General features: G+C 34.7%; 4 protein-coding genes and 1 long non-coding RNA gene across 17 annotated transcripts; 3 read left to right on the top strand and 2 right to left on the bottom strand.

Moving 5' to 3' along the window:
- Positions 1–9540: 9540 nt before the first annotated feature.
- On the top strand, positions 9541–17138 carry LOC141460330 (alpha-tocopherol transfer protein-like). The gene is made up of 6 exons (XM_074140235.1): positions 9541–10005; positions 10078–10237; positions 12468–12726; positions 15077–15190; positions 15288–15390; positions 15796–17138. The coding sequence occupies exons 1-6, from the start codon at positions 9867–9869 to the stop codon at positions 15945–15947; spliced, it is 927 nt and encodes a 308-aa protein (XP_073996336.1). The 5' UTR covers positions 9541–9866; the 3' UTR covers positions 15948–17138.
- A 3896-nt stretch (positions 17139–21034) lies between these two features.
- On the top strand, positions 21035–32473 carry LOC141460326 (alpha-tocopherol transfer protein-like). 8 transcript variants are annotated; one of them, XR_012461866.1, is made up of 8 exons: positions 21186–21816; positions 22938–23069; positions 23194–23353; positions 24164–24423; positions 29986–30099; positions 30648–30856; positions 30961–31072; positions 31612–32473. XR_012461866.1 is itself a non-coding variant. In XM_074140228.1 (7 exons), exons 2-7 carry the CDS (start codon positions 22925–22927, stop codon positions 31761–31763), a joined length of 936 nt encoding a protein of 311 aa, XP_073996329.1. In that variant the 5' UTR covers positions 21035–21176; positions 22916–22924; the 3' UTR covers positions 31764–32473. The 8 variants fall into 8 exon arrangements, 6 of the variants coding, with proteins under 6 accessions (XP_073996329.1, XP_073996326.1, XP_073996325.1 ...); XM_074140228.1 differs by lacking the exons at positions 21186–21816; positions 30648–30856 and adding an exon at positions 21035–21176 and having other exon boundaries at positions 22916–23069; positions 24164–24416; XR_012461867.1 differs by lacking the exon at positions 30648–30856 and having other exon boundaries at positions 31612–31853.
- On the bottom strand, positions 32449–37824 carry LOC141460324 (glucose dehydrogenase [FAD, quinone]-like). Of its 4 annotated transcripts, none has more exons than XM_074140214.1 (4): positions 37652–37824; positions 36817–37042; positions 35752–35922; positions 32449–34579 (listed from the first exon to the last, which is right to left on the bottom strand). In XM_074140214.1, the coding sequence occupies exons 2-4, from the start codon at positions 36968–36970 to the stop codon at positions 33186–33188; spliced, it is 1719 nt and encodes a 572-aa protein (XP_073996315.1). In that variant the 5' UTR covers positions 36971–37042; positions 37652–37824; the 3' UTR covers positions 32449–33185. The 4 variants fall into 4 exon arrangements, with proteins under 4 accessions (XP_073996315.1, XP_073996316.1, XP_073996314.1 ...); XM_074140215.1 differs by having other exon boundaries at positions 36817–36971; XM_074140213.1 differs by having other exon boundaries at positions 36817–37074; positions 37652–37823.
- On the top strand, positions 37746–42806 carry LOC141460333 (uncharacterized). 2 transcript variants are annotated; one of them, XR_012461869.1, is made up of 2 exons: positions 37746–37885; positions 42622–42806. It is a non-coding gene; the product is annotated as an uncharacterized lncRNA (long non-coding RNA). The 2 variants fall into 2 exon arrangements; XR_012461868.1 differs by having other exon boundaries at positions 41896–42806.
- On the bottom strand, positions 42792–59251 carry LOC141460323 (transferrin-like). Of its 2 annotated transcripts, none has more exons than XM_074140212.1 (15): positions 59194–59251; positions 51317–51419; positions 50514–50653; positions 49451–49587; positions 49207–49351; positions 47959–48113; positions 47319–47476; positions 46640–46791; positions 45645–45885; positions 45177–45325; positions 44964–45065; positions 44644–44724; positions 43450–43544; positions 43095–43238; positions 42792–42983 (listed from the first exon to the last, which is right to left on the bottom strand). In XM_074140212.1, the coding sequence occupies exons 1-15, from the start codon at positions 59234–59236 to the stop codon at positions 42888–42890; spliced, it is 1941 nt and encodes a 646-aa protein (XP_073996313.1). In that variant the 5' UTR covers positions 59237–59251; the 3' UTR covers positions 42792–42887. The 2 variants fall into 2 exon arrangements, with proteins under 2 accessions (XP_073996313.1, XP_073996312.1); XM_074140211.1 differs by lacking the exon at positions 59194–59251 and adding an exon at positions 58443–58599.
- Between the last annotated feature and the right edge of the window lie 226 nt (positions 59252–59477).

The following is a 59477-nucleotide window of genomic DNA, read 5'->3' as shown; positions in this document are numbered from 1 at the left end:
TATTTGTAAAAATTAATAGTTTATAAAAATGTCGTATATTTCCTATTTTATTGAATAGATTTTCAGTTGTTAGTAATTTTTGTGCAAATGTTTTTAATAATTTTGATTATTTAATTTTGTTTGTTTGTTTATAACTGTATAGAAGTAGTTTATTTCTTTAATTTAATACATTTTTCTGTTTAACCCACTTCTGCCGACTTTTCAGAGGGGCCCCTTTAATTATGTATATTAATAATTAATGACAAACAAATTTGTAGCAAAAATTTAGAGTTGTAAGGTATAAAAATTTCGGCTTGTTTGAGTTCTTCTGTAAATTGTCTAGATGTTGAAATTTATCAAAGTTTGAGATACTAATTAACGCTTCAGAAATCATTGAAGTTTTAACAAAATAAAAAATACTTTAAATACTAAAATTCAGGGATACATCAACATTTGGCTAGCAATAATGGTGGAATATAAAATACTGAAATTTTTAGATCTCAAATGATTCTCAAAGTGTATGTCGCAACACCTACAAAGTTAATGTTCTGAACTCTGAGAATTCATGTTCAATTAAAGACTTCGTGCGTCTTTACTATCAATATGGTGGATAAAATTCCGCTACTACATAATTTCAAGTTGTAATGAAAGTATTGCTTATTCTAAATGTTTAAAAAAATCTTTAAACTAAATATGCAACTTTACGGAATGACGAACCTTTTTGAGACGTGGGTCAAATTTTGTTCATTTTTTTAGTACTAGCTCTTGGGTCACTAATGCCCATTTCACACAAGAGTTTAGTTATAAAATTTTAAACTGAATATTTTCAAAACTAAACATCTTTAAAATTCAGTTGGTTTAACGGGTAAAACGGGGACGAAAACAAGTGCTATGAAAGGCTCTTTTTACAAACATAACTGAACCAAAACTTACAAAAGAGTGTGTTTTATCTGAAGAAAAATCTAAATATGGTTATTTGCTTTGGGTTGTCGATTTTTTTTTTAACAAACAAAATATGAGTAAAATTATACATTTTATTTGATATTTTGATAAACACTTTTGCTTTATTTCAAATACTACAAAAGCATATTTGTCGTCATTAGCGTTTTAGAACTGTAATGATCAAACTAAAGGTTATAGATAGCATTTAAATTGTTTTTGTGTCAATGCGTGATTGAAAAAAGTTATCCACACAATTAGAAAATCTAAATCAACCCGCGTAAACAAACAAATGGTTGCCTAGCAATTGTGGGTCAGTGTCTGGTTCACTGGAATAGACTTTTGAATGTTTCGAACATTCTGAAAAACGGCTTAATCGATTATTTAAAAAATTAAAATGATAAAGAAATATTTAACTATTACTTTCACTGGCAAGTAAATAACAAATATTTATTTGGATTCATGTTTCTGGGAAATATATGACGTGTGATATCAAATGTTTATGAGCGAGGGCGTCCAGAACCTGAAAGCATAATTTAAACTATTCTATTCACGGCATAAATCTACCTAAATTACTCAAGAAATCCTAATATTTATGTATCATTAGATATATTTGCAGTTTGTTTAAATCAAGGATCAAAAAGAACAATCCATCCAAAACGTACTTTAACAAAAACTTATAGTTTAAAAAGATAAGTATAAGGGTTGATTAAACGCCCAAAAGTACATAAATCAGCAAGTACCTAATAGTTCATTTATACTTCAGCTCGTAATTTCCAGCCATTTAATAACTAAGAAAAAGGATGTTTTAATTGAAATTTTATATCATTTAAGTAATTTTAATGCATTAAATTATCATTATTTAGATGTTTACAGACCCTTATGTTGGCCATTTTCGTTCAGAAAATATTTGTTCAGCATAACTTACATTGATTGAATAGCAGATAGCAAACCATTGATCATTAAATCTATAAAAATCGATAAATAACAGCCCTATGCAAAATAAACGTACAAAATAGCAGGGAACAATAGGTGAAGCATGACCCACAATTTTCTTTTACCTATTTCCTAAGAAAATACCTATTATTCCCAATTTTCTGTTTACCCTTACATTATTAGTAGAGAAAACAAGACATTAAGCAAGAAAAAACTTCTATTTTTTATCACTAGATTGCCCAAAGAAGTCATTTTGACTGTTTTTCAATTTCAGTTCGAAAAAAAATTATATTTGTAATGATAAATTTTCTTAGAATTTTCTTTTTATACACGATATAAATGCGTTTTAAAAGTGCATTTACCTCCCATCTCTCTTTATTTCAGATATTTTTGTTGTGTTATACCTATATTACCCGATAGCAGTCATTTTGACTGCTTAGGAAATTTGACGTAATTAAATTACTTTTATTATTGAATTCAGTAAATTTCTTATGTGACCAGTCCGGCCCTATATTAAAATAATATTTTCGATTCCCGTTAGATGATAACACAGAGGTACATGGTAAACTGTAGATTTGAAAGTGCACTATATAAGTTGCAGTTTACACTGTAAGCTAAAAGTAGTTGTTACTCTTATCACTATGCAGTGATTTTTGTTCTAACAAGGTAACTACAATTGTTTATGTTATATCATTTGCTCCCTAAATTCATAAAAGAAAAGTCGAATAAAAGTGATTTATTGATGAAAAAAGATAACGAACATAAGTGAATTCTGGTCTCTCTAGAAGAGTGCTTCGATATAAAATCAGAGGCTATAAGTTCTGAACTATCATCTGAAGATGAAACGGTTTACATACATTCAAAGTGAAGCATCTGAAACTAAAGATAGCGACGAAGAATCGACCACTAATGATGAAAATGGAAATGTCACTTGAAAAATCTTTCAGATAAAGGGAGGTCAAATAAAATGAAATAAAACTAAAGGAAAGGTAAGGGTGGGGACGCCACCGACACTCAGAATACCTTCACTTAACAATAACAAATATATTTGGTATATTTACAATTTTAAACTCATATTCAAAACGGATCATGATCCAAATACATAAAGCAGAATTAATAAGACTGACAAGTTTTCTGACTTAATAAGACTTATTATAACACTCACAAATTGATTTATCACAAGACAACAAAAGTACATCGTTCAACCGGGCGGCTAAAGCGTTGTCCAGTTCTTGGCGAAAACAGTTCCAGCCAGACCGACGCTAAAAAGCTGGCAATGGCGGACACACAGACATAATCAATTTGCACCTCCCACTTTCTTGAGATGCCCAAGGGCAACTGCCTAAAACTCCCAGGCACAAGCTGGAGCCCCCTCTCCTTTCTCTTCTCCAGTTCTGCCAACTGGGCTATGCTGCGCTTTCAGCGCCAAAAGACAAATTCCAGGCCAGGGGGGCCGCACATCCTTTTGAGGATCAAACATCACCAATATGCCCAGAAAAAGGTGTAGCATACGAATTATTTCAGACACTGTTGAAGAAACTGTAAACACCTTTCAGTAGATCGAAAGAGTTGCTGATGGTACTGTGTGGTCCAAATTTGAAGAAGGAGGTATTCCTGAAAGATTACCATCTACTTTTATATTCAAGGATGTATAAAGGATAACAAGCTACTCAAATAGGAATATTATGGCAGATAATGTTATCAGTGCATTTTTGTTGATAGCAAAGAACGTCACCGAATTTTGATGAACGATTGGACCACATCATTACCGGAAATGCGTGTATTTATTGGGATTTTATAGCTCGTGGAGCTAGCGAGGCAACAAATTTGGATTTCTTTACAAAGAAAATCCAGATACCACGAAAAGAGTTCTTATTTCAATTGGTAGAACAGCTTTCCACTGTATATAGAAATGCAAGTCAAAAAACATTTTACCAGAACCTGAGGGGGTCCTCAGGTACAAAGGTCAGCTGCAACATCATCAAATGCAATCCATTGCTTTTGACAAACGAAAGTATTAGCCAATTTTATTTAAATTAGCAATTTTTTGCTACCGAAGAATACAAGAGCACAAATTACACACAGATAATAACAAAAAAAAAATAACTATTTGTAATAATAATTCATTTCTAAATTAGATGCAGCCTTTAATTGAGTACGTGTAATTAAGTTTTATTATCAAATAATTAGTAAAGTACTATAACAATAATTGGCTGTCCTAAAAATACTCATATCTGGTATCCATTGTAACCCACTTTGGAAGTCCTGGTATTGGCAATGGAGTTGTACCCAATAACCACGGAATACAGCATAGCTCATTATTATAGTGTACCACATATACTTCGATTAATAAATTTGTATACATTCAAAAATATTGCACTGTCTTTGTTACAAATGCACGCTGTGAACTAAATCACACCTTCATGAGGAAAGATGAGCATCTAGCACTTTACGTTTTTATTGTCAAGAATATATATATTCAAAGTTAAGGAAGTAATTTTCTACAGTTCACTTGAATGACGTCATAAGTTTTGCGTGCCTATAAAGCATGAGCTCAAAGTTAATTAAGATACAATGGAAGATAACCTAACACTGAAGGTTATTTATTACAAAATAATAAAATACGGCCTATGAGCGTAAACAAGAACCGATAATTAAATCTGTGGCACAAATCCTGTGTTCTGAAGGTTCAAACTCACCAATTTTGGTTATATTTTTTTTAATTTCTAATATTCACTGATCGAATTTCCTTTGACAGTGCAGTGATCATTTCAAGTTTAAAGAAAATCTCTGCATTACTTACCCAAAGAGAAAAATCTATTCTATGATAGCGGTATTTCCTATTGGATAATGAGCAAAATCTGAGCGAAATATCAAATAAGAACTTTTATCTAGATTTGGAAATCAAAAGTTAAGTTTTAGCTTCGTGTGTTAATTCAATTTCGAGCTACACATAGTTAGGAAAACCACTTTTTCCGGCTCAGAAGTGGAAAAGTCAAAATGAAAGATCTGCATGATCGCAATCAATGCTAATAATTTCGACAACACAGTTAACATTTATTCCATGAATGCAGTCATAAGTAAAGAAAATGCACTGAATGGGAAGTCTGTAGGCCATACTTTGCTGGAAGTGTGAGTTAGATATTTGACCGTTTTCTTTTGGGCATTCGAATGCCCGTTTACTTAGATAAACATCTATACTTTTTTTTAATTTATTTTAACAAAAATTAACGCAGAGATTCTGTGACGTTAAGCTATCCTCAGAAGCATTTCTGAGGCTTTGAGGAAGACAATTAACATTCAGTAAGTTTTAGAAGTTTGTAGAAATACTTGAGTAAAAAAGGAAATCGCACCTGGATGGTTACCAACTTAGGAACTGCATACATTCCACCTAGAACACTCACAAATTCTTTATTTGGGGTACTACGAGTATGGGAGAATTAATCACAAGGTAGAGAGGTTACTCCAGACTCCTCTTTTTTTTCTACAACTTTTCTGGAGAGTGGTTTACTTCTAAGTGCCGAACTTCCCGAACAATAAGCCTGGGGCTTCCTTGGAGAGCCAGGGTAGTATATACTTTTTTTTGTAGAAAACCTTTTGTTTCTTCTGAATGTAAAGAAAGAGTATTGAAGGGACGATTGGCTCTAGAATAACCTTCCAGCTCTGTAAACCTCCCGCCGTTCTTACTAGAACTTCCCCAGAAAATCAGGGTGAATTGATACATCACCTGAGAGTACTCTAAAGTAAGAGGATTTACCTGAGACTACTGTCGAGAAAATTGTTCTTAGTTTTTGCAAATCAAATTGTTATGGTATTTATGGTAAAATTTATTATGGGAAGAATTTACTTTAAGGTCTCGAACGAGAGTAGTATTGTTGAGGTCAGAATTCTAGCAGGAGGAAAAGTATTCATCCTCTTAGAACGTTGTGAATGACCCTCACAGAAGAATAAATCAAAAAATAAATAACTAAGAAATACATAATAATTATTACAGCAGGCCGGAAGATAACAATAGAAGCTAGGATAAATGACGTCAAAATAAAGTAAAACATTCACGAGTCAAACTTCAATGAAGTATTTTTAGCAAAACTACCTAATTAGCCTCCGCTTTGGTTTTCATTGACGTGATTTAAACTGTTGCATGTTTTCCTTGTGTAATTAACCAGTAATTATTCGTAAATATGTGAAGAACTCACCTGGTAAGACTGGACTTACACTCAGCGATTCACTGTACGTCTATAAGATCAAGCAAGAGACCTTTAGCCATCAGTGTCCTTAATCGAATTATGCCAGGAAAATGTTTGAAGCCAAAGTTGTTTAACTTTTATTCGACCAGAAGTGCACATAAATTTAAAAAAGGGTCATTTGCAAGAAAATTATTTTTTTAAAAAAATTGAGTCATTGAAGGACTCTTCCGATTGATTCATTTTGTACAAAAGCCTATACGATTGAGGGGTGTGAACAAGGTTTGTTTTTTGAGTTTGGCCATTCCTCTTTTTAGGACTAAAGTAACCTCAAAATAAACATTACGAGACGAAGTAAACAAGTGAATTTTTTTTTTTTAAATCACAGTTTTGATTAGACAAAGAAGTCAGTTAATAAAACTAGTAATTCAATTCTATCACACTTTATTTAAGTACCGCAAATCATAAAAATGTTGAAACAGAGACCAGCTGGCAATACATCACTTGTAAATATTGTCAATACGCCAGATTCTATGCACACCAGAAAGCAATTAACGAGATACGTCAAAAATAATTCCAACTAAATAGGTTAGACAAATTGATTATCAAAAGGCCAGTAAACTATCAGGAGATCTGAATAACTAATTACCCAGCTAATTGTGGATAGAAGAGCATTATATGTAACCCTAGGGCGCTCTAAAATAGTGCAAGGTTATGTTATTAATAAAATAAGCGGGAAAACAAATCCAAATTTCTTTCTTTTTAATTGATCTGGTAATATAAATTTAAAAAAAATAATTGAAGCAATTATCAAAAAACATCTAACCTTGGTCTATGAAGTTTTAATCAAGCAAAAACACGAACATGGCCGTTCTAAGGAAATTTTGAAGTCCAAATTTAGACACACATATGTACATACATCTACGTTGGTGGCACTTTGGCAGGACAGTACTGTTTTTTAAGACGCTGTCCTTTTTCTTTTTTTTTTAGCATAAATGTCCTGTTTTTCATTTATTTGTACTGTTTTTCAATGAAATTTAAATTATACTCAAATTTAATTTTTGAATGTTAAAATATAGTATAAATGTATAATAATTAAGTTCGCAAATAATCGTGTAGAAAAACATTTTCTGTGTACATTAACTTTGGACGAACCTTTAGCGTAAAACACAACCTGTTTTACCGATAGAGTAGACTAGTCGACCAGTGTAAACATCGATCGCTAAACGTCATGTAAAAACTAATAACTAAACTAACCTATGGCCATTGTTTTATAATAACAGATCTCGTGTTGATAAACGTATTAATATTTTTTATAGTTTTTTTTTTGCTCCTTGTCCTGTTTATTGATACAAAAATAATGGTCACCGTAAGTATAATGAACCAACGCCAGAAGTGTTCGTCTTAAGCCTATTCTCTAACGAACAAATAAAATAAAAGTTTTACTGGAGGGAGGGTATCAGTTCAGAGAGTTCGCCCCTAGGAACTTCATACAACTCACAGTCGGGGATCGACATGGTAGTCTGTAATGAGTAAAAAGAAATCTCCGTGCGACATTAACCTCAGATGTTGACGCGCCCCTAATAAAAAGCTGTCGGGATAACTCAAATGACTCTATTTTTCTCAATTTCATTAAAACATTTTTGAAACGCAGAATTTACGCGACAAAATTAGCTAAACACTACAAAATTTATTCAGATTGATTAAAAATTGATAGCTCTTTCTAAAAAATTTAGATTGTTTAGATATTGGATTCCAAAAGTATTAGACTAGGAAGTACGTTGTACTGAAATGGCACGTTAGAAACAAGAAACGCTGCCTTCCCCGAAAGGTGCTATAATACAATTTTTTTTGGAAGTATATACCAAGCTTAAAGAAAATCTAACGATTATTTTATGGCAAAAATCGATTCTGTAAAGTGCTTTTTCGATCAGCTGGTTGTTCAAAGCTCCTAAATGAGAATCAGTTTTTAGTATCTCCTACAGTTTTGCCCAGATTTATGATTTTGAATTTTCACTTGAAATATTCATTTTTAAGGTTCCCTCAGCTAGGAAAACTGGGCTACATCTGGTCAGGATAACTCATTGAAAATACAAATAAAATATTTTTAATCACAGTTAACGCTGTACCTGGAAACGGCACTTAACTGAACTAATTTTTCAGGCTTTTGAGTATTTCATGAAGACGAATCTCAACGGATTCTCTTCAAAAGTTTACGCATTCTACCATTACGTTCTCCAACTTAAAGGAAGCAAAAGAGAAGGTCGTATGTTCGCATCAGATGGAGCAAAAATTCGAACTTGGTGATAGTATTTCTCAAATATGATTTTATTCTTTATATTTTCGTCTGGAATGGCTGGAAGCTGAATGTTTGTTTTCGATGACTGTAGCATAGCGATCAAATTCGCTCTAGTGCAGAGGTCGGCAACCCGCGGCTCGCGAGCCGCATGCGACTCTTTTATCCAAATTGTGTGGCTTTTCAGCCTATCCAAAATATATTGTATATTTTAATTTTATTGAAACAAATGAAAAGTTCATTTATTAAAGATATTTTTTCAAAAATGATTTTAAATTTGATAAGTTTGAAATTGAATAGAATTATATTAAAACAAAGTACGTTAATTATATAAGACTGTCGCCTCTTCATTCAAACACAGGTTTTGTTATTATTTATTTGTTTATTTACTTTGCAATATGTGAAAATGAATATATAAAACATTTAAATGTTATTGAATATCATAAAGTAATAATTAGTGTATGCAAATGACCTACAGAGTTTGTTTACACCATCCTCCTTGAGATTTTAAGATTTTTTTAAAATTATTTAAGGAAAAATGGCTCCCTACTTAATATAGGTTGCCGACCCCTGAACTAGTGGAAGTACCACAGAGATGGAAAGATTTTCTTCTAAAAGACCAGTTCACTGTTAAACAGGGTCTTATCACATTATAAAAAAAGGGTGCTTAAATTCTTGGTTTGATGGAAATTCCTCAAAGTGAAGTAGTTTTCCGTCAACTATTTGTCCATTTTTTGAGATTTAGTTGAAGGTACAATACCCCTATAAACTTCATCAAAACTTCGTTGCAAAACTACATTATACAAACTTAAATCCAAAACTTTTATCGTAGATCATTTTCTACGATAGATTCAGAACCTCCAGAACTGTTATAAGAGAAAGTAGAAGAGTTTTCACCTTAATTTTAAATAAATACTTGTCATCAGATAAACTTAGTTTAATTTCAGGTGAAGAGCTCAAATCGAAATCGAAACTTATAGGTAACAAAAAATGAACAAATCAATTTGAAGACTGATTTGGTGTTAAATTAAATTCTATAAAATATTTTGTTAGTATTCATCACTATTTTTTTTCTAATTAATTATTTACTTATCGAATTTAAAAAAAGTAAAAAAGAAAAAAGAATTGCAAGGGAGGGGCTCGAGTTAGTTTATAGAAAAAGTGGCGATACTGTTTACATCTATCTAAAAAGTGGGAATTGCGTTGAGGAGTGGGGAGAAGACCTGAACTTATTTAAGATGTAAACAATCTGTTATTTCCCATATTTAAAGTAATTCGTATCAAGTTCGAGATATTTTTTTTTGTTTTTTTAAAGTTTGTAGAAAATTAAATTTATATTTTCTGATGGTAACAACTAGTAAAAACTATTTCGAATTGGGTCTGATTCCTTAGTTTCTGAGAGACTTTAATATATTTTTACAACAAAAAAAAAACTTATCTGGAGTTGTTCGAACTCAATTCCATTAAGGTCGAAACCAAGACAAAATAGTTTTAATATTTTAAACGAAAGTAGAAAAGTGTAACAATTATCAATGATTCAGCTCACGGAAGAGCAGAAAGACGTAGTGTTGAAGGAGGTTGGTTACACGCGGAATCAGCTGGATTCAGATCTGGAGCAGATCAAGGAATGGCTGAAACTGCAGCATCACCTGCCCGCTTGCCGACTGAAAGGTAGTCAAATCTTACCATCTGATAACCGCCCACCGCACCGGACTTACTCATTGTTACTGTGCTTTATTCCAGAGAATGACTCCTTCCTGAAAACCTATCTTACTGGATGCAAAGGAAGTCTGGAGAAGACTAAGAGGAAATTGGACGCATACTACACGTATAGGAGTCACAGTGCGCTGTTCGACAGTAGAGACCCCTTGGATTCTGGATATGTAAAGATAAGAGAATTAGTGTAAGTGTCTAAATTTTCTTAATTCTGATGGAGGTTGCTGGATTTAATATTTACATAGGGTCCTCTTTCTCAGACAGATAATCTTACGAGGACGCTCTGAAACCACAATTCTGTAGTTTTTTCAAACTCCTAGTTTCGAAACCTATTTAATTCTCACAAATATGTAATGCCGTACATTATCTTTAGTTGATGCAGGAACTGTCCTAAAGAGAATATTCGTTGCCAAATCATTGTGCAGCTTTCTGGCAGAAATATAAGAGAAAGTTATAGAAGGAAACCTTCATACAATTTCCGTTTGATTCCTTTTAATTTGAATTTCTACAATAATATTGAATCGATCGATCTTGCCCTTTAGACGGAAGCTTGTCATCCCCTTCCCACGAATTTTCTGAAAAAATATTTCAACTAAAAAATTTTTGTAACCTTTTTAACCTTGCAGTTAAGCGGGTAGGTTATACTTTATTAGTGGGCCAAAGAAATCCGTGATCCGATTATTGTAGTATTTCGAAAGAGTTCCGTCTTATCTATTGGCCATTTTTGTGGTTGATGATCAGGTTTATTCCAAACCTATGACGCTAAATTTAGCATAAGTATTGGAGTTATCGTGGACAGTGCCAAAAATTGATGCCATTTCTTCCAAAAAACAAAACAAAAATCTCTCAGTGTTATTTTTGCTGCATTCAGTGACAATAACATCGAACGGTAAGTAGTTGATAGAAACGCTTCAAGGATGAAAAAAATCGTGTCCAATGAATAAGCAAGCGTAAATAAAATCCTTGGAGCAGTTTTTTTAGAATATCTATAAATAAAAAAAGAAAAGGAAACAAAACTCTGCTAGTTATCTCTTGTAATTGCTAGATGAGAGGAAATAATAGAATCTTGTCAATGTTCAACTGGCCTCAGAAAGCAGGCCATATGGCCGTTATATCAGGGCCGACCAGAAAGTACAAATATGGGTCATTCTATTAAATCGATTTTTTTTGTAGCGTACCAGTAATCGATTGCTCCAGTCCAAGGCTCAGTGATATTGTTTTGACTTTTTACTGTCCTACCATCTGAGGTGATGGGTGATAGGAGGTTAAACATCATCTGCATTGCCGGCCTCTGAACAGTCTTCTCTTGTTACTGACAATTCTTCTTCCCCGAATATTGAGCTGTGAGAGACTCCTAGGAAGAACAATCTAGAAGCGAGCTCGGGATGGAAGTCTAGACTTCATCCACTCATCTAATCTCTTTCGTATATGGGTCTTACACTTTTATTTTTTTTTTATTTTTTTGGCATTGGCTTCCGCCATTCAGCCAGCATCGTCTAGGTGCTTATCACTAGAATATCACTCACTCTCCATTCTTACTCATAAATACATTCGCTTCACACATTCATCCCTCACACACTTATACAACTATTTACATACAAACTTACAACTAATGGATGGATCAGTACTCTATATTCCTGCCATCCTTATAGCTTAACCGAAATTAAAATCAGGTAATCCTTCTCTAATCATTTTCTTACATTCATTCTATAACTTTTAAATACATTCATATTTCATTGCTAGCTCTGCTATAGACTTAAGCACATAGATGTTGGTGGAGAATATTATATCTTCGTAGCGAAATGGTGCATCTAAATACCTGTATAAGTCGTCAAACATTCGTTTCCTTAACTACCACATAACGTGGACATATCCATTATTATATGTTTGAAATCCTCCTCCTCATTGCAATCTACGCAAAGAGGAGAGGACCTTTTGTTGATCCTGTGTAGATACGCTCCGCACACCGCGTGGTTCGGTCTTACACTTTTATTTGACACATTTTTTCATTAAAAACTTAATTTAAGCTAAGTTCGTAGGGTGGGAGGGCGTTGATATAGTTAAGCAGTTGTCCAAACGGGGGATTACCTGTATAATACTTATGAAAGTGAAGTAACTAACCAAATGTAGTGAGTTCTGAGCTGTTAGAATTTCAGCCTACTGGATTTTCAGACCGAACTGATTAGTTTGCTGTGATTTTCTAGCCGTCAACAAAGGGTAACTATTGAACTTGAAAGGATATGTTGGCCATATCCTTTCCTTCTCCTCAAAAAGTTCTACAAGGGATCTGTGACGTCACGCCTCCTTTTTTTATATAGCGAACAAGGATAAATATTACATTTTTTTTTTAAAGTTTCAAGAAAAAAAAAACATCTGCTTGTAAACTTATGTTTCATTAATTCTTGATCTGCTCGTAGATATTTCACACCGTTCCGTATCATGACCAAGGGTAGATCTTCGCTGTTTGTCTATTGCCGAGTCAGAGATGCTGATCAAGAGGAATTCGATTTCCAATATTACCTGAGACTTTTCTTGAACGTATCCGAACTGTGGTTGCGAGAGGTTGGCTACAGTGCCCAGGTGTACTTACTGGGCGACTTTGAACGAACTACCGTCCAACACCACATCATTAAGGTGAAGCCGTTACTGCTAAAAGACTTCATTTACTACCTGTTGGTGAGTAACACGATCTGTTCGAACGGATACGGTTTACCGGATCCAAACTGATGTTCATTTAGATGATTCATGTACTATTTTAACTGAAAGACGATCCACCAAAATGAATAGATGCCCCCTTTGGGGTTCCCCGAAGAGATAGCTGTGGTTTAGGGGTACTTTCCACTAAGCGACCACAACGACCACGCTCACGACCGCGATTTTGCCCGTTCCACTTGCTTGCGAGCGTTGCGATCGAAAACCCAAGTGGAATGGACTGTGGGCGTTTTAACCGTTCATGTAAACATTACATATGGCGGCCTCGAAAATAAGTTAGAAGCTTGGAGAGGTTATTTTTTAATTTTAACCCCGTTTATAAGCAGTTATAATAAACTTTATTAATTATTGGTAAAGTTGACTTATATTAAAAGAATATATATAATTCAATTTTTTATATTACATTTTAATGGAGTATTTATAAAATTTACGTTCAAATAAAATTAAAATGTCTTTTGTGGCAACAGTTGGATATTTATTAATAATGCTTTAGAAAGTTCTTTATCTAGTTCCGATGAAGAGTGGAATGCAATTTTACAAAATCGCAATGGTGAAAAGCGAAAACTTAGGCCACGTGTGTATTATTAACTATCAAAGTACGTTATTCAGTGATTGTAGTAACAAAAGGGATAAGTAATTTTTCATTTTATTATTATTTTTTGTAGACTTTCGAGAAACACATTCAATTATTTACATGAGAAAATACTTTCATTTACCAGATATAATTTTTTCGGTCGCCATGTTTGCTTTTAAAAATTGCACCAAATTTCTGAACGCCCACTTCGACCCAGCTCTTAAGGTGGGGGCGTTGTGGGCTTTGCATGAGCGAAAATAGTGATCCTGACACAATCGAGTTGCTTTGTCATTCTTTCAGAAGTGAAAGGAATTCTTGCGCCCAAATAAAATTCAGGCGAGCGTTTTACGATAAAAATAAATATCTAGTGATAATCCAGTCATAATAACAGACTGCTCAATTTCAAGTTGCCATGTTGCGGAGATTAAAAATGAAATAGATAAATTGTTATTTTATAACCTAATTAAAACATTTCTTTTTTCGTTTTTTATTATGAGGTTATTTCACGGTTACCAATCGGAGTAGATTAGTGCTGAAAGTGTTTTCAGACTACTTGGTACTGAGAGTTTAAGAAAAAGTTCTACCTTAATTGTAACATTTAGCACTGGTCTAAATAGCCGTAATGATTACCGTGAAACATCGTTCAGGCATATTTTGTATTTTTTTTTATTACGCCGAGCTTTCAACCTACGGACTAGGTCGAATGATTATAAACTAAATTATTTACATAATTGACAATATAACAATTTACAATTTTGTAAATTACGTTACATTATACATATTCTTTTTAATATAATTATTGTTAACACACTGTAAACATGTTCCACAGCTCTGAAGATGACCTAGTCCCTAGGTCGAAAGCTCGGCATAATAAAAATACGTATATCATGACTGAAATTGGCATTTATGGTACCATCCTATTGAAGCAGTGAATCAGTCACCAAAAATAATGAACAGTAATAACAGTTAGTTCCTTATTTTTCGTTGCCAGTTTGTTTATACTGTCTTGATAATATTTCTAATTTCTTGAATGTGATACAAAAAGAATTTCTTTCTATAATTAGAGTTTTTAATTCCTTTTAAAAATAAAAGCATTGTTATTGAATTGATCGGAAGTAAAAATGCTCTCACAATTGCACACTCTTCCCTAATAAGTCCCTTCCACCACAAAAGGAACCTCCACAGCAGGGTTCTAAACATCGTTAGGTATTGCTGTGCTCCAGTACTCCTTAGGATCATCCTCATTCCTCGTCAGGGCAGTAGACTGACCATCTCAACGCATCCTACTAAAGGAGACAAGGAACTTCTTGAGTTCCTGCCTGATTCCTTTTAGCCTAAAGGTTAATGATCAGTCCCGCAATACTATCAAACAGTAATCCAAATAGGAGTAGAGAATTGCGCAGGAAGAAGAGGGTCGTTAAGCGCCATCCTTTTGTATATTTCTTGAACGTTAGGGGCTATTGTCCGCTGTACTGTAGGAGTTATAACCGACTAAAACAAGCGAAAGGGTATGATCAGCCTTAGCCCAAAGTGAAGCTATGCCACTACATATTTCCGTACTTAACCCTAATCCAATCTGACTGGAAGCTGGTTCTTATTTCTCTCACATTCTTGTCGAACCTCGTAGCCTCACTCACTTATTCGAAAATATCTCTCCGCTTGACCTTAAGGTCGCTTTGTAATCACCAACCACAGATTGACAATAATACGCTTTTGTATAAACTGTACGCTTTTGAGCAGGAAGTGCTGCCAATTCGGTTCTGCAAAGTGGTCTTCATCAATGCTCCGCCTTTCATCGCCACATTCATGAACCATGCGGTCGTACCATTCTTGACGAAGAAAATCAAAGAAAGAGTAGGTGTTTTATTTTGTACTAGAGTGCACATGTCTTCTGGAAGAAATCACTTGAACAGCTTTTAAATTTTTTTTTTTTTTTTAATTCTCTTTCCAGTTGTTGATTACAGAAAATGGAATCGAAGAGGTGATTGAAGACTTTGATAAAGCAACGTTGCCAAGTGACTACGGAGGCCACTTTAATGTAGGCGAGGTGGACAGTAAGTCTTAGCATTATTGTAAATCACTACTCTAACATGGGCAGATCAGTAACGACAATCACTATCAACTGAGGGTCTTAAATTAAAATTATCGGGAACTTCTGTTTTCAAGGGGGGCAATGAAGAAAGATATAAGAAGTTTTTAGTTGGGTCTCGAACCAGTTAATTAAAACTTCTTATCAAGAAGGCTAAACCAGTTAGAAATGCAATAAGTCGGCAGAAATATCGTAAATGTGTTCTGAAAGAAACTATTGTACATACCGAACCAACAAAAACGGATTATTAGAATTCCAAAATTCACTTTGGAAGGATTTCATAGACTTCAATCGACGAGCAGTTTGCTGGACCTAGGATGTCCAGGTACGCTAAAATACTTAAAAGCTCTATTATAATTTATGTTTTCAGAGAATTGGCGTGACGAAGAGTTGAAACGAAGACAATGGTACCTGAACGAACTGTCTGAACAATGCGATGAATCCAGACGAATCGTTCTGGAAGATCCAACCAATCCATACTTTGGCGTTCCTGGATCGTTGAAGAAATTGGTGGTGGACTGATGGGGAATTCAAATGTGTAATTAAATGAAGACTACACGGGAAGAAAGGGTTTTAAAAGTCCAGTTTATAGATTTTTCTGGAGAGCAACTTTAAAGTTTGAAACGTTTGCAGTTTCAGTGTTTATTGAAATATGCTTTCGTAATACAATACAGTGCATTGAATGGACCATTCTTTAATATTCCTTAAAAGTATCAAACAAATATTTTTAAAAATTGGGGGGCCTCTGTGTCTATTTGTCCAGTTTCTTAGTATAACCCTCGAATCAGATTGTGAAAATAGAATACAATGTAATTTAGAGATCATATTTCACTATATAAACTCCATGCAACTCCCACGACAAAATTCTATTCATCTAGTGAGTCTAGTCATCTATCTAAAATTAGTCATAAGTTCATGAATAATTAGCGTTTCAGAAAATAATAATTTTGTTTACAAATTTTCTGCTTTTATTTTGAATGAACTTAATCTAAATTATAATATATACCTCTCATAAATAACTTTCATAAAACCAGACAAAAAAATTAATACAGCTTAGAAATGCACACCTGCAGGACTTCACTCTTTCTGTCCGTGTTTTGGATGGGACTTCACTCTTTCTGTCCGTGTTTTGGATGGGACTTCACTCTTTCTGTCCGTGTTTTGGATGGGACTTCACTCTTTCTGTCCGTGTTTTGGATGGGACTTCACCCGTTTTCTTACTGTATACCATATGCATTCGTCTGGCTATAACTCTGAGACTAAAAGCATTACATTCAACTAAGTTAACCTATCTGAAAGTTTGTGGATGAACTACATAATGATGCCAAAAACTCATTTTCGTCATAATTGGACTTAACCCCCTTTTTTCCATGTAATCTACAAGTGTAATTAAGTATTTATATAGTTAAGTTCGGAATTAAATATGTATCACTAATTTGGCCAGTGCTGGAGAAGTGCCTGTACTGGTGGTGCTGGAGAAATTCCAAAAATGATGAGAGCTGCTATTAATCTAGTAATTAGCAAATGATATCTAGCCTGCATTTTTCTAGTTCATCTAGTTCCTGATATTGATTGTGATAACTATTTCACTGCTAACTCACGAGACTTCATGTTTCTGTAATTTATATAATTAAATTATCTTTAATCATAAATATGTATTAATATGTAATCACCATTATACTAAGTACAATAAAATGTTACTGTTGAAGAAAACGGCTATCACAGCTGCCAAAACCTCTCTGAAACTTTAAACTCTGTTATAAAATCTTCAAGAAGTGTTTAAGAAACCAAAATATCGTATTATACGAATAATTAGAAAATATCGAAGACAAAAGCGATCCTGGTGATCGTAAAGAAAAACTAGTGCCTCTCTTTAATTATTGAAAAATAATATTTGGTAATTTTGGTATGATAAAACTCATGAGATTATCAATTAATACAAAGCTTAGACCTCACAAAAACAAGCATTAGAACACTTATTATCGTCAGTTACCATCGTTAATCCTTAACAAAAACTTACAGTTTAAAATGTTAAGTATAAGGGTTGATTAAACGCCAAAAGGTACACAAATCAGCTAGTACCCAACATTTCATTCATGCTTAGTTGATATAAAAGTAATTTTGCTGCATTAACTTTTCCTTCACATTTTTTAGAATTTATTAGATGTCACAGACCCTTATGCTGGCCATTTTTATCTACAAAATATTTGTTCAAGTAGCACACCATTTAACTTAGATTGACTGTAATATCTATTTATCTATAATAATCAAACTATTAATCACAGGTGAAAAAGAAAACGTTATAAAAAATATAAAAAAAATAGGAGGCTAAAAAATTCATAAACTTTTTTTACATCAATGATTTTATGCATTTATTTTTATTTTTAAATAAAAATCATTGGTTTAAGTTCATTCTTCGATTAAAGTAATTGTTATTTTATGTTGTAGTCAAACGTTTGTAATAATAAGTAATAAATAATCTGGCTTTATCGCAAATAATATAGTTTTCTTCAATTACATTCTCAATCTAGGTGTTCTTCCCACAATGTTATATATATGTAATATAAAATAAAGAAAATAAAGATATGCATATTTTTAGGACAGCTAATTATTCCAGTATTTTACCATAAGTAAAATTAGGGGGACTAAATTAAATTACAATTGAGAAATGAGTAAATATTGTTGAATAATCTACTTGTTATTAAATGTATGTTATTTGTGCTCACGAATATTTCGGTAAGACGAATTTAAGACTGAAATATTGTTTTGAATCCTCCGTGATTGAAATTTAAAAAGTGGCCGACTCTAACTTTGTTTTTTTCTACTTTAACATGCATGTATATGTGACTACTCAGAATAATTCATCACTCATTTTATCATAATTATAATAAAAAAATATTATGAATGAACTGGCCAGCATAAGGGTCTGTGACATCTAATAAATTCTAAAAAATGTGAAGGAAAAGTTAATGCAGTAAAATTACTTAAATTATATCAATGAAGTATTAATGAAATGTTGGGAACTGCTGATTTGTGTACCTTTTGGCGTTTAATCAACCCTTATACTTAACTTTTAAAACTGTAAGTTTTTGTTAAGGAGATTTTTGTATCTTTTGGATAGATTTTCCTTTTTGTCTATTTGCAAAGTTACGTCTGCTTTACAGATTTTTTAAAATTTGGAATAAGCTATTCTATCATTATAACCTGATAAGGTGTTAAATCGGAACCGTAACTACCACTGGAGAGATCTTTTTAAAGAATGATTATAGTTGCGGTCCCCAAACCATCCTCAATAACCATTTTTTTGAGAAAGCGTTTTGAATAAAATAGGAAGGTATTTGTACGTAAATAGCAAAATTAAACTGCGATTTCAGTACTTCCTTTTAAGAGGAGCAAGAAAAATAAACTGCGATTACAGAACTTCTCCCTAAAAGGCAAAGATTTTGAATCGAACGACAATTCATTGATGTAAATCGGTTCACTCATTGATAATTTTAACGATTGCAGTACTTCCTCTTAGTAGGTGTAAGAGCATGATGGCACTTCACAGCCACGTAGAGGAGCTTTAACCACTTTATTTGAGCTAAATTTTATCAAAATCGGACTAAGCTTTGTAGAAATATTGGTAATAATAGTTTTAGAAAGGGCCTTATTTGGGTGGGGCGAACTCCCCTCCTTATGAGGCGTAGCGTCGAGACTTTTAAAGTACAAATCTGTACAAAATTTCGATTCGAATGACACTTCATTCATGAAAATCGGTTCACGTGTCGATAATTTGAAACGATTGCTATACTTCCCCTTAACAAGTGTAAGAGCAGATCGTCGCTTTATTATTAGGTAGGGGAGCCCTAACCCTATCATCCTACCAAATTTTATCAAAATCGGGCCAAGATTTACAGAGTAATTAGTAATAATAATTTTGGAGGGGGCCTTACATAAAGGGGGCTAACTCCTCTCCCATTCGATGTACAGGGCCGAGACCCCCAAAAGGCACATCTACATAAAATTCCGAATCGAATGACACCTCATTCATGAAAATCGGTTCACGCGTTTAGGCGCTACGTTGTTTACAAAAAAGGTAACAAGAACAAGAAGAAGAAGAAGAAGAACATTTTTTGAAAAAGCCGTTTTTGCTCATTTTCGGCAACTTTTTTCTCGAAACCTATTAGATCTGGGTGGTTGCAAAAAAATTACAGTTATAAAGGAGGATTTGCCCTATATTATAAAGAAAATTTGGGAATTTTATCTTTTATAGAAAAATAGAAAAAAATTGTCAAAGTTGGGTGTTTTTCAACGTTACACTTTTTCGTGCAGTTTTTGATGGACAACCCTTATACAACTGTCCTACCGGACAGTTTTAATGAGAAAAAAATTGTCAAAGTTGGGTGTTTTTCAATGTTACGCTTTTTCGTGCAGTTTTTGACGATCAACCCTTATACAACTGTCCTACCGGACAGTTTTAATACAGGAAGTTGCAGGAATTAAATTTTAAGCATTTAATTAACATCCTTATTTTAGGCCAACTCAATAAATTGTTTCAACTCACTGATTTGTAAGTTTAATTGAACACTAGACTTAAAAGAACAGAACTAAACAGACGCTATCGACTACTTAAAAGACTCTTAGACGATTTTATACTACTATTGTGAAACCCATCTGGGCATATGGAATAGAGCTGTTGAGTTCAACCAAACGCTCCAATCTCCAAAGGATTCAATCGCTACAATCTAAAATACTTCGAACTATCGTAAACGCTCCATTTTATGTCTCCAACCTGGACTGTAACACTGACCTTAACATTCCTTTTGTCACCCAAGTCAATGAAAACACGATACAGAAAACTCCACTTCAGCCTGCAATCTCATATAAATCCTCTAGCTCAAAATCTTTCTTCTAGAACTCTTCCTGATAACCCGACAAGAAGACGTCTTAAAAGAGACAGTGGCCTCGTGATCTACTCTCCAGTGAAGAGAGTGACTAACCATATAATGTTTTGGAGTGTTACCAGTGGGTAACTTCTCCACTCGTTACCTTATCATTTATTACTCTATTGTATCATTGTTACTTATAGCGCTAACGCGCTGATTGTAGCACAATAAACGCAAACAAAAAATTCTATCATTGATTGTACAGTTAATAAAATCCACAAGAATTACTTTAATAAAAATATTATTTTCAATTAAATTCCTTCCTTTTTTTTTTAAAGATTTAAATAATTTTCTCTACATCATGGAAAGTAGCCCAATGTTAAGCGCTCAACTCAATTTTATTTCTATTTAAATGCAATAAAAACTGAATGAAGGCTTTACGTTCGTAATGATTTTCTATTTTGATTATTTTCATACTTCGCGCATACTTAATTATTATTGTTTTTATTTTCATATTTTTAAATAAATTTAAAGCACCTTCAACAATTCGAGGTCGCTATTTTTTTTTTTTTTTTTTAGATGCAATTATTTAATGCATTTGAAAAGCATTGCCTATCGCTCTCACAATCATTAATTTAATGTTATTATTAAAATAGTTAATTAGAATGATAGACGTTGATAACAAAAACACTTGGGATAAAAAAAACTAGATCATTTTAGTTATAAACAGAAGGTCATCACGTTATCACATTAAGATAATTCGTAAAGTAAAACAACGTTCAATTCAAGATTTAAGGATCTACATGAATATATTTATTTTTCTCTATTAGTCCCATTAAAATTAGTAGTGAACTCACATGCTTTCTGATTGTCACCCGCTGGTGTAAGTAAATGTATTGAAAGTTGTAAATATCTTAAAAAACAAGTAATTGGCTTTATTTTCCACCAAAATTAAATGATACATTAAATAATAGTGACAGCTGGAAACCCATTTGTTGTAGTCACACGGTACCTAAGAAACAAAGTTTGTATAATCTTTCAACCAGAAAGAGCGCCTAATCGAATGATTTTTCGTGATAAAGTTTTTAGAGATAAAGGGCAGTGTTGCTAGGCTATCTAATGTGCTATTTAAACTAGCGTACTACCATTTGTTTTTCTATTATGGAAGGTGAAATGTGATTTCATGGAGAAGAAAATTCCTCAATCGAAAGAACTTCTTGCTAGAAAGAGTTTTCCTTTTTTATATATTTTCTATAAATTCTGTAAATTAATTACACACTCGTAGACAGTAACTTTTATTTGAGTAATTTTTTAAGAAAATGTTTCCGAGACCAGAAGGGCGTAAACTTCTCATACAGAAGTGACATGACGAAGTAGTAATTCATCTGGTTACAAACTGTGTACTGTTAGTAAATATTTTGAATTAATTTCTGAATTAGAGGAAATTGTGTTGGATAAAACCTTGAGAATAGCAAAGAAGGGGATCATGAAAGTAAAACTGGTTATCGGTTTTCAGAACAAAGGTAAGTAGGAACAAGAATGGAGTTGGTTTTAGAGTTGTTTTAATAAATTTCTATCCATTAAAAGTAAATTATAACTTGCATTTAATTGACTTGTTATCTCACACATTGTTTGCGCTATAGAAAATAGGTTTCCTCTGTTATATCACTTTTCCGTCTATTATTAAACATGACGCAAACAGAAATAAGATGTTGGTGCACCTCTAAGGTCACCTCAGTCTCAAACTACAGGTGGATAGTTCTGTCCACGCGCAACTAATATCTAGTTGTTAGTTCGTAACGTAACATTGACCGAATCAGTTCGCAGTGCTCTCAAGGAATTTACGTCTGCAAGATTTCACGTCCACGTAAGTTCTATTGTAAATACCTGTGGAATATAGTAAAATAATTTGTGTGGAAGCTCTAAAATTCATTGTAAAATTGCTATTTTTAATAAAAAAAAAAAAAAAAAGCGAAGACATATAGATATTATAATTTAGGAAATCCCACCTCTAATCTAAGCCAAAATTAAATTGTTTTATTGTTTGCATTCTAAAAAGTAATTGTTTAATCTAAAAGTAGACATCGATTAGATTAAATTGCGTAGGTGTTGGCCGATCCGATTTGTTTGTACAGAGTGTAAAGAGATTCAGCTCGTGCTTCTTCTCCGAAGAGTCAAACTCTCAGCCGTTCACAGGAAATACCCATTACTACCATTTCTTCTTCTTCCTGCAGGATATTCGTTTGATCCAAGCGATATGCTCATCTCAGTGGCCTATAATCATCCGAATAACCACCCAGACTTTCTGACATTGTACAGTAGCAAACTTACGCGACTGGCTAATAAGCATATTTTGCATCCTGCAGCTGAGTCATTACGTCAATTAGTGCGGTCTTGCGGGTGCCCGGGAATCCTCCCGGTTCAGACTGTTTACCACCTCATTATATCTATGTACACCAATTAAGCAGGAGAGCTTCATTTGACTGTCCAAACTCACCTGAATAAAATCAGGACTGTTTCCCATTTGGAAATACAGTTGAATATCGGAACTGGTCTGGGGTCAAGGGTCATCTTGACTAGTTGGACTAGAGTCAACTTGAACTAATGATTAGTCTACTACAGTTGGTGAAAATGTTATTGGCAGCCCTGAGCTTTGAACAGAAAGCTAGCATTCTGGAAGATCTTGGATATACTGCGGCCCAGCTGTCAGCTGACGTGCAGCACATCAAGGAATGGCTACTCCAACAACACCATCTGCCTCCGTCCAGACTACAAGGTAAGATATTCCATGGATTTAGATAGTTTTATTTTTTACTAAAAACATGGATGATCAACTTCTCGCGGTGGACTAACTAAATTGTACAAATTGGAATATAATGTGCCTTGATTTTGATTCATAGAAGATGACCGCTTCTTCGAGATCTATCTAACTGGATGTAAGGGCAGTTTGGAGACAGTCAAGAAAAAGATAGACAACTATTACACGATAAGAAGTACCAGCGAATTATATGACGATAGAGATCCAATGGCACCTGAATATTTATCAACTCTGGAGCAATGGTATATTATAGTTTTTCACTCAGCACATCTTTCTTTCAAGACCATTTAAAAAAATTATTAACAATAATATTAAAAAACAGTAAGTTGGAAGAAAGTAAGTAATTATGAAATATAATAACTAAGAGTTCAGGAGTAGTCCTCAATATGAACTGATATGATTAACACAGTTCTTACATTAAGATATTACTATCGGTAACATAACCTTCAGAATGATAGAGACATTAAATAGAGAAGGGAGATAAGAATAGAATTTCTACTGAAGACTTGAATACTACTGCTCTATTCACTACTCATTAGTTGAAAAGGCCAACTTCCGCTAAATAGACAAGATACAAAGCAGCCACCAGCCAAGTTTGGTAAGTTTTTACAAGGTAAATGACGTCGACCTTGAGGCGATGGTAACCTATACGCACCTGGTCACAGAATGTCGAATAAGGTCTGCAAAGGAGGGGCTTGAGATCCGTCTTAATCTCCATTCATAGTGACTATTTCAGTCGTTTATCTCATCAAAATGGATTCGTAGCCTTACATCAATGGTTGCACGATTTCAGCTGACATGGAGACGGGACAGTTTCCTAGGATGAAATCTGCTTAATGACAAAATCAACCGAAGCACTGCGATCTTCTTTGCAACTCAGCCTCTGAAGGCTTTGGATGCTATGCATCAGTTAGCAGATTGTTCAGAAATACCGAAAGAGATTTCGGTAGGCCTAATTGCTATTTCCTTAACTTAAAAGAAACTCACAAAATACCTTAATGAATGTTCTTCATAATGTAGAAGGCTGATTTCATGGTTTTTCTTGTTTTCAGTGAGATGGCCGTAATGCCGCAAGCCAACCCGTCTGGGAATCGTCTGTTCTTGAGCACTATCACAGACAACAATCCAGCAAACTTTGATTTTCTAAATTTGTGCAGGATTCTTGTGAACAGAACGGAAGTGTATTTAAGACTGGGACAGTTCACCACACAGAATTACATGATGTTCAACTGTAAAGGTTTATCGCCCATCTTTACTCTCAAAATGAGACCATCCTTACTGAGGGATTTAATATTTTTGCTGGAAGCAAGTGGTAGCTTAAATTTTACTTAGTATTGTAGTTACTTTCTAGTTGAACGTATCCTTAACTGAGATATAAAGGTGTAGTGAGTCTGCTTACCGCGCACTATAGTTTTAGCAGTTTTTCACTTAACTACTTTATCTTCTAAGCCAAGGAATTACCAGCTGTCTAATATGCACTAGTTTGGCGTGTACAGCTGACTATTTAGCCGGACTCGCCTCGTCCGACGGTATGGTAAAGAGACAGTACGGGCTTGACTTTGCATCTATTCCACATTAATGGCCTTGGCCCTTAGTTTCAAGTAAGAAGTTTCGAAACATACAAAAAATAAACAAAAATATGGCAAACTTGGCTGTTATATAGAAGTTAGGTTATAAATTACGTAATCTCGAACCTCTTTCTTGTCTCAGTGTAGTTACTCAATAATTACCAATTCAAAGTGGAATCTCTATAGCCACTACTTTCAGCAATTCTTCAATTTGTTCCTATTTCAATTTTCAAATTTATATTACACTCATTTATAAGATTTATCGACTGTCAAGAATAGCGCCCGGAGGTGTGGCCTGTTTATTGTTGGTGCATGCGCAGTAGTGATGGGCTATTAGAGCGGACTCGTTCCAGTGGAACGAGTCCGATGGTGGAACGAGTTGATTCAAATCCCTATTTTAAAAAAAAGTGATTCCGCCCCGCCCCAAAAAATTGAGGCAAATTAAAATGAAAATAATTAATACTGTAGTCTTTTACACTAAAATAAAACTCACTTAAGGCTACTATGTAGAAGTTCACTGACACATTCCAACTTGTACGAGGAATCCACACCAAAATACAAAATCTGGCGAGCTTAAATACTGATGCTTGAAGAATAAAATAAGTTCCAAGGTTTTTTTAGAATATCGATTCTAAAATAATATTCATTTTATTATTTTGTTAATTTCTAAACAAAAGTAGGGGTCGATCTAAGACAGGGAGTCGAAGGAAAAATAATTTCGTACCCAATATAGCGAACCTTGCAAAGAAACACCAGGCACACCCATCTCATTAATTAAAAAGCAATGCTGTAGTTACTTTACTTATTATTTAATATTTTATTTTACATATAGAAAATGCTGTGTGCTTAATCTTTAACTTAGCGGCTGGACGCTCTTTCTCTTATCTTCATTGGCGAAAGTTAAATCGTGTACATGTTATTACGACGATCAAAGTAATACTGAGCTAAAAAATAGTATTACCTAACTGGTTTACTTACTGCTGTATCCCTCCCACTCTATCACCTACTTCACAAACATTCGTCGATTGGAAATGGGTTGTAGTTTAATATTCGTTTCATTTGAAAACAAAAAACATTATAACGCTTTCTCAAGATGTTTTTAATTTTTAAAAATTTGTTTTTGTCCATTACTCTTATAATATACGAAGAATTTCGAATAAAATATAATATACAAACACAGAATGATCTAGAGTGCAGGTGGAGTCAGTCGTCGTTGTCATGGTGATGGAACCGTTTAACGACTCCGGCCCAACACCAGCAATTTCATTGGTTAAATCCACTGGAATTGGTGGAGTCAAATCCGGAGTGATTTAAATCCTTTTGAAACCGGACTCGTTCCATTTTTTCGTTCACTGAATCTAGCCAATAGAAAATGCTGGAGCTGGAACCGGAGTCGTTAAACGGTTCCATCACCATGACAACGACGACTGACTCCACCTGCATTCTAGATCATTTGTGTTTGTATATTATATTTTATTTAAAATTCTTCGTATTTTACAAGAGTAATGGACAAAAACAAATTTTTAAAACTTAAAAACATCTTGAGAAAGCGTTATAATGTTTTTTGTTTTCAAATGAAACAAATATTTAACTAAAACCTACTTCCAATCGACGAATGTTTGTGAAATAGATGATAGAGTGGGAGGGATACAGCAGTAAGTAAAGCAGTTAGGTAATACTATTTATTAGCTCAGTATTACTTTGATCGTCGTCATGACATGTACACGATTTAACTTTCGCCAATGAAGATAAGAGAAAGAGCGTCCAGCCGCTAAGTTAAAGATTTGGCACACAGCTTTTTCTTTTTGTAAAATAATAAGATATTTTAAAAGCTTGATATTAATTCATAGTAAATAAATATTTCTTTCTTTATGAGTAATTATCATTTTGTTTGAAGGGTTATAATTTTTTTTTATGGGAATAATTTCCTACCCATTTGCGTTTTTCTTCTTGAATCAAGTTAACTCCGGTGGTCAAGCTAGATAACGACAAAACTGCAGTTGCTTTAATTTTTATATTTGACTAGCCTATTTTTGTTAATATTTGGTTACGTTGTTAATTTTATATTTATCAGATCAATTGGGAATTAGGGAACTACTTAATGTGTGTTAAAGAAATATAGTTTTGTTATTAACTGGAAAAGCTAACTTTTAATTATTTATTTAATTACAATGCGTGACATTTGTACTAATGCATAGGGTAAGTACAGACTGGAATCAGTGAACGAGTTGTTGGAATCGATTCCAACCCTGGAACTGATTCAAATCCAACGACTCCAAACGCGGACTCGTTCTGCCCATCACTAATGCGCAGTAGTGATGGGCTATTTGAGCGGACTCGTTCCATTGGAACGAGTCCGATGGTGGAACGAGTTGATTCAAATCCCTATTTTTAAAAAAAGTGATTCCGCCCCGCCCCAAAAAATTTAGGCAAATAAAAATGAAAATGAGGCAGCAGAAGGTTTGGAACGATTAAACATAAGAACAAATGTCACGCAATTTATTATATTATTATATCATTAAATGTTAGCTTTCCCAGTTAATAACAAAACTATATTTCTTTAACACACATTGAGTACTATCCCTAATTTCCAATTGCTCTGATAAATATAAAATTAACAACGTAATACAAATATTAACACAAAAATAGGCTAGTCAAATATAAATTAAAGCAATGCAGTTTTGTCATTATCTAGCTTGACCACTAGAAGACTGGAGTTAACTTACTTCAAGAGTATTCAAGGTAGAGAAACGGAAATGGGTAGGAAATTATTCCATAAAAATTCTAACCCTTCAAAATTATAATTACTCATAATATTTATTAACTAAGAATTGAATATCAAGCTTTTAAAATATTATCTTATTGTTTTACAAAAAGAAAAAGCTGTGTGCTTAATCTTAAACTTAGCGCTGGACACTCTTACTCTCATCTTCATTGGCGTAAGCTTGAACGTGTACATGTCAGCTAGACGGTCAAAGTAAAACTGGGCCAAAATTTAGTATTACCTAACTGGTTTACTTAGTGTAGTATCCCTCCCACTCTATCACCTATTTCACAAACATTCATCGATTGAAAATATTTTTTAGTTAAATATTCGTTTCATTGGAATACAAAAAACATTATAACGCTTTCTTAAGATGATTTGAATTTTTAAAATTTGTTTTTGTCCATTACTCTTATAAAATACGAAGAATTTCAAATAAAATATAATATACAAACACAGAATGATCTAGTGTGCAGGTGGAGTCAGTCGTAGTTTCCATGACAACGGAACCGTTAAACGACTCCGGCCCAGCTCTAGCATTTTCATTGGTTAAATCCACTGGAGTTGGTGGAGTCGAATCCGGAGTGATTTAAATCCTTTTGAAACCGGACTCGTTCCATTTTTTCGTTCACTGAATCTAGCCAATAGAAATTGCTGGAGCTGGAACCGGAGTTGTTTAACGGTTCCATTGCTATGGTAACGAGGACTGACTCCACCTGCATACTAGATCATTGTGTTTGTATATTATATTTTATTTGAAATTCTTCGTATTATATAAGAGTAATGGACAAAAACAAATTTTAAAAATTAAAATCATCTTAAGAAAGCGTTATAATGTTTTTTGTATTCAAATAAAACGAATATTTAACTAAAAATTATTTCCAATCGATGAATGTTTGTGAAATTGGTGATAGAGTGGGAGGGATACTGCAGTAAGTAAACCAATTAGGTAATACTAAATTTTGGCTCAGTGTTACTTTGACTGTCTCACGGTTATGTACACGGTTAAACTTACCCAATGAAGATAAGAATAAGAGTGTCCAGCGCTATGTTAAAGATTAAGCACACAGCTTTTTCTTTTCGTAAGATAATATTTTTAAAGCTTGATATACAAGTCCTAGTAAATAAATATTTCTTTATTTATGAGTAATTATCATTTTGCTTGAAGGGTTAGAATTTTTTTTATGGGAATAATTTCCTACCCATTTCCGTTTCTCTACCTTGGATCCTCTTGAAGCACGTTAACTCCAGTCTTCCAGTGGTCAAGCTAGATAATGACTAAACAGCATTGCTTTAATTTTTATAATTGACTAGTCTATTTTTATGTTAATTTTTGTGTTACGTTGTTAATTTTATATTTATCAGTGCAATTGGAAATTAGGGATAGTACTCAATGTGTGTTAAAGAAATATAGTTTTGTTATTAACTGGGAAAGCTAACATTTAATGATATTTTTTAATAAATTGCGTGACATTTTTACTAATGCATAGGGTAAGTACAGAGACCGGAATCGGTGAACGAGTTGTTGGAATCGATTCCAACCCTGGAACTGATTCAAATCCAACGAGTCCAAAGACGGACTCGTTCTGCCCATCACTAATGCGCAGTACAGCACACTTACCGTTGACTTTTTAAACTATTTCCCGCCAATGTTCAAAAATTTCTCAACTTGCCGCTAATGTGCTGTAGATACTTTTTTTGAATTTCTTACCTATTTATGTTTAGCGCGCATGCGCAGTACACTTACTGCACAGTGCTTCCTTTTCAATGTACTGTCAGTTTCCGCCAGTCCTGTGTGTTACTTTTAAAATTTAAAAACATTTTATATAAAATTATCAATCTTGAATTAATAATTCGAAGTGATTCTGATTCGCTGTTACCATATAACCCGCCAGATGTAAATGTAAATATAAAATAAAGAAATCTTTTTATATTTACATTTGAATTTGGCGTGTTATATGGTAACAGCGAATCAGAATCACTTCGAATTAAGCCACACCTCCGGGCGCTATTCTTGACAATTATCGATTTATCAATTAAATTAGTATTTTATTAATCTGAATAAAAACTTTATCTCTGCCATTTAAATTTGTTGGAGTGTTTAAAATAATGATTTTAAAGATAATACAAAAAAGAAGAAGATTAGTTTATTTTATAGGAATTCTCAGTGACATAAAAATTCTTATGAAAATGTATGGGCGAGTTAACTTGAAAGTTCGCCACAAATAACGTAGTTCAAATGAGGAATCAAATCTCCAGGTGAATAAAGCGACTTTAAAATTTATTAGAATCTTTCTTTTTAACTTGAAACAGATTTTAGAATTAAATATTTTTCCTTTTCTCTTTGAATGTTTTAACAGAAATTTTGTTTTTTTTGTAGTTATTTTGTTTAACTGTAACAAGAGTTTTTTTTATTTTAATTTTTTGGTTATTTTCTCATTTCTGTTGTTTTTGTATCTCTTTTGATATGATGTAAGTTATTATTTATGATTTTAAAGCAATAAAATCTATTCAATTAATTGATTGTTTATTTTGCTTTCAGGAAGTTGCGCCATTGCGAATCTTGAAGATTGCCTTTATAAACACTCCAACTTACGTGGAAGCAGCAGTGAACCACTTGATCAAGCCGTTCTTGTCTACAAAGCTGCAGCAGAGAGTAAGTATGGAGAGCTTACTCGTATATTACTCAACACGCTCTTTGAGGCCACATTTCTTTACGGAAGTTGGAAAGAATTGATGGGAAACACCACTTCCTCTTTTACTGGCCTCAAAGCAGGAGGTTGCAGCTGCTCTTTCCGTTCCTAACTTTCTTCCTTCATTTCCCTGTTTGTAGAGGTGTTCACCAAGTGAAATTAGGATCTTTATTTCTGGAGCTAGGTTCCGGTTAGCTTAAAGAGATTGGGTTTTCGCCGAAAGTAAACGTTTTGGGGTATCTTTTGCCAGGTGTTCACTGTGAGACATACAACGAATATTTATTTATTTTTGTTTTTGCTCTCATGAGATTTGACAGTAATCCCTCGTCCACATGCCAATTCTCTCCTAGCGTTTGGGCATCGCCTGAATTTGAGAGGAAATAATAACTACATATATCTTTTTTGCAACTCTGCTGACGGATTTGATAGCAAGAAATGTTTTTGTTTTTTGTAGGTACTGTTTTTCTTGAATAAAATTATTACTTGTTATTATTATTTTTAATGATTTAAGGCGCGTCATCATCTAAGGTTATAGACGCCCGGAGCTTTTTTCAGTGCACTGCCGGCCTCCGGACAGGGTTTTCTTGTTACAGGCAGCACTGTCCATCACCGGACAGTGAGCTGTAAGAAGCTCCTAGGAAGAGAAAATCTAAGGGTCAGCAGCTGGGTTCGAACCCGGGACCTCTGCCCGGATGGTAATCCAATACGCTAACCGCATAGGTAATCCCTTCCCTATTATTATTATTATTACAGATTCAATAATTAACTATTCATTCTCAACTCGACATCTATGTTGTTTTTATAAATTTCTCTTCTTTTTCCAGTTTTACGTCACATCCGGCGGTCACGAAGACCTTAGAAACTACTTTAGTGCAGACTTGCTTCCCTGTGACTACGGCGGCCTCAGCACCAACCCATCGCTCAAACAGTTTAGCGGTAAGAATGCTTTGATTGTAACTACAGAATCTACAATTCTGTAGCTAACTTATCTCACACAAAGTTTGAAATAAAAATTGTTGGGAAAATGGCCACGAGGCAGCGGTTTCAGCAGTCTGAATAAATCTCAAATGGAAAGACTCCAGGATTTTCCACACTGGCCGGTTTCTGCAGATGATTCTGATTCTAATCTTGTCGAAACCCGAATTTCAATTTCACAAACGAGTTTTCTGGTAAGCCACTTTTGGAAAGAAAATGCACTGCGACCTTCTCAAAAATCTAAGGTGAGAACTGAAGAGCTGAACGCTAACGGCAGTCTTGACTGAGGGACAGAAATAGTATCTGTAACACTCACTGAATGTTTCGCTTAAGCCGCTCCATTACACTTCCTTAAACCCAATAAGAGATCCAACCAGGCGTGCCAACTGTGAAGTCTGGTTAATAGATACCTCCTGTCATATTCCTGTTTAAGTTTGCTGTAACAGAAAGTTTTGTGATTTCTTTCACAATAAAATTTGATTCGTACACTTATGTTACAGATAAGTGGAACCAATATGATCAGTCGCGGAGGCAATGGTATCTGGACGAGCTGTCCCAGAAGAATGATGAATCTAAACGACTGAATATTGACATGCCAAAGAATCCATATTTTGGCGTCCATGGATCGTTGAAAAAACTCGTTATAGATTGAAATAAAGTGATGTGATATTCTTCGTACATTTGGTTATTGGAAAACTTCTTGGAAAGTTTCCGCTAATTAGAGTAATTTTCACTAACTGCACCAGGATGTAGCTAATTTATTATTACATTGTAAGCACTAGCGAAGCATATGGTTATCGTGCTTGGGTTGACCATGATGAGTAAACACCTTTCTAGAAACTGCTACGAGAAGAGTGTGAACTCCTGTGAAGATTTCTTGAAGAAAGATCAGTAGGACATTTTTCATTTTAATTTTCACTTCTCGCCAAACACGAGTGAAAGAAAGAAAATTTAAGCAGATGCCATTAAAGTAGATGTTAAATTTTCATTTACAACGAAAGCTATAATCCCAGCACCTGTCTTACATATATTTCTATCTACATAAATCAACATTAAAAGAAATGTTGAATTAACTTAGAGAAATAATTTCCCTATAATACGGGTAATTTTTGTTCTTATTTATTACTTTCAAGGAAAATAAATTATTAAAACATTCATATATGTTTTCCTTATTAAATAATAAGTAGTTTCTTATCAAAATATCTTTTTTAGTTTTATGTAACCTTACTGTTACCTTACTTACTGTAACCTTCCTTCCATTTGATATGAAAAAGATATCGTATCTGTTTTGGTAATTGGGACGAGTTAAGAAACAATGTTAAGATAAATGTGATTGATGAATAAATTAAATATTAATTTTCAGTTGATCAATTGATTTACCCTTTAAATAAGTTCCTTCATTTGTGTAGATGACACAAGTCTTTCAAGAATTACTATTTTATTAAAAAAAAAAACATGTACTTCCATCTTGTTTTTTCTTTCTAAGGGTCTATGACATCTAATAAATTTTGAACAGTATTAATGAATAGTTAATACAGTAAAATTACTCGTTACACAATTTAGATAAGCTTTTACGAACGTTTCTAATTGGCTGAAATTACAAGCTGAAGTATGAGTGAAATGTTGGGTATTTGCTGATTTGTGTACCATTTGTCGTTTAATCAACCCTTTATACTTAACTTTATTAAACAGTAAGTTTCTGTTAAAGAGTTTTTACTAAACTTTACTCTTAAGTAATTGCTTTGAATATTAGTAAGAAATGAATATCTAAAGTGAATAAAATACTTTACAAAATTGAAGAAAATTAAGTAAATGAGTATTTACCTTCTCTCAGTGGGAGATAATAGGATAAAGGGCTTCTTCCCTTCTGACTAGAGAACGAGGGAAATCTCTCCAGTCTTTTGCTGGAAATCGTAATAAAAAAGAGAGCCTTTTCCTTAAAATTCCAGAAGGGTGACATAGTGACTAAATGCGTCACTCATTTCTTCAGAAATGTGGGTCATATAAACACCAAGCTGAAATCGCTTGGCTGATGAGAAATTTACCATTTTATTACCTAAATGATAAAATGTGTTTATCGATAATCACCAATAATTAGATCGGCAGCCTTCTCGGCTACCATGATAGTGGCGGCGTTGATGTTACCGCGGGGAATTCTCGGCATAACACTCGCGTCCACCACTCGCAGATTTGATATGCCATGCACCTTGAGTGTTGGATCCACGACCGTGCTTTTGTCAGACGCCTGTCCCATTTTGGCCGTACTTACCGGATGATAAGTGGCTAGACTTATTAAACTAATATAACAGTCAAGAAAAGCATCGGACATGAATCGATGCGCAAAACATTGTGGTGTAATAGCGGTAAACCATCTTGGTGAGTATTTGGCCATAATGGGCGCGTCCAACAGCTTTATTGCCTTCCTGATGGCCCAGCGTAATTTAGCCCTATCTTCTGGATCTTCAAGCATTTTAGGATCTATCAGTGGATCGTCAGAATAAGAAGAAGTCTTCAATTTTACAAAACCAAAAGTCAAAGGATCTGATACTGAAATCATGCTAAAGGCTAGAGTTAATTCGTTATCTAAGATTGGTAGAGTGGTCAGACCGAATAACATCTGTACGGAAGGTACTAAGCTGGTTCTGTTGGCATGGTTCAAGAAGGTTATCGCTCCATAAGGCAGCGTAGCTAGTGGACCGGTTCTGTATTTCGCATACATCAACATACTTTCATTGCTATACAGTTTTCGTTTGATCACGTTCTGATCTATCGTGAAAAATATGAATACGTGAATATGATCTTCTAGACGTTTTCCTACAGGAAGATCGGCCAGCACTGGAATGTGCAAGTTCTGGAGGTGCTTTCTGGGACCAATGCCGGAAATCATCAATAGTTTGGCAGAATTCACAGCACCGGCCGACAGAATCACCTCTTTTTTCGCATAGACATCGTAACTGGAGCCTTTGGTGATACAGCTGACGCCGACTGCTCTTCCGTCATCACTGAACAGAATTTTGGTCACCTCAGTGTTCTTGAAGATGAACAGATTTTTTCTCTTTCTAATAGGATCTATGTAGGCTTTGGATAGACTGCCCCTGACCGGTCCTTTAACATTAGACTGCGAACGAGCCACTCCCATCTGCCTAGCTCCATTGTAGTCTACCTCTTTCAGACCATTAGATTTAGCCGCCTTCATGAAATCATCGTAGAATGGTAGATGGTGGTTGCTGTAATCTATAGTCAGTGGGCCGCTGGTAGAATGATAAGCTGAGTTTGCTAGATTCGCTGCTGTCATATTTTCTAGTTTTTTAAAATATGGCAAAACATCCTTGTATCCCCATCCTGGATTTCCCAGCGCTTTCCATTCGTCATAATCTTGAGGGTTTCCTCGAACATAGATCATGCCGTTTATCGTGCTCGAACCACCCATTACCTTACCACTCAGGTACGGGCAGTAACCTCCCATAACTGGAACACAGTTACAACATTATCATCTATCGAAAATATTCTGAAAATTTGAGATAATTATATAAAGTAAGTAAGAATATCTGTTCCCTGGTTAATTGACGAGTGATTCTGTTTAACGGAAACAATGGGCAAATAAAAAAAAAATTGGTATTAAACTACGTTGTTTTACGTAGTTTAACACCAATTTCCGGTTGGTTCCCCACCAGCGAGCTTTCACACCTGAAGTCTAATCAGTACTATTGATAGAATCTACGTTGTTCTGTCCGGAATGTACCCATCTTCAATCATCAGTAAAAAAAGTTCTTCTGCGGCATGATAACCCAAAACTAGACCCTTCATGACAGATCGCCTTATTAAGTTAATACCTTTTCCCGAACCCTGCTTATAGCCCAGACCTTAGTCCGGCCCAAGGCTCATTGTTTACGGAAGAGGAGGTGAAATCCGGTAGCTTGCAGGGAAATGTAATTGAAAAGGAAAATTAAAATAGTTAGAGAATGACAACTTTATCGAGCGAAAAAAAAATCAATTCGTTAAAAAAAAAATGCATTATTTAATTTTTTGCCAAACTTTCGACCTAGTTGGGTCTAGGTCATTTTTAGGGCTTATAGGTAACAATTATAATTTGTTTTACATTTTTAACATTAAAGGTTGGTGTGTCTTCTGTCCTGAATATTTACAATACCTACTCGTACATCTATAAATAAATACGATATCTACATTGTATAACCACTAGGGAGTTTACACTTTACAGGTTTACTCCAAGAGAAGGGGGTCTCCTTATAAAATGCTTTTTAATTTAATACATATTAAAGAAATATATATCATTTATGTAATATTAACGGAAATAGGCTCAAATATCGTGGTTGAAAAATCACTCAAGCGGAAGCCTCACTTTGCTGAATCGATTATTTAGTTTTTTGAGATTTAATTGAAAACGGCACTGACGATATTTTCAAACTTTTCCCAAACATTTTAACTGGAATGTATGTTATCAGAATAAATGAAAAATCGCAATATTAGTATTGAAAAATACTACTTTTTAAGAAAGGACCTTAAATAACCCGTAATTTTGAAACTTCTATTGCTTTACGCAATTTACCCTCGCAGTTTTTTGTAAAAGTAATTCTAGATTTAAAGATTTAACTACAGAATGAGTATTATGTGTCCATTACTCTGACATCCGTGTTTCTGTCTGACGGAGTTTCTACTCCATACATGATTGGTGAGGGCCGAATAGGGTACTAATCCCGGCAGATCGGTCAGGTAATCTTCGTCACCACCTGCCTCCAGCAACAGTACATTCCAGGCTCGGTTTGCTGAGAGTCGGTTTGCCAGTACACAACCTGCAACAAATGAACATCATTATGTTGTAGTGAAGAGGTTAGATAGGTGAAATGATTTTTGCTCATACCGTAGCTAAGAGGGGTCAATAAAACAGCAAAGGGATTTTTTTTTTATAGGTGGAGGAGGTTATTAGGAGGTTATCAAGTCCAAACGGCAAAACATGCCTGTCATCGAAAAGTTTGCCAATGGTGACCTTTGCCCTCGAACTATTATTGCCAATAGGGAACTTGTTTTCTAACTGTCAATGGAGGCAATCGCAAAGGGACAGATTTTATCAGGAAAACCTTTTTTAGCACAAACTAGCCACAAAATTAAAAATATTATCTACATAGATGCCTCATTAGTCCATAAAATTAGTAATAAAAGAGACAACGTGACATAAGAAAGAAGAAATGTAATATAAGTTAGGATGCAGATAATTGTAGTTTAATGTGCCTAACAATATATTTTATATTTTATTGGAAAGTCCGCATCTCAATCTTAGGGGTGTGTAGCAATAGAGTACTTTGTCATTGAACAGTTTAGCACATTTAAAATCGATTACTAAATATTAGGTAACTAGAGATGGAAGGTATTAGCTGAGTGGTTAGCGACGTTCCAACGTTGAGATCTCGGGTTCGAATCCACCTGCTGTCTCCTAGATTTTCTCTTCCTAGAAGCTTCTAAAAGGCCACAGTCTGGTGTTGGACAGAGACTGTCTTTGAGAGAACATTGTTCGGAGGTAGGCAGTGCACTGAATAAAGCTCCGGACGCTAATAACTTCAGATGTTGACGAGCCGTAAATACAAAACAAAACAACAAAGCCAGAGACAGTATGTCCGTTTTGTATGTGACAGAATTCGTACGAACTAGCATGGTGTAATGTGAGGCCGGGAAAGAGTAATAATTGATACCTGCAGATCCGGCGCCCACGATGATGAAGTCAAACTTGATGTCCCTGCAGGATAGACATTCAGCCGAGTCCCTTGGCTTAAGCGATGGATCCAATTGTTCGGGAAAATAGCTGGCAATGAAGTGTTGCAGCTTCAGTAATCCCATCAGCTGCATGCTGTATCAGAGAAACCTGATCACACCTGCTGAATAAGAATGATCATGGCCCATTCTGACCATCCAAGTATCCTACCAAACGCATCTTCGTTATTTTAGAGTTCCTGCAACGTAATTCCAGGGGTAGGAAGTACCTAGTCGTAATTTACATGGTAAGGGGAAATATTGTGATCAGATAAAAATTTCAATTTGCGTATTTGAACTAAATATTTCAACAACTCAAAAATCGCAGGAAATCAAAGAGACGCTTGTCTGAGTCGCTCTGCGAATCTGTAAATGAATTTAGTCAGCATTACACAAAACGAAAGTCTTGGTGTTTTCACAATTGATATTTGCTTTAGGTGCTACCATAAGTCCGAGCTTATGCTTATTGACATAATTGGAAAAGAGTAGAAAGGTGTTCTTCTAAAGTGGTCATTTCATTATAATGCACCATCAGTGACATCACATGTTCAATATTAATAAGAATTAAATATGTTATCGTAATTCAAAATTTTAAAAATATCTGTTGACAGCAAGTGACACTTTAATAAATATTCCTTATCAAAATTTTCGAAAATGGATGGAACGATTTCCTTTGTAAACAATTAAGAGTTATGTAATTAAATTGGGTTTTATCTTTTAATTAGGAATTGCTCCCTGTTACAGCAGGAAATATAAGAAAGTGAATTTTAGACTTACTTGATGTATGTTTGATTTCAAACTAAAATATAGTTTTGAACGTTTAAAGAGACCTTATTTCCAATTTTCAAGCGTACAAACTATTTCAGTTTCTGCTGTATTAAGCTGAACTTAGTAAAAGTAAAATCTTTTTGGAGTCTATGATGGAAGTGATGGCATACCACAAAAGACTAAACTCTTGCCGAGATCTAAGGGAGGTTTAAATAGTGAAAGCATAACCTTGACAGTGGTAAGGTAAGTCTGTGTTAAAGAATCATGTGACAGTATCTACCTTAATCTTCTAACTTGCGCAATGCGGAAAACTCGACCATTATTGTGTAATTGATATTCACGTTGCTAGTTTTATTTTTTAAGTACTTGTTTATAAATTAAGTTTAACCAAAGTCATAAAGATTATAGTCATTAAAGATAGTACATTAAATAGACGTTGGCTCAATTTTCCTCATAACATTGTTACTTCGACTAACTATGCTAATAAGTAATTCCTATATAATTTTGCTATTACTACTAATGCTGCAAATAATTCCTAAATATATAAATAAAATACACGAGTTTCTCTAAGCGCTTTATAAGAGAACTTAATGAATATACACTGGGCCAAAAAAGTCTGTGAACACTAACCTAAATTTTATTACTTTTATTATTATCTTATTAGAAACTTCTTTTATTTTCAAATGAAATATACTATTCGATAGACAGAAACCAGAGTTTTTCATTTTATATTCAATCTTTTATTTTTGTTCAGCAGGAATATCACAATTAAATGTTTAACAAAACAACACCCCAAACGAATGCAAAAAAAGTCTGTGAACAGCTGTATAAATATGTAAAAACATTAAGATAACAAACAGAAAAACGATTGAATAAAGTTTCAAAGTTCTCTATTGTATTGTAGAAACCACAACAGTCAGTTTTGTGAATAAATAATCTAATTAGTACATATTTAACCACTAATATGGAAGTTCCCAGACCAATTCGAGAACTTATTGTGACGTTGCGAAATGAAAGAAAAAGTATTCGAGAAATAGGGAAGATAGTTCAAAAAAACCCTTCAACGGTGCATAATATAATTAAAAAGTACGGAAATGTGATTAGTAGGCCACGCAGTGGACGGCCACCAAAACTTAATTCCTTTCATAAACTGCAAATTCTGAAGTCTGTTCGAGAAGAACCCAGGACAAGCGCTCAAAAAATCAGTCAAGAATTATCAAGTGGTTATGTGTAAGCGTAACACCACAGACAATTAGAAATAAATTACATGAATACGATTATTGCGGTCGAGTCCCGAGGAAAAAACCTTTAATCAATAAAATAAATAGTAACCGCCGATTGGATTTCGCGAAAGAATATGTTTCTAAGCTTTCTAGTTTCTGGGAAACCGTAATCTTTTCAGATGAGTCGAAATTCAATGTATGTGGGTCTGATTGACGACAAAAAGTGTGGCAAAAAAGAAATGAAGCTATGAAAATGAAAAATATGAAGCCTACTTTTAAGCATGGGGGAGGCAACATTCTGGTGTGGGGTGCATGAGTGCTAAAGGAGTGGGCAAGTTAGATCTAATTAATGGTATGATGGACCAATATGTGTATGTGGATATATTAAGACGCAATTTAAAAGAAAATTCAAAAAAATTAGGGTTGGAGGGAACGTTTGTCTTCCAACAAGACAATGACCCGAAACATACCGCACTAAAAACTCGGGAATGGCTTTTAAATAATACACTCTGGCGCCTAAACACCCCTCCACAATTGCCAGACCTTAACCCAATAGAACATTTGTGGGATGAAATCAGCCGCGAAATAAATAAACGAGGAATAAGAAACCGTGAACAATTAAAAAACGCTATTTTAGAAGAGTGGGATAAAATTCCAACATTGACGACCACAAAATTATTAGGATCGATGAAAGCTCGCTTGTTGGAAGTGATTAGGAACATAGGAGGTCCTACAAGTTTTTAAAATTTATAATTCACGTACAATGTGTAAGAATGATTTATTTCTGCAAAGTGTTCACAGACTTTTTTTGCATTCGTTTGGGGTGTTGTTTTGTTAAACATTTAATTGTGATATTCCTGTTGAACAAAAATAAAAGATTGAATATAAAATGAAAAATTCTGGTTTCTCTCTATCGAATAGTATATTTCATTTGAAAATAAAAGAAGTTTCTAATAAGATAATAATAAAAGTAATAAAATTTAGGTTAGTGTTCACAGACTTTTTTGGCCCAGTGTATGTATATGTTTCGTGACCGTAAACTGTTAAACTTAGAATTCTAGGTTAGCGAGGAATTGGTCAAATAAAAAACAAACTCGTCTCTTTGCCAACGTTTCGACAAATATATTGTCCTCTTCAGGGCCTGGATATTACAAACAATTCAGTAATACAGAAAATCAGTGAAAAAAACAGTAATATAAAAATAAAATGAAATAAAAAATAAAATACAATAAATTCCTTATAATTATTGAAAACTTACGTGTCTATGCGGGTTGATTGAGTTACAGAAACTAAGAGTCAGAACTGGAGAACAGGTATATACAGGGTGTTCATTTTAAGACGGCTCAAATGCATTTCATGCTTAACCAGTTAATCTGAGCGAAAAATGGTAGAAGAAAAATTTGTTGCCCGTCACCTCTAGTTTCAGAATATATGACTTGATTTTAGATTCCTGCCCGCATACGCGGCTGACGCGCGACCAAAAGTGAGGGTTCGCAGTTGACCCCCATTTTCATATACTCGTACACAGTTCTAAAGAGTATAAAAAGTTATGAAAGAAACCGGAAACCGCAATTCGACATCTTCAAAATTAAAGGTGCTAGGCCATTTCAAAATTTGGTATTTATTAATCATATTTCAATTTTTTCGAGCCGATCTAATGACTAATCTGTAAGGTCTTGGTGTGGAAGCGAGCGAGTTCTGTGGCGAAACTCTACGAGGGAAATCAAGCTTCAATTTGGTAAGTTCATATCGATCCAGTTCAGCTGTTCAGCTCAAAGACCACCCTCGAAGATGTTCTGCCATGGTTCGAACCTGTTAGTCAGAATAAACATAGGATGGCTTCGACAAAGATGGATATCACAATTTTAAATATCATTCTTCTTCTATTTTTTGGGTCCTTCTTTCTCAAAAAATGTTGCAGTGAAAAGTAAATTTACTCATTTTATCATCATGGTGTCGTTTTCAGAGCTAGTACTAGCCATAAGGTCTATCCCTTATTGTTGAAGATGATGAATAGTTCAACTAGATGTACCGATACCAGTATTGAATTGAAAGAAATATATCGAGACTTCTTTGATACGTCTAAGTATTGTTCCATATTATTTTAAGAATATGCCCTTAAATTTTCTTTCTGTGATTCCATATCAAAATAAGTCCATAGTTTTGTAACTGAAAACCGTTTGGATTTAGTTTTATATGAATACAAACTACAGCGGCAACTAAATTAATGGAATTCTGTTGGTTCTCTGCCGTAGTAAATGCTTTACTCAACGCGGTCATAGATCTAGTACGCAAACTGACCAGCCTCGACAAGGACGCCAGCGCGGTCATAAATGATCTACTAGTTTAGTTTGAGGTTAAAGCAAATTGAATTGATCAAGCGAAAGACTAGTGGGAGCTGTGACTTATTGGAGATTTTGCAAGTTATTTCTAGTCTCTTTTCTGCGCAGGTTAACTACCTACTGCGAGAAATTCAAACCTGTTTTCCTTGTGCCGTAAATCAAACATTTAATGGGGAATCTTGACAGTCACTATACTGACATGCATTCTGATGGGATGCTAATTAAAAATTACTGGGATTTCCCCGTTTTATTTCCTTGAACTGTCCATTACGTTGGGGAATGGCTGTGCTAGCCATCAATGGGAGAACTCGCTAACAGTAAGGCAAATTTTCCAAACGACGTCTTTTAATTTTCAATTTAGGGAAATTATTGTAATTTTGCTGATTTTTGGATTTTCTAAGGAAATATCCGTTTTGAGGTCCCATTTTGAGGTTCGAAAAAGAGTTGGTCAGCCTGACCGCAAGTATGTATCCATCATAACTCGAAAATAGAAACTTCTACATCTTTTAAATTTGATATTAAATTAAGAAAATGGAACGAATGAAAATTGAATTTTCTTAGTTTGTCTTAAAGTTTTCGCGATTTTCTCACAAACCAATCGGGCTCAACTTTACAACTTTATTTTCCATACTAATTAGTCAGGTAACCCACTCACCAGACTTCCTTGTCATATTTTCCTTTGTTTTAGGAGGGTTTGCGGTAGAGGATTTTCTTAGAATCCCCTCCAAAGAGTCATATTTATGTATCTTGCGGTTGAACTGCCTGTATAATGTTGCCACATTGGACTTCTTCAAGCTGAATATTTTTTTTTTTTTTTTTTTTTTTAAATGTTCGTTCCAGGTAATTTTAGATTTAATGTGTCCTTTCCTCATTCCTTCTTAGAAATCCCCCAGATGTCAGAGGGAGTACTCCTACCTAAACTCCCAATTCTTGCCGTTCACAAAATCGATTAACGTTTGCTGGACAGCACTCCAAATTAACCTGGTTAGAGATGTTGAACGGATACAGGACGTGTTTAGTAGCCTCAAGAACAAGAAGCGCTTGTGATCTGACTTAAGTTGGGCATCTTTAAAATATTTAATATTTTTTTCTTAAATAGAAAAAGTTTAATGGAAACACATCACTCAGTTAGTTGTTGACCCAGAAAATCTACCTTTGTGAAGGTTAAGATAGATTGCCTACAAACTGGGATATCATTGTAAACACCTTTGCTGACAACCTACCGAACAACTTAAAGCCCGAAACTGTCAGTTAGACCTGTTGGATAGTCCTCAGACTTTCATAATCCTCATCCACTTAGATCAAAACAGGACGCAGCTTCCAAATTGCGTGAACTTCTGCATGGAAGAAGTTGATAAAATTGCATCCATTTCTAGAGTCTAATTTCAGGTCTACTCTATCCACTTTCTTGCAGCCACTCAAGTAAAGTCCATGTCATGCACTTTCACTGCCTATGCTTTGATCATTTGACTGCTGGGACCAACCACAAACTACTCGAAACTGCTTGTACGTTATTTGGACTTTGAATTTCACATTTTGAACCTTGTTGGATATTGAGAGCAGGACCAAATTTAATAAAAACTCTTTGTTGATATTTTATATCATTATTTTATTTATTTATTTTTTTTTATTTATTAATTTTTTTACATTATGCAAAGAAAAAAAAATTGCCTTAAAAAATTAAGCATTGCAAACAGCCAAATCTTTGACAAGGAGCTTGTACTCTTCAAATGCTGGCACTACATCTTTCACAGCAACCAGTCCGCTGGCGTGATTCTGTAATAGTTGAAAAAATATTTATGAAATTTAGTATTTTTGAAGCAGCATCGTTTCTTATATCATATTTTACTTGAGCACATGAAAGAATAAAAAAATTTGGATACTAACTGAGAAGAGTAGATTAGCTTCTCCTTTGAAGTCGCCGTACATCAGAAAGTACTCTGGGTGTTCACTGAAGGTCTTGCCGGCCGTCAACAAGGAGTGTCTCACTTCGTCCAGATGTACCACGCTCAGATCAGCTCTACCTAATACCTATGCACAGTTAAAAACACCCTCGATAACTGGTCCCAATAATTTGCAGTGTAACCTTCTTCCACATCGTTTACACTTTCCCTTCAAGAACTTCCTTCCTCAAGCTCGAAATTTTAACAGCATGTTTAATTACCATAAACATCATACATGTAGATGTAGGCACTTAGTTATATGTTCGTAAATAAATAACACAAAGTACAAAGAGATTCACCATTCTTGGAGGCACTGTGACTAGTCCGCAAGCTTCCGCTTTGTCGACTGGCTTACGGCTGCCGTCCTTGCAGAGCACTTCCACATCGTCCTTTGCTGTGCGCACAGACAAAATTACGTTAAACTATTACTTCCTTTAACACGAAGAAAAGTCTGGAAAACATCCAAAAAACTTTGGCAGTCTCCAGAAAATTCTATTATTTCAAAATCTTTAAATTTATTTTCTTATTTAGTGAAGACCTTTCGAACTGATCCATGTCCATCATCAATCTATAAAAATATTAATTTCATAAAACGTTCGTTTGTAAGTAACATATGCATAACTTTTATTTCATTACGATTTAAGGTACTAATTGCAAAAATCTGAATATAACAATAAGTTTTAAACCATTTCTTGCAATAATTGCGTCCAGAATTGTTTTTGGGAGGATGTACGTCTAGAGAAGTAAATGTATCAGTTAAAAATTATTCACTTCGTATAGGTATAATCGCATTCTTCATGCGATGGTTTCTTCTGAGAACATGTTTACAAAATTATTTAGGCAATATGTTTTCTTTAAGCTATAAAATAAACATTATTAATTAAGTAACTAGTTTTGACCCAGTTGGGTACACGGACGGCTCCAAGACAAAAGAAATTGTGGCGCCTATAGAAGCCCATTAAAATGGGTCCAGCCGATCATATAGAGCTAGTTGGAATGAATTGTCTGCTATAGAGATTATAAGAGAGGCTTCTTTTCTTAGGTATTCAGTAGTTCTAATAGCTATCTACTCCTGAATGGGCTTTCTGTTGAGTATTGGTAATAAATGTCTAGTGCCCGGCTATGCGGAACATCAGGGTAAAGAGACAACCAAGCCAGCCTGTTTCTAAGATACTATCAGAAGACGATATAGCTAAATTTGTGGATGCACAAAAACCCAGGCTAGAGGCTAACATATAAGAGCTCTACTCCTTGAACAAGGAAAGCCCGTGCCTTCAAGCTTTACCGAGTCTTGCTTCAAACTTAAATCCAATCAGATAGCGCTGATTGGCATTCCAACTAGAGGGTGCTACAACAAAAGCTGAATCGCAGTGCCAAACGCTGTCTTGCCAACTTCTATCGAATCCAATCTACCCAAAACATTCACTAGTTCGTTGATAGTCCACCTCGACCAACTTATTACTCGTCCTGAATACCATAGTTCTGTCACTCACCAGTTTTGTGAAGTGCTGAATAAGGTACGAACGCAACATCACCTTGGCCAAAGACAAGGCATTCCACAGGGTCGTCAGATTCTGCAATCATTATTTTGTTATTTTATTTTTATTTTTTAAATAGAAACCAGAAAAATAGCAAAATTTTAAAATGTAGTTATTAATATTGAATTTAATAATAAGTAGACGAGTACGATTGATTTAAAAATAAGAAGCCAGTAATTAAGTGCATTCAGATTAATGTTTAAAGCAGAATTATGGGCCCGATATAATGGACCCATTGCTAGGCAACAAAACAATTAATCTGAGCAAGTACTTACGCTGTACTGACGAGAAGAATTCAGTCATGGCCTTCTCGTAGGGACAGTGGGAGTTGGAAATCAATTTCTTTTCAATCAAATATTTAAGGACGGCGTTGAAACCTATTCGCAACATAACATAAAAACAAATAATGTACATACTATAAAAGTTTCGGAAGTAAACAGAAAAAGAAAAAAATACTTAAAAATGTGTTTTATTTATTTGTAACTGACCCGATTTGCCATTTTGTACTAGGCAGGCTCTTTTAGCCTTGAGACTGGCCAAGTCTTTGAACTGACTGTTTTTCTTGACCACTGCTACAAGTTCCTGTTTGTCCACGTTGTTGTACTGTTCGTTAAGCAGTGCCTTCAAGTTGTACTTACTGTGAACATTACAAGTGATGAAAATCATTAATAGGCTGAAACACAATTCTGTTTTTTTTTTTGCTCATTTATCTTTTTTACTATCAGGCATCTGAAAACGAAGTATTTCTGGTAAAAGTCGATCTCAAAACTTTGACTTAACCGCAATACTTGTTCTGAGCAGAGCGAGAATGAAAGCACATGGAACTGTAGAACCAGTTAAAGACAATAGCAGAGATCCCCACTGCGCTACCTATCACAAATCACTCTTAGCAGTTGTAAGACTAAAATTATCCAACCAAGAAAGCTGACAAGAAGAATCAAGTTTGGAATACTTACTCGGCAAGCAAAGCCTCCTGAGGATCTGCTATGTACACCTCGGCCTGTTTATCCTTAACAGCCTGTAAACATTCCTCTGTGTTTCTCTTCAATACACAGTCTAATTTTGGACGGATATCTCTGGAGAAGGCTACTTTTGCCAAAGCTTCACATTTCTCCAGCTCTGCTTGCTTGACCACACAGATCCTTGTCTGATGTCCGGGCACCACAAAATTACGTGAGATGACGTCGAAGTATTTAGCTGGAAAATGTGCATAGAATTAATATATATTATGGCTTTTTTAGAAGACTGTTCGAAACTGAATATCTAGCTTCTCAGAAGTAGTGCCCTCCCATAGAACGCAGATAGATTGGCCATCCAATTTTGAAGCTAAATCTATCTTATCTATCCCCCTAGAATCTATTCAATTTCCACAAATTTTCGCCAATAAAAATTATTTCTTCGCGCCTGCGCAGTTATGTCCAAGTAACCGATCAGCAATCCAGCCTTCTTCCTGTTTTTTTCTTTTACATTTCCGTTTTTGTTGGATTTTAATTAATCTCTTTCTTTGTTATTATTATTTTCGTATCTAACTATTTGGTGGGAATTTCTCAAAGAGAAAAGTTTTTAGCCAGCCGCTTTTCTTTTTTGGAATAGTTAACAAGTATCTGACTATTCTGTTAACATCAACTGAGCGTTGGACCTCTTATATAATCTTTTATAATAGTTCTAGGCAGCTGCAACTACTGTGGAGACGGCACAAGATCGTTACAGGATGTAAACAATGTTGGAATGTTCTACCTCCAGATCTTTTGGTGGATCCCGTCTTTTGGGATCAGAATGTTGATCATTTCCGCCCACTTTTTTCTAAGAGTATCCTGGGTGACAATCGATCAGTAATTATTGTTTCATTCCAATAAACCTCAATTAGTTATAGATTGCAATAATCTACAGTTAGGTTACAGTGTTGTGTTATGATTACTAAAAGCAACTATAAATTGATTAAAAACCACACCTTTCTTTAAGTATTCGCCAGGTGAGATTACTTTGTTGTCCACAGGCACAGTCTTGTCGCTAAGCAGCAGTACTGAGGTGATCCAGTCGGCATGTTTGTTCTCGCCAAGGTTGTTCAGCTTGCTAATAACTTCTCTCAATTCCTTGTATTCTCTGGAATAAATAAATGAGAAAATACGAGATATATCGTGGCCAATGAAGTGCTGAGACAAATGTCCAAAGCTAGAGTTACGTTGTACGAACATGTTTGGTTAACTCAGTGGTATTAATGGAGATAGAGGTACTGTCTGTCGTCTCCTAAGCTTAAAGTAGATTGAATCATTTTTTTTGTTTTCACTTAGCCAAGCACAATGGTGCTTAGCCAAGTCATTCCTATGAACTTTGTGAGCAAGAAATCAAAGAATCTGAAGAATTTTCAAATATTGTAAATGTTGCATAATGAGTCCAAAATTAATGAACTTCACATTCTTGGAGATGATGCCACAGTTAATTGATTGCATTAGTGAAGCTGACTAGTCTTCAGGAAGCAAGCCCAAATGTCAATCTTGTGATTTAAATACAAGTCATAACTTGAGAAAATAATTTCAATTCGGCAAGTTTCTCTGAAAATTCTGCGCAGTCAATCCGAGAAGATTTCAAGGTTTGGCGACTACTCCAGTAGAGAACAACTGTAAACTTACTTGGCAACATCTCTGGATGCTAGGTATCCTTGCCATGGCCTAGCAGCCCATGTGCAGGCAGGTCCAGTGATGGGCTTTTTGCTACCGTCCGGGCAAAGGTAGGCGTAGTCCTCAGGTTTGTAGGATGTAGGTTTGGCTGGAGTACTTCCATAGGCCATCTGAAACAAATAACATGGTTATTTTCTTTGTTCTCTTCGTTGGCATCCAAGAAAATGTAGAAAAATACAAGATGCGAATCCCATATAAAAGGGCAAGAATCTTTAAGAAGTAGAATTCTTCAGAATTCATTGGAATAGAATTGTACATCAAGATCAATTTTTCTCAGCCATGATTAGCGCAACTAATAATGCACTCAAATCCGAAAACACATTTTATAGATTTCATCAAGGCGCCACGGTAGCCGAGCGGTTATGACACCAGACCCGCAATGCTAAGATTTATTGTGGTACTGGGTTCGATTCCCGGTCTAGGCCTTGCATTTTAATTGATGGTTAATAAAAGAAATTTACAGTAAAGTATGTTTGCTAGTCGCCTCCGTTCACGACACCTAATTGGTAGTTAGACGTAAAGCCCGCCTGAAAAAATAGATTTCATCATACCCTTCCCCTTCCTGTGTCCTTCACCCACTATAGATACTTACTCCGAAGAACTTCTTGACGAAGATAACCTTGGTCCATGCCACATCACCACCGGTAGCCAAACACCTCAGCGCTCCTTCGTAACCAGAATTCTGATCAGGATAGTCACATTTGTCTGGATGTTCGCAGAGAGCGCACAAGTTTTTGTAGGTTGCCTCTGAATGGACATAAAGAACCAAAAATTTAAAAGAAAAAAACGTCAAAACCAAAATATAGGTTATGTAGAGTTGATAAGATGGTAATGGTTGATTCAGATTCATATGAATGGCACCTTAATTGTTAAGTCAAAAATACATTCAGAGCTTACAAGATTTCAAAATAGGTAGTTGATGAAACAAACGCCAGCATCCATCATCTATGACAGCTTTATTGAGTAAGCTAAAGATGATTAAGCAATTATGCTGATTTGGTAAGTGATTAAGTTTCTTTTGTAGAGATGAAGTCAAACCAGTGTTGTCTAATTCCATTCTTCATTAATCTTTCTTCCGTAACAAACCAAAAGGTTAATTTTGGCAAATGGTGTGATGAGCCAGTTGAGCCCTTATACCATTAAGCCAGTTGGTTAACCGGATATAGGCACGATGTTAACACGAACACGACTTCCTCTGAACAACATTACGTATTTATAAATATTTACTAGCCCCTTATAGCACTTTTTTGCACAAAAGTGGTGTACTTCCGTTCAACAGACTGCCTGTTGGCAATTTTATTTACATATTTAATTGATATTAATGTTATACATGTAAAGAGGACGAACGTTAATCATATGTAACATTTTTATGGTAATTTGTGAATGGATTTTAAAATTTTTTGTGATTTTCTCAAAACCAGTTCAGCTATTCAAGCTATTTTCTTGGCATACTTACAGAATGCATTCAACGTTTGCTTGAAATACTTCTTTTAGGATTATGGAAGAAACGTCCAAGTTCCATTTTTGTTACGATGAACGATTAAATGAATTGCCCAAATTGCGATTTTAAATAAAATAGCATTAACGAAACTGTCGATTTCCAAAATGCCTGAAAATTTGATTTTAGGAGATTTTACAAGAAAGCGGATATTTGGGCCTCTATCTGAAGTTTTACGACACTGTGGATAAAGTTCCAAGTTTGTTGAACAACCGAAGATCTATGAGGAATAAACGGAAGTCATGAGAGTGCGTTAGCGATCTACAGAAACAGAACTCTCATCTAGTCAGTTTGAAAGTCTTAGAAACTAAAGCTTAGCCTGGTAGCCATGGCGCGACTTACTCAGCCTGATGTTGGTTTCCGGATGTGGTGACCAGGTGCCCACTAGGCAGCCCTTGCTGAACAGATTGGACAGTGCCTTCAGCTCCAGTTCCCTTGGGCTCACAGAGTCGTCGTTCAACGGACCAAGCACCCCCATTTGGGCAAGCTGTCGGTGATTGTAACAAAAATAAATTAGAAAATCTTTTTTATCTTTGTATTTCCATGAAAATTATAAAAAAAAAGTAATGATTTTTTCCTGACTCACCTTTGTAATTGGAATCTTATATCCGACATTCCTGCCCACGCCTGTGTGGCAAGATTTCAAACCTTTCAGGCCTTCCTTGATGTTCTTGAGGTTAAGATCTTTATGGACGACAGCGACGGCCTCGTAACGGAATTCGGCTGAAAATTTTTTCGATTATCAGTGATCTGTTAAATTTGATTCTTTTCATTATTATTATTTAAGGCGCGTCAACATCTAGGGTTATTGGCACCCGGAGCTTTTTTCAATGCACTGCCGGCCTCCAGACAGTGTTCTCTCGTTACAGACAACACTGTCCATCACCGGACAGTGAGCTGTAAGAAGCTCCTAGGAAAAGAAAATCTAAGGGTCAGCAGGTGGATTCGAACCCGGTATCTCCGCGTGGGAATCCAATGCGCTAACCGCATAGCTAATCCCTTCCCTATTTGATTCCTATTAAAACGACTAAAATCCATAAGAAACTAGTAAAAGGACCAGTAATAGAACTTGTAAAAGGAGTTTTTCGCTTTCTTCCTTGATTGGCCCTTTTGATGTGAAGACAAATGAATTTAGATGGAGGAATGCCATCTTTGCGTCAAGAAAGCAGATTATGACTAGAATAGAATACTGGCTCGACAAAATCATGCATAAAATGATTCTAATACATTTTAAAGTATTCAAGAATAATAAAACCCTTATCCGTCCAGTAATGAATGACTTCTGGCATGGCGCCAAACAACGATATTCGTCCTTGAGCGGAAATCAAGTTTAAACTTAACAACGGTCCAGCTTTTTAGAACATCCACTGGCAGCTTCGTTCAATGAAACAATAATGATGACTGACTGTAATGAGAATCTTAACTATGCACAACTCCTTCAGCAATTCTTGGGATTGGGGTATTCAGTAGCCCAAACTTGCCCTTCAACATCGACTGCAACAAGAAGTGGACGCTTCTCAATTAATGTCAGGGTTACAAACGCGCCCACTAATTGGCAGAAAGAAGAAAACTTCGAAGCGTTGGCGTTGACCAAACAGAGAAACGTTCACTAACGAAATAATTAAGACATTTCTTTAAAAAAAAATTACCATCTGGTTCCTCTTTGGTACGGATTTCCTTGACAACATCAAAATGGTCCTTGCCAAATACGGCAACGTTGTACATATCTTCTGGATCTAGCGCCTCGAAATCAGCTTTACCTCCTTCAAGTTTTTCAGTACAGTCATACCTGGTCCAAAGAGAATACAATCTTTAGTAGACATAGAATGAATTTATTTAGGGGATAAACTGGTCGCAACGATTGCCGAAGTGAGTTCTACGGGACAATCTCAGGATAATGACATTCAGATGTTCCGCGAGATAAATGTATTTTCTGCATAGAAAATTACGAAAATTCATGCTGAATAGTCTCACATTCCCAGTGAACTTGTAGTACAGAATTAGTTCAACATTGAATACGCAATAAACAAACAGTTTTAGATCTGCACAATATTCCTGTACGGCGCATTAGAACTTCACTCTGAGTACCGCGCTTACCCACTGCTTCCACGAAGAATGTTTTAGATTAAAGGAATAGATCTGCTGGTAGGAAGAGCGCTTTCAATATCGAAAGAAGTTCATAGGATCGATTTGCTCCAAGGTTGTAATTTTAGATATAAATTCAATTTCTATCAGAGTTTAGAGAGATGCCTCTACCAGCCCATCCCCCAAAAACTGTCCTTAAAATGAATTTACCTAAAAAGATATTTCAAATAGAAGTTTCAGGGCTTAACATAGGCAGGAAGTTTCAATGAAATCATTGGAGACATTTCCTCCTCAATACGAAAATCGACGGATAAAAAGCGACACTTCCGGTGAAAAGAACGGTAGAGCTTTTATTGTAAACAATTACCTATCCCTGGCGGAGACACACTTGACGGGAATGTTGGCAGCTTTGCCAGCTTCCATCATCTTTACGCAATCATTGTACACTTTCTGCGGTACGCAGATCCTCACTGAAACATAAAATCGACGTAAATTAGCTCAGCTCATGTAAAAATGATGTAATCTTTAAGTTAATCTTTTTCTTTTTTATTTTTTGAACTTCAGCTTATCTCCCATGTTGAGATATTCATTTCAGATAGTATGCAGATTACGAAAGACTTGCAAATATCTCTGCACTAAAAACCCAGTTTTTGTGATTCAGCCAAGGTGACTCTGGAAGTTACTATCGTACGCCTTAAGATCTTTCGATACCCGCGGATTCTGTTACGGGAATCTGATCGTGTTTATCTAGACAATGATTAATTCATCGATTAAAAAAAAAAAAAATACAAAAACATCTGCTACAGATCAATGCACTGTACCAAGCAGACTGCAGATCTTAATACAAACAGTGTCTCCAACACTTTAGCAAAACGTCATATTCTGCTTAGACATGCACATTAAATTTTAATATTTATAGATCATTCATCTGTAAACAGAACTAGAGGTTATTTATAAATAATTCATTGTTTTTTTTTAACTTAAAGGAAAAAAAAATGATCAGATAAATGCTATTTACATTTTGGGTCTAACATTTAGATCAGATATTAAAATAATTCAACAATTTATATGAAGTAGCTATAGAGGCAATAATAAACCAGTGTATTATAATAATAAACCTTTTTGAGGGCCAGAATTAGTAAACGGGTGTTGACGAAATGGGTACTTCTACCCTGTTTTGTTAAACGTTCTATTGTAACCCGTTACTCCAGAAAGAAGACATTGATGATCGAAAAGTTTTATCGATATTTTATTGAAAAAATTGTTTAGGCCATCCGTGTTTATTTACTGTGAGTCTAATTATATGCCAATTTTCATTCACACACTTAAGCTGCATCTCAATTACATTGTTGAAGTCTTTAATATGCCAAGTAATAGATTACCATTGATTGCAGCAAATCTTATCATTAATGTAAATCTTTTCTGGGCTAAAGATATAAATGGTTTGCTGGAAAAATATGGGATAAATGAAAGGATAAATGCAAATAATGTATGCAACTGGGACCAATATTTCCGTCTCCTTTGTGATCAAGTTCAAATTAAATTTAAAAATCAGTTTATGGAGAGAATGGAGACTTATGATCGGTATCCCATTTACAGAGTACTGTAGTGTAACTTGGGCCCGGATCACCATTTACGGAGTAACATCCCATTTGAGCATATGAGATGGATAATGAGAGCGAGGGCTGAGATGTTGAATTTAGAGCGTCAGTCTGCTCCACTGTTACGAGGATGTTCCCGTACTTTGTGAGTTGGGTGCTTGTTGCATTTCTGATAGGACGTACCATTATTTGGCTGTCTGTCCTCGCGGCTTAGTAAGATAAGTCTGAAGTGGCTTGGCCGGCAGTGTCTTTCTGCTCATGAAATAATTAGATTACCTGAATGGAAGGCATTGGCCTTCATTGGCAAACTTTTGTAAGACGATATATAGGTATAAGCTGGAAAATTATTAGTCCTGTTTCCTCCACTATCATTGTCACTTTGTTAAGGTATTGTAACTGCATGTTTCATATATTATCATATTATTATTGTAATATCATCCTTATTATTATTATTTAATTCTTTTCAATTGTAAATTCGACTCCACCAACGGTCAGTGACCACGGCAGCCGTCTTTATAAAGTAATTTTTTTGTTATTTTCCATTTTTCCTTTTTGTAATAGAACGAATATTGGTTATTTTATTTATTATGTTTATTTAATATAAAATAATTATACTTTTTGTAAGCGTATAAAAATAGTTAAAAAAGGAGTTTTCTGTGTTCAAGTTTGATTTTGTTTTTTTTTGTATTGTATATATGTGTACAAAATTATAATAAAGACAATAATAATAATAATAAAGTGTTGATGATATTGTAAAATAATTTAAAAAATATCTCACAGGTTAATGTCTGTTGTAGGTGGGTTTAATAATATTATCCATAACCTATTAAAAATAATGCTAGTTGTGAATCTCTGGCAACGAATGGCTCACTCAGTGCCCTGGTTGTTCACTCAATTTTCACAAAACTTGCAATGCATTTAAATTTACGAATTTTCTAATTAAATGTACGTAGTTGTGCATAAAAGTTTTCGGCTAAGATCTGCAGAGCAGATCTGTCACGTAGCGTGCGTGCCCTTCGTTCTTCTTCGAACTTGTACAAACGATCTCCTTCCTTTTTTTAAACCCCACATCTTACTCAAAAAGAAAAGAGAGATCTTAAAAAAAAACTCTTTTTTCTATAGAAATGTTAGAAATAAAACAATAGTTTTCTCACCTAATGAGAGAAATTGAAGTGTGAAGATTCATGATACAGCTGTTAGCAATTAAATGCAGAAATAAGCTTTCCCTACCACTTCTGAAAAACGAAGAAAACTAAAAACACGATTTTCTTCACAAACTTGAAATTCTAGCAATCCTTTTAGATAGACGCAGAACCGTAAATTGCTCTGAAAAGCCTTTGATTCTGTTTCCAATTGTTATTCTGATCCAATGTACACAGGCTGGCTAAAAACATTTTATAACTTTCCAGGCGGCCTCCAAATTCTCCTTTAAACATGCCATTTCTGACGAACACTTAATTTAGGAAATCCTACTCGATCGTACTTACTCTTTTAAGAAAGCTAGAAATGAAGAAATTATTGTTTTACTATTAATGTATTCATTGTAAACATCACATCTGGAAAATATGGTGAACCACAAGGAACCTACCTGCATGTGACCGCAAATAATGTAATGTAAACAATCAACTATTTAGGTTAGAGATAACATTGTTCTGTTCTGTTCTGTTTCAAGTAAATTGACTGAACGTGAAATACATTCAATTATTATGTTTGTTTTTTTAAAAACAAAGACTTTTGTCGTATTTATTGTTTCCTTTGAAAGTTGATGACTAATCGTAATTTATGATCTGGCTAACAGCTAAGACGAGGTAAGAACTAAATACTAGCGGCGGTAGCAGGTTAATGTTAATTTATAAGGATATTTTGAACAAATAACTTTTGTTTTAAATACCCATATAATTAACTAAATTAAGTGTTAAACATTGTAGGTTAGAATTTTTTACAAAATATTTTTCACTTTATTCAGTTTTTTTTTTGTGAACTTTCTCTTACTAATTGAGGAAAGAATTGCAGTCTGGCTGAGTTTTGATTTCAAGGTTTCACTCGAAATTTGAGGCCCCCCTGAGGCCGAAAAACTAACTTTTTTTTTCTTTTACTTCTCATTTTGGGCTCTTATTTAATGTACTAATGGGTGAAAAATAAATGTTGCAACATAAATATTAGAAGTACGGATGTAGCTCCTGAAGCAGGATTATCTACCTTACTAATTAAGGCGCTGTTTCTTCTGTTTATGCTGGCCACGTGATTACTATTTCAAGTCGTAAAAGTTGAAATTCCAGTCTGGATTTACCGTAAAAAAAAATGATTTTACAATCTTAAATAACAATTTACAGATGCAGAGCTGGAAGTTACAGACTGTCGTTCTTACATCATAATTTAGATTCAAAGAATAGGGGCAAAAGTCGGAATTTCGCTTTAGATCACCGAAAAAAGTAAGTTATAATCTGTTAATTCGAAGTGCCATCTATTGTAGCAAGTACTCGACGAATTAGGAAAAACTTTTTGAAATATCTTCTCTCTAACTATTGTTCCCTTTCTATTTCCAAAGACCCTCTCCAGAAATTGTGAGCTTGACTCCCTTTGTACCCGAGCTCAATACAGTGTTGAGGATTATCGCAAAACGGTCTTTGGAATAAATTCTGATGACGTCTCTAACGTATCGCTGGAGAAATTGTTTGGTGGGGGCAACATGTACAAAAGGATTTTTGACATTGAAATCTGTAAAACGAATAGTTTTAAGTAAAAAGATAGTTTACTGGAGTAGTAACAAGTAATACTTTTAACTTGCAAAGTGTTACCAGCTGACGGAAAACACTGATAAATGAAGAATAAAACACACCCTCTCCATCCGCATTGAGTAACCAAGTCGGTTCAAAAAGATGAAGGTTACATTAAAGTAGTATTCGCCTACTTTACAAGTGGCAAGTCAATCCAAGGTTGGTTCAATGTAACATACAGTGAGAATTACTGTAATGTATGCATAAGACTAAAACAATTACAAATTAACTGAGAAATATAGCCTTACGTGACATCTTTCTAATCCAGGAACGTCTTATAAAACGAGGTTCCACCAGAATGGAACAGCAAAGGTGAAAAAGAAGTAGCTCAAATTACTTACTTCACTAACATGGAGATGTGTAGTTAAATAAGTTAAATATAAGTGAAAGATAGTCCTACATGAGTTTAGTGAGACGTCAACATTGTTAAATGTGAATGTAGAAACTGCACTTATGTTTACAGAAATTGCCACTAGAGTTCTCCACCGGATGGAGTATAAAGTAAGCTTACCGCCCATTTAATGGCGGCTTACAAGTCTACGATGTGCTCATACCTCTTTTACCTATTTCACGATTAAACAATACAAATTCTCAACTTTTTTGTTTCTGTTAACGATAATTGGGTAAAACATGAAGTATTATTCCAAAAGAAATATTATTTATCGTATTTTTCACGGAATTTTTTTTTCTTACTTAATTCGAAAGTTTATCAAATACCTATGGGAGAAATGTTGAAAAAAAAAATTAAATTAATTATTTCAATGAAATAATTGAGTTTAAAGTATTGGCCAATCGCAGTGAAGAAGGGGTTACAGACTGTGGGCGGGTCATGCCCATCTCTATTGTAACCACGCCCCGTCCAATGAAAACGAGTCATAGCTAATGAAAGCGTATTAACAATGGTGAATGTATTTTTCTAAATATTTCATTATTTCCTCATATTTTATTAACTTTTTTTTTGTTATTTTAGAATTAATATTAATGTTATATGGATATTGACAAATAATGCTAACAAATTATTCAAAAAGAAAAAAAATCATTCTCAATTTTCAAGAAATTTATAAGTTCAAGATCTTTTCGTATAGTTTTTAGCCATTATTCGACAGTTTCACTTTACTTTCTCAAGAAAAGAATCTCCTACGAACACTCGCATGACTTTTTCTTACCATAATTTGCGAATATAATTAAATTTTATTGTAACTTAGAATTGCATAATAAAAAGGAAAAAAAGATCAATTTAATAATGTTGATAGAATGCGACACATTCCCTTTGAACCAAACTATTAATTGAGGAAACATTACAAGCCAAACTGACATTTAAGCTTTAGTACGCCATTAGATTAGATTCAAATGAATCCCTTTGGCAAATTCATAGTAAAATTACAGATAAGTTATGCTTGTAAAGTGCAAGTATAGGAAAAGTAATCAAAACGTTCTGGTTGGAGATACTGAGAAAGGTAGTCTCGACAAAACGTGGTATGAACCATTAGTTGAAAAGTCGTATAGTGAGTGATTTAATCGATTTGATTAACGATTGAAATTAATTTAGTGATTAAAATAGAAGTTCAATTGAATTCTCTTCAATTAAATTTAATCATATTTTGTTTTAGTTGATTAAAATAGTTTTATTAACGACTAAAGAAATTTAGTTCATTAATTAAGTGCCATATGATTTTATGTTCAAAAGTTTGATTAATTTTGCCGATTAATTTTATGATTAAATTGTATCTTTAATCAGTGCCCATGTATGTTTAGGGGGAATTTTATAAACCGAGGAACTGAAAGCCTAAAAAGTGAGTCATTTGATAGACAACGATTTATGGATCACGACTCTCTCTAGACTAGTGAAAAAGGATCGAAATATTCGATCAAGAAATGAAGTTGCAAGATTCCAATTTGGGGCGGAATCGTTGCTTAGCCTGCGATTTCATGGATCTGTGATTCCCCTCCTCCACCATTGATCGCTCATCAAATTAACTTATCTGAGAAATCGCAGAATCTAGGAGGTTCTAGCGAGAGTATAACCATCTCAAACAGTGTGTAAAACTGCCTAGACTTCTAAATTAGCGATGCTCTAACTCCACACAGGGTCCTGTAGATGCTATCACATTTCAGCTTCTTCAGGTGTATTGCAGAGTCGACACCTTGTTTGATATTTATGATTATGTAATTCCCCTACCAACAATACGAAACAGTCACAGGTCCTTCAAATCCAAACAGCTTTTATCGAGTTTCAAAAAAACCTATAGCTACGAATTTCAAGAAGTCGCTAAAGGTTGTATTGGAATCTTGGGCATAACCTACGTAACTGTATCTTTGATTTGCAACTCAGAGAATATATTTAGCCCAGAAAAGATTTTCATTAATGATAAGATTTGCTGCAATCAATGGTAATCTATTACTTGGCATATTAAAGACTTCAACAATGTAATTGAGATGCAGCTTAAGTGTGTGAATGAAAATTGGCATATAATTAGACTCACAGTCTTCTTTCTGGAGTAACGGGTTACAATAGAACGTTTGACAAAACAGGGTAGAAGTACCCATTTCGTCAACACCCGTTTACTAATTCTGGCCCTCAACTTGAAGATCTAGATTTAGTTTGGGGGTTTAGCGGGAAGCTGTGGCGTTACTCTTCCCTCGATAGTATCATTACATCTCCACAAACAAGTGTGATTGATTCAAATCAGCTTTTAAGTAGAAATTCCAAGCTTCCTGGAAATATTTAATTACCGAGGCAAGAGAAAGCCGTGTGAGTGACCGCATCAGAGGTTTTACTATCTTCTGAAGAACGCGTTATGTTCGCGCTCATCTTTGATTTTGAGTAAAAACCGGAAACACTTTGGGAGGTCTTCTAATTACAGGTGGATTTTTTACAAATTGGTGTTGTGGGTATGAATGCAGCTTGATTTAGAAGTAAACATTCATGGGAAATTCAAATTTGATGTTTGGGCTAGTGATGCCTGGAGACGCAACAGAAATGTTTTGGTCGAAATTATTACTTTAAACTTGGCATGCTCATAGTGAACTTGAAGATCTATAAGTAATTTGCATTTATGTGTGAGTGATTGTGCCCGGGTTGAACTACAAACTAAAGAGAAAAGCAAAGACTCACGGGTGTCGTCGGTTTCAGCTAAAACGCCGGAAGTGACCAGCAGCGAGGTCAGCAGCAAGAAGTTGGCGACTGTCATCTTGTAGTTCTGAGAGGATGCACCTAACTATGAGGACGGCTCGCGCTACAAATATATAAGGGGGCCAGCGAATATCGCCCCACCGCTTTGCAGCCCCACCACAATCACAGCTCATTCCGTCGCCCGACCGCTACACAACCCCCTGAAGGCCGAATCTTCTGCTCTGGCTCTGACAAGAGGACTTTGCAGCCTTGTTTGTTGTGTAGATGACTTCGCAACATCACATTATAGAAACAAAAGCCAGGTCATGTTTGCTAGGAGTCACTGACCTCGGTATAACTGGTTTAGTTTATTTAGTATACTGCTCTCCGCACTCTATGCACTTTCAACTTTTAGATAGAAACCCGTAAAAAAAAAAAAACCCAATTTCCATACTTGAAATAAACTTCCACTACGGTCATGCGGGAAAAATATCCAGTACCACACGACGAGGTAAGAGGGTGAATTGAAATCGTTAAAAAAATCCGTTATATATTTCTTCTAAACGGCAAATTGAGTTCTCCGGAAGACGAGCTAGTAGTTTCAAGAAATAAGCTGCTAGTGTATGCCCAAAACTTGCACAACAATGCCTCATTTATACAGTAAGCTTAAACTTCATATTTCGTTAGAACATTTACCCACAGGATCCGGCAGTAACTTAGCGATGAAAACACTTCAAACGGAAGTACCACTTACCTTTTGTTTGCGGGAGGGGGAGGAAAGTTATTGAAAACGACATCAACGATTTGTAAACTTGATGTGCACATTGTAAAAGTAAAAATCTCAAAACATTTTTGTAAGAATTTTCTCAGAAAAAATTCATTTAAGGGCACTTAGGAGTTGGCTTTCCTCTAAAAAGTATCATTTAAGTTTAATGAACGGACACACTACTCACATAATATTAGATAAATAGATTAGAAATTAATTTTAAAATACATTAATTATAAAAATAATGAAGTTCCAATGTATTAATGTAACCT

Source organism: Rhodnius prolixus, unplaced genomic scaffold (genome assembly GCF_049639745.1).
Source record: "Rhodnius prolixus isolate KJV_2025 unplaced genomic scaffold, Rpr scaffold_6, whole genome shotgun sequence".
Lineage (NCBI taxonomy): Eukaryota > Metazoa > Arthropoda > Insecta > Hemiptera > Reduviidae > Rhodnius > Rhodnius prolixus.
Note: the sequence above shows the minus strand (reverse complement) of the source record. Positions and strands in the feature narration are given on the sequence as shown.

What these genes read in the sequence shown, in the direction of transcription:
- LOC141460330 (XM_074140235.1), top strand. Translation starts at nt 9,867, where the DNA reads ATGATTCAGCTCACGGAAGAGCAGAAAGACGTAGTGTTGAAGGAGGTT. An exon ending in GCCCGCTTGCCGACTGAAAG is followed by an intron (nt 10,006 to 10,077) that starts GTAGTCAAATCT and finishes GCTTTATTCCAG; the next exon opens with AGAATGACTCCTTCCTGAAA. An exon ending in GTAAAGATAAGAGAATTAGT is followed by an intron (nt 10,238 to 12,467) that starts GTAAGTGTCTAA and finishes ATCTGCTCGTAG; the next exon opens with ATATTTCACACCGTTCCGTA.
- LOC141460326 (XM_074140225.1), top strand. Translation starts at nt 21,780, where the DNA reads ATGAAAGTAAAACTGGTTATCGGTTTTCAGAACAAAG. An exon ending in TATCGGTTTTCAGAACAAAG is followed by an intron (nt 21,817 to 22,937) that starts GTAAGTAGGAAC and finishes TGTTATTGGCAG; the next exon opens with CCCTGAGCTTTGAACAGAAA. An exon ending in CTACAAAGCTGCAGCAGAGA is followed by an intron (nt 30,100 to 30,960) that starts GTAAGTATGGAG and finishes TTCTTTTTCCAG; the next exon opens with TTTTACGTCACATCCGGCGG.
- LOC141460324 (XM_074140214.1), bottom strand. Translation starts at nt 36,970, where the DNA reads ATGCAGCTGATGGGATTACTGAAGCTGCAACACTTCATTGCCAGCTAT. An exon ending in CGTGGGCGCCGGATCTGCAG is followed by an intron (nt 35,923 to 36,816) that starts GTATCAATTATT and finishes CATTTGTTGCAG; the next exon opens with GTTGTGTACTGGCAAACCGA. An exon ending in ACAGAAACACGGATGTCAGA is followed by an intron (nt 34,580 to 35,751) that starts GTAATGGACACA and finishes ACTGTGTTCCAG; the next exon opens with TTATGGGAGGTTACTGCCCG.
- LOC141460323 (XM_074140211.1), bottom strand. Translation starts at nt 58,518, where the DNA reads ATGACAGTCGCCAACTTCTTGCTGCTGACCTCGCTGCTGGTCACTTCC. An exon ending in TGGCGAATACTTAAAGAAAG is followed by an intron (nt 45,886 to 46,639) that starts GTGTGGTTTTTA and finishes CACATTTTCCAG; the next exon opens with CTAAATACTTCGACGTCATC. An exon ending in TTCAGCACTTCACAAAACTG is followed by an intron (nt 43,545 to 44,643) that starts GTGAGTGACAGA and finishes CTGTGCGCACAG; the next exon opens with CAAAGGACGATGTGGAAGTG.